Source organism: Nicotiana tomentosiformis, chromosome 9 (assembly GCF_000390325.3).
Source record: "Nicotiana tomentosiformis chromosome 9, ASM39032v3, whole genome shotgun sequence".
Classification (NCBI taxonomy): Eukaryota; Viridiplantae; Streptophyta; class Magnoliopsida; order Solanales; family Solanaceae; genus Nicotiana; species Nicotiana tomentosiformis.
The window spans coordinates 9,896,867-9,968,955 of NC_090820.1; the positions used below are offsets into that span (position 1 = coordinate 9,896,867).

The window sequence follows — 72,089 nt, forward strand, 5'->3', positions numbered from 1 at the left end:
AGAAAATATTTTTAAATACTCAATGAGAGAGATGGCCGGACAGAATCTCCTATTTCTTGTAGAAAAATATATTGAAGAATCTTATCAGCTTCTCAGTCATTTTGGACTTGTTGGCCCCTAAATTAGCCATAATATAGTAATACGGAGTTTGACAAAACTCAAAGAAATAACCACTCATGGTGTGTTTGGTACGAAGGAAAATATTTTCATGAAAAATATTTTCCTAGAAAATATTTTCATGATAAATGAGTGATTTTATCATTTAATTTTCCTTGTTTGATTGGTGGGTGAAAAACTTTTTTCGGAAAATATTTTTTAGTATTTAGTTAAAAAGTAGAAAATATTATTTTAGAAAAATATTTTTTTATGCTACTCTCCTCACCTCCTTCCCCCAAGTCCCCCATATTTTCTTCTCCCCCTCTCCCCCCCCCCTCCCCCCAAATACCTAATGTTTTCAAGACTCTATTTTCTTCAACAATTTAATTATTCTTCTAAAAATTAATACAAACCCAAAAGAACTAATGTGCTGCTTTTGTTTTTTTACGCAAAATAACGTTGAAATTTATGCTCCATAATTATAAAGAAAATACTCTTTTTTTGGCTGAAAAAGAAAGTACTCTTTCTACAACATGAAAATAAAGTAATCATTTTATTGAAATAAAAAAAAATACTTTTTCTACATCATGAAAAGAAAATACTCATTTTATTGAAATGAAAAAAATACATTTTCTATGTCATGAAAAGAAAATATATTTTTTTCAAACGAAAGAAAATATTTTTTCTACATCATGAAAAAAATATTCATTTTGTTGAAATGAAAGAAAATACTTTTTCTACATCATGAAAAGAAAGTATTTTTTTTGTTAAAATAAAAAAAATATTTTTCTATATCATGAAAAGAAAATACTCATTTGTTGAAATAAAAACAAATCTATCTATAACATGAAACGAAAGTACTATTAATAATATTTTTATTTAAGGTGAGGGTGAGGGTGAGGGTGGGGGTGGGGCAGGAGAATAGGGTGGGGTGGGGTAGGATGGAGTGGGGGTGTGGGATGAGTTGGTGGGGATGGGTAATAGGATGGGAAGGTTGAAAAAGAGTTTTGGAAAATGTTCTTTTTTCTTGATAGGGAAAATATTTTCCTCCAATCGAAGAAAAATGAGTTGATGAGGAAAATATTTTCCAAAACATTAAACCAACCAAACATGAGAAAATTAAAAAATATTTTTTGAAAAATATTTCCTTTGTACCAACCACACCCCCAGTCTTGGTTGTAACCGAAAATAGACGCGCCAAACGTGTGAACTAATAAACCAGCTCAAGCTACAGATATTTTGTCCCTGCATCTTTTCAACAGCCAAATGGGCAACAATAGAATGAGCTTATTATATACTACTGCCTCCTCTGTTTTACTTGGTTTGTTATAGATTGACTTGATATAAAATTTAATAAAAAGAAATTTTTTTGAAATTTGTGGCATTAAATATTTCATAAAGTTTTTGCCGCTATAAAACTTTTAAAACTTGTTGTCACGGCCCCAAAATTCAACATTTAGGATCGTGATGGCATCTAATCTCTAAAACTAGGTAAGCCTAGCACATACTGAGAATTTAATAGAAATAAACGATTAAACTATTAATTTAAACTGAAAAATGACATAATAAAACCATAACGGAAGAACAGTCATACAATCCGAAAATCGACGGTACAAAGTCATAAGCTCTACTGAAATGCACTAGGAATCTCTATTACAATACTGTTCGGAAACAAAAGAAAGAGTAGCATATGATCACTAAAAGATCTCCGAGGCCTTCGAGCATCAAAGAGGTATACCTTGAAGTCTCTGCGAAGTCTGAAGCAACTCACTAGCATCCGGCACAGGTAGAGGTACCTGGATCTGCACAAAAATCTGCAAAAACTTAGTATGAATATACCACAACGGTACCCATTAAGTATCAAGACTAACCTCGGTGGAGTAGTGACGAGGTTAGGTCAAGACACTTACTAGACATAGAAATCTATGCATAATATTAATATAATCTAACAACGGGAAGTAAAAGCAATAAATGACAACAAACAGAATATTAATATACGGCTAACAACATAAGTAAAAGCAATAAATGACAACAAACAGTGAACATATGATAAAGCAACAAATGATCAAATACAGTCAAAACACCATTGAAATGAATTATGAAAAATCAATAATCGTTCAAATCAACAAGCCATTCCAACATAGAATGTACAACAAGAATCACCCCGAGGTACCACACCTCATATTCACACTTCACAAGTCACAATCACAATCTTCATTATATCGCCGTGTGAGCCTTGCATTTATTTTTAAAATATTTTTTCCGAAATAGCTTCACACGCTTTAGCCCCCTTATCTCTCCACATATGCTTCAAATGAAGTAATTTCCCTTACTAGCAAAACGCGCATAAATCCCCTTATCTCGCCGCATGCGTATCAATATCACCACCCTTATACCGTTTCATGCGCAACTCATCACAACACAATAATGAAATGGTACCACACGTGCCCATATGCCATAACATTGCCACAACAACAATATCAATATCGCCACAACATATAGCACACGTCTCAATCACAATGTGTACAAGAATCTCAACAACACACAAAAGAAAAGGGGAAATAACTCAATAATGAAAGATATTCCATGAAAACAACAACTTCGATTAAAAGCATGTTAATGGCTCTTCAATAACTACAACTTCAATTAAATGTTGTAGAATAAACTCAACTAATAACAACCCCAATAAAATACATATAAGAGTAAACTCGATAAAGAAAGATAGAACATGCAATAACCGCTTCAATTAAAGCATATAAGAGTAAACTTGACAATAAGAGATAGAACATGTAATATCAACTCCAATTAAATTCATATAAGAATAAACTTGACAAGAAATATGAAACATGAGATAACAACTTCAATTAAATGCGTATAAGAAACCTATAAGTCTAAACCGGTCAATTTTCACATATAAGTTTGTGTACACAATCGTCACCAAATGTACACGTATTCCACATAATTTAAATAGTGTAATTAAACCAAATCCTACGAAGTAGTTTCTCCCACACGAAGTTAGGTAAGATACTCACCTTAAATAGGCCAAATCAGCACTTAAAATGGCTTTTTCCTTAAAATTCTCCTCCGCACGGCTCAAATCAAATAAAAATGGCTTAACATCATCAAACAATGCAAGAGAAACCAATTTCGATTAATAAATCTAAGATCTTTACACAATTCATCAAAAGTCAACAAAAGTCAACCCTGTGCTCGCCCAGTCAAAATCCGAGTCCAAGGGTAGATCTCGACTACTCATAACCCTACGAGTCCATATATGTATTTTGTTTTAAATCCGAGTCCAATTCGACTCTCAAATTTTTATTTTTCAAAACATAAATAAAATTTCCCAAAACTTCTCTTCAAATTCCATGGATTAGAGGTTAAATCTCATAAATAATCATGTAATATAATTTAAAATTAATCAAAATCACTTACCTAATAGTTATATTTGAAAATCTCTCCTCAAAATCACCTTCTACCGAGTCTAGAGTTCTAAAATATAATAAAATGAAGCTAAGTCCCGTTTTTCAGCCCTTTTAATCAAGTGCAGCAGTCGCAAAAGTGACCTGGCTTCGCAATTGTGAACCCTCGCAAATGCAGCACCTAACAAGCCAAGGGAAAGAAGCAAATACGACACTGACTTTGCATTTGCGAAGTCAGTCCCTTTCGCAAATGCGGCCAGCTGGTCGCATATGTGAGCTACCCGCCCAAAGGTCACCCTTCGCAATTGCAATCAAGGTGTCGCAAATGCGATACTTGAGACCCCCTGCCAACTTCGTAATTGCGATAATGGTCATCGCAATTGCGATAACTGAAGCACCAGCAACCTAGAATTACTTCAAACCAATCTAACACACGTCTTAAACTCACCCGAGCCCTCGGGGATCCACACCAAACATCCACACAAGTCTAAAAACGTCATAGGAACTCGCTCACGTGATCAAAATACCAAAATAACATCTAGAACCACGATTCATACATCAAAACACATGAAATTTCACAATGAACTCAAGAATCACTAGATTCACAGCAAAGCGTTTGATTCCTATCAAACCAACACGGAATGATACCAAATTTTGCATACAAGTTCTAAATAGCAAAATGGACCACTTCCAAGTCCCAAAACTAAAGTCAACCCGATAGCTATAAAGTCAACCTATATCAAACCTAAGAAATTTTTAAATATTCAAATTGTCAACTTTCGGCAAAATAAGTCAAATCAACCTAGGGATCTCGGAATTTAATTTCGGACATACGCCCAAGTGTACAATCATAATACGAACCTATCGGAGCCAACAAAACATCGTTCCGGAGTCATTTTTACAAAAGTCAAACCTCGGTCAAAATTTTCCAACTTAAACTTCTAAACCAAGAACTAATGGATCCAAATCATTCCGAAACTTCTCCAAAATAGAATTAACCATCCCCGCAAGTCATAAAACTACAAATACACATACGAAAAACTTAAAAAGAGAAAAAGGAGCTCAAATACACAAAATGACAGATCGAATCATTACATTCTCCCCCTTTTAAAGTAAATGTTTGTCCTCGAACGTGCATAAAGACATACCCGAAGTGCCAAAAAGGTGAGGATAACGACTTTGCATGTCGTGCTCGGTATCCAAGGTCGCCTCCTTGACAGGTTGACCCCTCCATTGAACCTTTGTTGATACCCAATTTTGCCCTCATATTTTTTTAAATAGTATATATACTTTCGAAATATCATTTTGTATCATTACTTTAACTTACAAGATTTATGCAAGTATTTTCTATGATTTTTATAGTTTTAAAAGTTTTAAAATTAATTTTATTGCATTTAAATTACTTAATATTTATTAACTATCCCTTTAAATTAATTTGTGATGATTTAATCGCCCAAATTTATTATTTACGACCACATATATGATCTAAAATATTTAATTTCCTTTAATATAATTTTATTTTGAATTTTTAACTATTTTACACATTTTTTGCAATAATAACCTATACTTTACCATTAATTGCGTTTATTATTTTATTAGGGTCAAAGTAACTTTTTATATGTTTACGACTTTCAGCTATTATTTTAAAATAATAGTTTGTTTAAATAATAATTTTTTACACTTATTTAGATATTTTATTAATTTTATTTCTTTTAATTTCTTTATTTTTTAAGCTGACCCAAACCAGACCATTTTTCGGACCAATGTGGCAGCCCAGGTACCCCATCTTAACCCAATAAATGCCCCAGCCCAAACGAGATCCCCTCTAATTTTCTAACCCGGTCGGCACCCCTTCAAATAACCCGCCCTGCTTCCCCTTTGATCCTAGCCGTTGATCTCAAATGATCAACGGCCCATAATAAACATACCCGTCTCTTTATATCTCTGTTGCCCCTAAAATTCCTAGAACCTTTCCCTTTTCTCTGAAGAAACCTAATCGCCGCCCTTTCCAATCGCTCTCCTAATCCCGTTAACAATGGGATTCACCCATGATTTGCTTACCATATTTGTGTTCCTTCGCTATTGGTTGCTTCTTTATGGTATCACCTAAGTACTTGCTGGATTTTGGAAAGTATTCTCTACAAAACGGGTTAGGCAGACTCGATTCTAGGAATTTGGATGATGTCTCGTCTATATACATGGTACAAGGAAGGATCCTTGATTCTTGGTCCGATTCTCATAAGACTGGACCCATCTAGGGTTTGAGATTTTCCTTTCCCTTTGCGGATCTTGATTGCATGTGATATCTTCTTTCCTTATTTATGTTTAATCGATTCCTTTCCTTGTTTGTTCGTTCAATTTCAACACTATATAAACCCCTCCCCTAATTCCCCTAAGGAGAGACTTTTGGACTGAAATTTACTACTATCACTTTCTTATTCTTTCATTCTCACTATACCATATAATCTGAGACTTTGGCAGGCTAAAAGCCAAGGCCATTTGAATTCGAATGTGATCTTTCTCAGTACGAGCACTGCCCGGGGTTCATTCGAGACTCTTTAAAACTCTAACGCACTGGGATTTTAGGGTTCTGCTGCTCTTTGTTACTATTAGTCGAATTACTTCTGAAATTTGCTCTTCTCATTTTCTTGCTTGTTAACTTGTGACTGGTAAGTATCTCTGGCTCTCGCAATTTTATTTTATTTTGCTTATGTTCATTCTCTGTATATCTATGTTGCTTAGGCTTTAGTGAACCAATATGATACCATGTTTATAGTTCTTCTTGCTTTGAAGTTTAACCTATAGCCTTATATTCCTAACGTCAAAACTTGCCTAAACTTTAAGTGATGTATTTATCACAAGTACTTGCATAGATGATTCTCCTAAACTCGTTTAGGTTTGTTGTGTTATGTTGATACTTGAGTCTAATCCTAAGTTGCCTCTCTATCTTGTTATGGATTGGTGTGGTAGCCTGGGAAGTATTCTGATAAGTCACTTATGCCTAACATATTTCCTTTTGGGGTTCTACTGCCCATTATGATCTGTTATCATGCAATTTGTGTTTCCCTCGATATTCACTTGATCAACTTTGTATCCTTTAGTACTAGTAAACCTTTAACATAAGCTTTACAAGTAGTCTTTTCCTTATATATGGTCAACTATTGCTGGATTTGGTGCATGTTTGCCTCACTTCTGAAATTGAATTGTGACTAAACCTTAGCATGCTTCCCTGTTAAGTGTTTACTTGACCATGAACTCTAGTATTGTTTTAAGACATTATGTTATGACCAGTACTCATTGTGTTAAGCATCATGTTCAACTATGTGATATATGCATACTAGCCAATTGTTATGCTGGTTGTGACCACATTCTCAATAAGTTCTCATGTTAAAAATTGTCATTCTCCTGTGAATTGTTTGAAGTCTTTTAGGCTAATTTTGTGTTATGCCTTGTAACTTTATTTGAAGTAGTTTGCTTACACTATTCGATCCTATCATTTTGAAATTACTTATAAATCGTAGTATGAATCATCTTATGTATGCCTTGTACTCTCGCCAATATTTCATGTGATACAGCCTATATGCCTGGTTAGGTTTGTTGTTAATTACAACTTTAAGAATTAAGTGTGTGGATTTTAGAGTAGTTCGTCATTTGTTTGGTTAAGTTTTGCAACGACCGGGTAAGTAAGTCCTCTATTTGGGCCTAGTATGGGTCCATGTATGAGCTTGACCCTTTTAATTGACATACTCTGATGCTTGGGGTATATCTGGATCTGCGTCTGTTGTTTGAATGAAGAGCGAGCCTCCTGAAGGCCCAGACAGTCCTCGGTTATCTCTTCTTGGGCCTGCTATACTTGTGGGGCATGTAGTTATTTCAATACTGTAATACTGAGGCTTATTTTCATTTTTTCTTGGGCTTATAATAATTTGTAACAAACAATTAGGGATTTAGTGAAATTGGGATAAAAAGGGTATTCTAGTACTTGCATGAAAGGGTAGAGAACATGTCTATAGGATCTATGTGCTCTATTTGTTGTTTTGTTTAGCATGCTTTATTTCTGCACACTGATATACATCATGCCTATAAGAGTCCCGCACACACCTCACTTACTTTGTCAAGACATGTTAGTCCCACTATTTGCTATACCTGTTTCCATGTCTACAAAGCAACACTCTTAGATAATATGTCTTAGGGCACAGCAATGCAATGCTTTCACTTATCTAGATATCATGCCTATAGGAATTCAAATAATCAGTCTATCAATTGCTTCAATTACTTTTAGTGTATTGCCTATCTAGATATCATGTCCATAGGATTTGTAACATTAAATTTGTCTAAGTGTTAACCCAGAAATTGTTACACTGCCCATGTATTATTGGAGTCCAGAATCACTTAGAAACCATGCCTCTAGAATTCTCCTTAACGTTGCTTATGCATAATGCTGGAATTCAGAATCACTTAGAAACCATGTTCATAGGATTTATAACGATCTAATTTGACCGTGCGTTAGCCTAAAAATGCAGCATTACCTGTTTGATACTGGAATCTCTTAGAAATCTTGACTATAGGACCAAAGGACTTTAAGTCTTAAGTTCAAAACGTTCCACTACTTAATCTGAAAATCAGTCTGCATGCTTCTTTGTTTATGTGTGTAAGCTAACATGAGCCACTCTTTGCTAATATGTGCAGTCCTGTTTGTTTTGTATGCTCGATTAGTTTTTATTATTTTGAGCAACCTAAGTAAGACTAGAACCACCCAACTAGAGGTCCAAAGCCTCCTGGATCATAGGCATGGGACGGGTAGTGCACGCATAAGACACGACTTAGAATTGAATTAGAGCGCTTTAGGTAAACAACTTCAACATAGTAATCGGGTAGCAGGAGATGATAGTCTGTGCTCGCTGAAACTCTTATCTAAAAAGAGTTGTGAAGTATTATTTATGTTGCACGGGGTGATACTTTAGGCTAAAAAACTTATGACCCCCTCACCCTCCCCCTCCTTTATATACTTGCTACTCATACTTAGTCATTAATATAGAACATTGTAGTTGTATCCTTGTAGTCCTTAAAGATTTGTACCAATTTGTGATATAATGAAACTCTTAGACTTTTATATTTCTTTGTTTATCTGATCACCTAGCCTAATCCACATAATTTTAAGTTCGGATAGGACCCACAGTTGTGGACCTCGAAGAGTGCCTAACACCTTCTCTCCGAGGTAATTTGAGCCCTTACCCGATCTTTGGTGGCGTTGACTATTCAACTAGAGTTATTTGCATAATAGGTGCCCTAACGCACCTTAAACCCGTTAGGTGGAGACTCTTCTCTTTTAACACCCTTCATTTAAAAGAGTTATCACATGTCAAAACTCGATTTCTCGATAAAAAGGGGCGCGACAGTATGGCGACTCTGTTGGAGATTTACACTTAGGATTTTACCATAATAAACTTGGCTTATGTGGATTGTTTTTTTGTTACATGCACATCCCTTTCTCTATTCACCTTTACTTGCTATGACCGCTCTTTTATCTTGTAAAAATTGCTATATCATACCTACTTCCTTACTTGCTTTATTGCATATATTCTACGAACTAAACTGACTTCCTTCCTTTTGTCTTTCTTTCCTACGTTTTCCATGTTTACTTTGCTATTGTATTTACTGTTTTCACATATTTTATCATAAAAATACTTGGCAATGTGTTATTATCTCTGCATAAAACATGCTCCATATCATACTTAACTCGTGCCAATTATCAACATAGCGGCACTTGATGAGTGTCCGCGCTCTTTCAAGATTATCCTTTTTTAAATTGGAAATGCTTATTTGCGGTAGACTAGTCGATCAGCGGTGCAATCGACGGTCCCGTGCCTTTCCCTCTCAAGTTGTCCACTTGGGAGTACCAGTCTAGACCATTCTAGAAATTCTACTCCAACTTGAAATGTACATGCATCATGCTAAACCTAATATGAGTTGAAACGTTATTAACGTAACAACCCGCTAAGATGAACCTCGTCCAAAGTCCGACGGGATTTTCACAATCCCAATGGACGTTATCATAATATGTGCATTATTTGGAGAAAATATGCCAACGTATTGATCATTATTGCGTAAATATTTTTGGCATTAATGAAATGATGCAAATATTGGAATCAATTTTTTCCAAGTCTACGTGTCGTTTAGGCCTACCTCGGGCACAATGAGGTCCCCAAATTAGGACGCAAATTATTGCATGACTTTGTGAAATAAGTTTTAATATTGCAAACACTCTTTTAATATTCCTTACTAACTTGGTTACCTTTTGCTTTTTGTTTCTTTTTATTATTCCCATTCGTAACTGGTTGGTTCGTGCATACTGGCATCTTCTCAAGAACTGGACCGCTGCACCATCCCAGGCCCGCCGAGTTCCTGGGTAGCCTGGCAAATTAGCATGAATTACTTAAAAAAAATAGTTTTGAGTATTTGAGACATTTTTCAGTATTCTGTTTTGAAATAATTGCTCGAGCCATCGAGCTGCACTTGTTGACGTTTTTAACATTCTATTAATGCATTACTGCTTTTCGTATTTATTATTATTTTTACATTTTTTTCTTATCAGCGTTATTATTACCTATCCCGATGAACCTACGACTATGACATGTAATGAGACAACGCAACATGAGGATAGTGATTTAGTCAATCATCATTGACAATGCCGCCAATCTCAACAACTATTTGATGAAAGCCATATGTGAAACATTCAAGATCAAGCATAGGAACTCCACATCATACAGGCCGCAAATGAACGGAGCCGTAGAAGCTGCCAACAAGAACATCAAGAAGATATTGAGGAAAATGGTGAACAATTACGAACAATGGCACGAGAAGCTGCCATTTGCTTTTTTTGGATATCGTACCACAGTTTGCACATCAATTGGGGCAACTCCCTACCTACTGGTTTATGGTAATAAAGTCGTTATTCCCGCCGAAGTGGAAATTACTTCCTTAAGAATCATACAAGAAGTTGAGCTTAGCGATGCGGAATGGGTACGAAGCCGGTATGAACAACTAGCTCTCATTGATGGAAAAAGAATGAATGTGGTATGTCACGGTCAACTCTACTAGAACAGAATGGCAAGAGCTTTCAACAAAAGGGTCAGGCCAAGGCAATTCACACCGGGGTAATTGGTGCTAAAGCGAATCTTCCCGCATCAGGATGAAGCCAAGGGGAAGTTCTCACCCAACTGGCAAGGTCCCTACATGGTTCATCGGGTACTAACAGGAGGAGCACTTATACTTGCAGAAATGGACGGAGATATTTGGCCGAAACCTATCAATTCAGACGCAGTCAAGAGATACTATGTTTAAGATTGTTTTCATTTTTTCCATTTGATGTAACTGAACTATGCTTGACCTGATTCCCGTTTAAGAAAGGATACGTATGCAACCCTGTGGGTTCGGTCACATCATAATAAAATCTTCATTTCCCCATTATCAAAAACTGGGGCAAGATATCGAGTTTATCCGATTTCATCACGTGTGTAACAGTCAAGGAATGTATTGTAAGGAATATGCATTTAAACTGGGGCAAAATTTTGAGGAGGACCCTCAAATTTCTAAAGAAAAGAGGTTGTAATGTCTCTAAATGTGTCGCAGTCACCGGTTCATCTAAATTATTTGATCTCATGCATTATCATATATTTCAAACAACTACACTTTTTGCAAATAATTTTATCAAATGCATACATGCTTTTTGAAAACTTTGTTTCTACGGCAGCCAAATCTTACCCAGGGTGACTCAAGCAGGACCCCAAGACAAGAATGAAGGTGAAGCAGAGAATCAAAAGCACGAACCAACCATCCCCCGCAAAAACTCATAATTTTTCTTTGAATGCAGGCACAATGAACACAACAGTAATATTCGCAAATATATACGCACAGTTTCACTACCTTCATGACGACAAGTTGCTAAACGCAAACACATCAAGCTAAGAAATACTTTACTCTCTCGCAGCTGATCATTGCTTTTCTTGCATAAGGCTAAAACACTACCTCTCTTTGCATGAAACTACGCACTATCTCCATTTCTTGCATGAGACTAAGCATTGCCTCCGTAATTGCATAAGTCTAAGCACTGCCTTTCCTTGTATGAGACTAAGCATTGTCTCCATTTCTTGTATGAGGCTAAGCATTACCTCCGTAATTGCATAAGGCTAAGCATTGCCTTTCCTTGCATGAGACTAAGCATTGTCTCCATTTCTTGCAAGAGGCTAAGCATTGCCTCCGTAATTGCATAAGCCTAAGCACTGCCTTTCCTTGCATGAGACTAAGCACTGTCTTCATTTCTTGCATAAGGCTAAGCATTGCCTCCGTAATTGCATAAGGCTAAGCACTGCCTTTCTTTGCATGAGACTAAGCATTGTCTCAATTCCTTGCACAAGGCTAAGCATTGCCTTTCTTTGCATAGGGCTAAACACTGCCCTCACCATCGCATGAGGCTAAGCATTGCCTCTCATTGTCAGAGACTAAGCATTCTCTCATTTCCTTATATGAGACTAAACATTGTCTCCACTACACTAAGCACCGATCTCACCCTGCATAAGGCTAAACATTGCCTTTCTTTGAGACTAAGCACTGTCTCCATTCCTTGCATGAGACTAAACATTGTCTCCGCTACAATGCATAAGGCTAAGCGTTATCCCCTTTCTTTGCATAAGGGCTAAGCATTCCCCTCATATCATATCAGACTAAGCCTTGTCTTGTTTCGTCCTCACATACAACTAAGCATCATATCTTTACATTTCATAGGCTGAAACATCGCCATTTTTTCCGAAGGCATCATAGTCCGAAGGCACCATCCTCATAGCCGGAAGACACTATTCCATGGCCTGAGGATCTCTCGAAACTGCGCATCATTATTCAAAGGCGTCATAGTCCAGAGGCATCATCCTCATGGTCCGAGGATACCATTTCTTGGCCTGTGAATCCCTTATCATACGCTTCATGGCCCAGGACATCATGGTCTAAGGACATCATCCTCATCGTCCAAAGACAACATTCATGGTCCAAAGGAAATTTGCATCATGTTTAAATTTTTGCAATAACCCATATATATTCGCATGCACTGTGTTTTATGTTTTGAAAGTAATTCGGGAGGTAACCGTTCTACAAACGGGAAAAAATCTTCACTCCAGTTTCCGTTCACAACGTTCACATCCTTTGACTACCTCAAACGCAACCGGCTATCAATAATTGGCTACCTTTCTATGACCGTTCGAACATCTGCCTCATATACCCGTAACGTCCAAAATTCGCATTCATGACTCCACCTAAATTGTTCGTTACTTACAACATTACCCTACCCAAAGAACCTCTTCAAAACATACGACCATTCTTATAGCAAATCTATCGGTTTTGTTCGTCGTTGGATCCAGAACTACACACGGCCTGATTCCCGTAGCACCAGGGATATGTAGGCAACTCAGGAACCAGGGTTCGGCCCCCATTTTTCCAAATCCCATCATTTCCCACTCAATTCGGACAAAATTGGTTATTATTTTCTTTACCCGACAACTCTTTCATCATTCCCGGGTAAAGAAGGGCAACTGTTGATACCTAATTTTGCCCTCATATTTTTTCAAATAATATATATACTTTCAAAATATCATTTTGCATCATTACTTTAACTTAAAAGATTTATGCAAGTATTTTCTATGATTTTTATAATTTTTAAAGTTTTAAAATTAATTTTCTTGCATTTAAATTACTTGAATATTTATTAACTATCCCTTTAAATTATTTTGTGATGATTTAATCGCCCAAATTTATTATTTACCACCACATATATGATCTAAAATATTTAATTTCCTTTAATATAATTTTATTTTGCATTTTTAACTATTTTACGTATTTTTTTCAGTAATATCCTATACTTTACCATTAATTGCGTTTATTATTTTATTAGGGTCAAGATAACTTTTAATATGTTTACGACTTTTAGCTATTATTTTAAAATACTAATTTGTTTAAATAATATTTTTTTACACTTATTTAGATATTTTATTAATTTTATTTCTTTTAATTTCTTTATTTTTTAAGCTAGCCCAAACCAGACCATTTTTCGGACCAATTTGGCAGCCCAGGTACCCCACCTTAGCCCAATAAAAGCCCCAGCCCAAACCAGATCCCCTCTAATTTTCTAACCCGGTCGGCACCCCTTCAAATAACCCGCCCCGCTTCCCCTTTGATCCTGGCCGTTGATCTCAAATGATCAACGGCCCATAATAAACATATTCGTCTCTTTATATCTCCCTTACCCAAAAACACTAGCCCATTTCTACCAGTTCGCCGCCCCTAAAATTCCTAGAACCTTTCCCTTTTCTCTGAAGAACCCTAATCGCCGCCCTTTCCAATCCCTCTCCTAATCCCGTTAACAATGGGATTCACAGATTATTTGCTTACGATATTTGTGTTCCTTCGGACCAATGGGCTTGTAATAATTTGTAACACACAATTGGGGATTTAGTGAAATTGGGATAGATAGGGTATTCTAGTACTTGCATGAAAGGGTAGAGAATATGTCTATAGGATCTATGTGCTCTATTTGTTGTTTTGTTTAGCATGTTTTATTTCTATACACTGATAGACATCATGCCTATAGAAGTCCCGCACACACCTTACTTAATTTGTCAAGACATATTAGTCCTAATATTTTCTATACCTGTTTCCATGTCTACTATGCAACACTCTTAGATAACATGTATTAGGGCGCAACAATGCAGTGTTTTTACTTAGCTAGATATCATGCCTATAGGAATTCAAATAATCAGTCTATCAATTGCTTCAATTACTTTTAGTGTATTGCCTATATAGATATCATGTCCATAGGATTTGCAACATTCAATTTGTCTATGTGTTAACCCAGAAATTGTTGCACTGCCCATGTATTATTGGAGTCCAGAATCACTTAGAAACCATGCCTATAGGATTCTCCTTAACGTTGCTTATGCATACTGCTGGAAATCAGAATCACTTAGAAACCATGTTCATAGGATTTATAACGATCTAATTTGACCGTGCGTTAGCCTAAAAATGCAGCATTACCTGTTTGATACTGGAATCTCTTAGAAATCTTGACTATATGGCCAAAGGACTTTAAGTCTTAAGTTCAAAACGTTCCACTACTTAATCTAAAAATCAGTCTGCGTGCTTCTTTGTTTATGTGGGTAAGCTAACATGAGCCACTCTTTGCTAATATGTGCAGTCCTGTTTGTTTTGTATGCTCGATTAGTTTTTATCATTTTGAGCAACCTAAGTAAGACTAGAACCACCCAACTAGAGGTCCAAAACCTCCTAGACCATAGGCATGGGACGGGTAGTGCACGCATAGGACACGACTTAGAATTGAATTAGAGCGCTTTAGGTAAACAACTTCAACATAGTAATCGGGTAGCAAGAGATGATAGTCTGTGCTTGCTGAATAATATGAGCAACTCTTATCTAAAAAGAGTTGTGAAGTATTATTTATGTTGCACGGGGTGATACTTTAGGCTAAAAAACTTATGACTGCCCCCCCCTCCCCATCCTTTATATACTTGCTACTCACACTTAGTCGTTTAATATAGAACATTGTAGTTGTATCCTTGTAGTCCTTAAAGATTTGTACCAATTTGTGATATAATGAAACTCTTCGACTTTTATATTTCTTTGTTTATCTGATCACCTAGCCTAATCCACATAGTTTTAAGTTCGGTCGGGACACACATTTGTGGACCTCAAAGAGTATCTAACACCTTCTCTTCGAGGTAATTTTAGCCATTACCCGATTTTTGGTGGCGTTGACTAGTCAAACAGAGTTATTTACATAATAGGTGCCCTAACGCACCTTAAAACCGTTAGGTGGCGACTCTTCTCTTTTAATACCCTTCATTAAAAGAGTTGTCACATATCGAAATCTGATTTTGCGAGAAAAAGGGGCGCAACAACCTTCACTGAAGCAATGTTCTTTGACCTCGACTTCCGGACTTGCCTGTCCAAAATAGCCACCGACTCCTCAAGATAAGACAAATCCTTATCTAATTGGACTAAGCTGAAATCTAATGAATGTGATGGATCACCAAAATACTTTCGGAGCATGGAAACATGGAACACCGGGTGAACTCCTGATAAGTTGCGTGGCAATGTAAGTCTGTATGCCACCTCACCAACTCTCTCAAGGATCTCAAAAGGACCAATATACCTAGGGCTCAACTTGCGCTTCTTCCCGAACCTCGTCACACCCTTCATGGGTAAAACTCTGAGAAGAACCCTCTCTCCCACCATGAATGCAACATCGCGGACCCTCCGATTAGCATAACTCTTCTGTGTGGATTGCGCTGTGCGAAGCCGATCCTGAGTCAACTTGACTTTCTCCAAGGCATCCTGAACCAAATCAGTGCCCAACAACCTAGCCTCCCCGGACTCAAACCAACCAACTGGAGAACGACACTGTCTCCCATATATGGCCTCATAAGGAGCCATCTGAATACTCGATTAATAGTTGTTGTTGTAGGCGAACTCTGTGAGTGGTAGGAACTGCTCCCATGAACTCCCGAAATCAATAACACAGGCACGTAGCATGTCTTCCAATATATGAATAATGCACTCGGACCACCCATCTGTCTGGGGATGGAATGTCGTGCTCGGTTCGACCTGTGTGCCTAACTCACGGTGCACAGCTCTCCAGAAATGCGATGTGAACTGCGCGCCTCTATCATAGATGATAGACACTGGCACACCATGAAGACGAACAATCTCACGAATATAAAACTCCGCCAGCTGCTCTGAAGAGTAGGTAGTCACGACCAGAATGAAGTGTGCAGACTTGATCAGTCTATCCACAATGACTCATACTGCATCAAATTTTCTCAAGGTCTGTGGACGTCCAACTACAAAATCCATAGTGATACGCTCCCACTTCCATTCCGGAATATCAAGCCTCTGAAGCAAACCACCCAGTCTCTGATGCTCGTATTTCACCTACTGACAGTTCAAACACCGGGCTACATACTCCACAATCTTTCTTCATTCTTCTCCACCAGTAGTACTGCCTCAAATTCTGGTATATCTTTGCGGCACCCAGATGAATGGAATACCGCGAACTGTGGGCCTCCTCAATAATCAACTCACGCAACCCATCCACATTGGGCACACAAATATGTCCCTACATCCACAACACCCTATCATCTCCAACAGTAACCTCCTTGACATCGATATGCTGCACTGTGTCCTTAAGGACAAAGAAATATGGGTCATCATACCGACGCGCCTTGATGCGCTCAAACAAAGAAGACCGTGAAACCACGCAAGCAAAATCCCGGCTAGCCTCCGAAACATCCAACCTCACGAATCGATTGGACAAAGCATGAACATCCAATGCTAACGGCCTCTCTCCAACTAGAATATAAGCAAGACTACCCATGCTCTCAGCCTTCCTACTCAAGGCATCATCCACCATATTGGCCTTCCCGTGATGATAAAGTATGGTGATATCATAGTCCTTTAATAGCTCTAACCACCTCCGTTACCTCAATTTCCGATCCTTTTGCTTAAACAAGTATTATAGACTAATGTGATCTATGAATACCTCACAAGACACGCCGTAGAGATAGTGCCTCCAATTCTTCAATGCGTGAACAATAGCTGCCAACTCTAAATCATGTACTGGGCAGTTCTTCTCATGGGGCTTCAACTGACACGAAGCATAAGCAATCACTCTACCCTCATGTATCAACATGCACCCAATGCCAATCCGCAAAGTATCACAATAAACTGAATAAGAACCCGACGATGAAGGCAAAACCAGAACTGGATCAGTAGTCAAGGTAGTCTTGAGATTTTGAAAGCTCCCCTCACACTCGTCAGACCATCTATATAGGGCAACCTTCTGAGCCAATCTGGTCAAAGGAGCTGCGATGGATAAAAACCCTCCACGAAATAGCGATAATAATCAGCCAAGCCTAGAAAACTCTGGATCTCAGTAGAAGAAGATGATCTGGGCCAACTATGAGTTGCCTCTACTTTCTTCGAATCCATCTTAATCCCCTTACTAGACACCACATGGCCCAAAAATGCCACTGAATCAAGCCAAAACTCACATTTGAAGAATTTAGCATATAGTTTCTTCTACCTCAAGGTCTGGAGCACGATCCTCAAGTGCTGCTCATGATCCACCCAGCTACGAGAATACACCAATATGTCGCCAATGAACACGATGACGAAAGAATCAAGATATGGTTGGTACACATTGTTCATCAAGTGCATAAAGGCTGCTAGGGCATTGGCCAATCCAAATGACATCATCAAAAATGCATAGTGACTATAGTGGGTACTGAAGGCCGTCTTCGGAATGTCTGAATCCCGGATCTTCAGCTGATGATACCCTTACCTCAAGTCAATCTTCGAGAATACTCGAACACCCTAAAGCTGGTCGAACAAAACATCAATACGCGGTAGTAGGTACTTGTTCTTGACTGTAATTTTGTGCAACTGCCTGTAATCAATATACATCCTCATCGAACCGTCCTTCTAATTCACAAATATCACTGGAGCACCCCCAAGGTGAAACACTCGATAGGATGAAACCCTTATCAAGCAACTTCTGAAGTTGTTCCTTTAATTCCTTCAACTCCACTGGTGTCATACGATATGGTAGAATAGAAATGGGTTGAGTGCCCGACACCAGGTCAATACCAATATCGATATCCCTATCAGGAAATATGCCTGGTAGGTCTGCTGGAAACACATCTAGAAAATCTCTCATTACTAGAACTGACTCAACGGTAGAAGTATCAGCACCGACATCCCTCACAAAGGCAAGATATACTAAGCATCCCTTCTCTACCATATGTTGTACCTGGAGAAAAGACACCACCCTACTAGGAACATAATCTAATGTACCTCTCTACTACAACCGTGGCAACCCTGGCATAGCCAATATCACGGTCTTGGGCGTGATAATCCACAGTAGCGTGATAGGACAACAACCAATCCATGCACAATATCACATCAAAGTCTACTATACTGAGTAGTAGAACGTCAACTCTGGTCTTATAACTCCGATAGTGGCCAAACACGACCGATAAAAATGGTCTACCATAATAGAATCTCCCACAAGTGTAGACACATATACATGGCACTCAAGAATCACGAGATATACCCAATATGGAGTAAAGTAAGATGACACATATGAATAAGTGGAACTAGATCAAATAAAACTGATGCATCCATATGACAGACCGGAACAATACTTGTAATGATAACATCTTATGCAACAGCCTCGGTCCTACCCGAAAAAGCATAGCAATGGGCCTGGCCTTCCCCTCTAGGATGACCTCTACCCGCCTAACCTCCACCCCTAGCTGGCGGTGCAGGTGGAGTGGCAACTGGAGCAGCAATCATAACCTGTGAACCCTATGGAACCTGTGGAGCTTGTGCAAGTGTAACCTTACTAAGTCTGGGATAGTCCCTCACCATATGCCTATCACCACACTTGAAACAACCTCTCTGCGGGCATGGCTGCTGAAACTGAGTCTGACATGGTCGGCTAGACTGACCGCTAAAGGCACCCCGTACAGGAGATGCACTGGAAAGTGGTTGTGCCCAATAGGCGACCTGAGACCTCGAAATAGCTGGAGAACTGCGAGTAGCTAGAAGTGCCAAATGAACTGGTAGCCACATAACCTCTGCCATGACGAGCTGAAACAGTAGTGCGGGAACCACTAAATCCCCCAGAATCTTGACGGCTCTTGGCCTTCCTATCCTCCCTCTCCTGGCCACACATACGCTTTGTCGTCCGAGCGATCTCCACAACCAGCTGAAAGAGAGTATATGTCTCCAACTCCAGAACCATACTGAATATAAGACCATAACTAAGCCCCTCGATAAATTTGCGGACTCACTTTGACTGTAGAAACCAAAGCAGGTGCATGACGAGACAACTCACTGAACCTGATGGCATACTCTGATACCGTCAAAGCCCCCCGACACAGCTGCTCGAACTCTGGGTGCCACGCAACCCGGACGGTCTAGGGGAGAAACTCCCTCAAAAACAGATCTGAAAACTGAGCCCAAGAGTATGGCATTGTACCAACTGTCCTACCCTCCTCATAAGTCAGTCACCACTTACATGCTTCCCCTGTCAGCTAAAATATAGTAAAGACGACTCTGATTACCTCCATAATGCCCATGGTGCAGAGAATACGGTGGAACTAGTCTAGAAAACCATGTGCATCCTCGATAACTATGCCACTGAAAGTAGGAGGATCATACGTCTTGAACCTCTCAAGATTTTGTTGCTTCTGCTCTGATGCCTCAACCTGACCTCTGCTGAACCGGGATAACGGGATGTGCTGGCATAACTCCCGAAACCTGATCAACATGGACCCGCTACTCTGGAGTGGCCGTAGGAGTCTGGGCTCCTCCCCAGTCTGAGATATAGCTGTTGCAACTAGGATTAATCCTACCTGAGCTAAAATACCAAACATGCTCAGGAAATGTATTAAGGTTTCCTGGAGTCTAGAGGTAGCAACAAGCGCCTCGGGTGACCCTAATCGGAGCTACTAGTGGCTCCTTAGTCGTTGCTCTGGTAGGTGCTCTGGTTGTAGCATGTGACCCTCCTCAGCCTCTACCCCGGCCCCAGCCTCTCGCGGATCTAGCAGGGGGCGCGGGTGTCTGCTCAGCTGATCCGGTAGTATGTGTCCTCACCATCTGTGAAAGAACATAAAGACGAAGGCTCAGATTCCGAAATCAACATATTTGCACAATAAGGAATGAAATAAGTGGAATTTCCTAATAGTTCTGTAGCCTCTCGAAGATAAGTACAGACGTCTCCGTACTGATACGCAAGACTCTACTAAACTTGCTTATGACTCGTAGCACCTATGAACCTAGAGCTCTGATACCAACTAGTCACGATCCCAAAATCTCACCTTTAGGATCATGATGGCACCTAGTCTCTAAGACTAGGTAAGTCTAGCACATGTTGAGAATGTAATAGAAATAAACGATTAAGCTATTAATTTAAATTGATAAATGACATAATAAAACTATAACGGAACAACAGTCATACAAACTCAAAACCAGCGGTACAGAGACATAAGCTCTACTAAAATGCACTAGAAATCTCTATTCAATATTGTTCGGGAACAAAAGAAACAAAAGCATATGATCACTAGAAGGAGAATCTGAGGCATGCGAGCGTCAAGCAGGTATACCTTAAAATCTCCGTGAAGTCTGAAGTAACTCACTAGCTTCCAGCACGGGCGGAGGTACCTGGATCTGCACAAAAATGTGTAAAAGTATAGTATGAGTACACCACAATGGTACCTAGTAAGTATCAAGACTAACCTCGGTGGAGTAGTGACGGAGTCATGTCAAGACACTTACTAGGCATAGAAACATGTGCAAAATATTAATAATATCTAACAAGGAGAAGTAAAAACAATAAATGACAACAAGTAGAATGTTAATATAAGGCTAACAACGGAAGTAAAAGCAATAAATGACAACAAAGAGTGAACATATGATAAAAATAACAAATTATCATATAAAGTCAAAATACAAGTGAAATGAATTACGGAAAAATAATAACCATTCAAATCAACAAGTTGTTCCAACATAGAATGTACAACAAGAAACACCTCGAGGTATCACACCTCATATTCACATTTCACAAGTCACAATCACAATCTTCCTTATATCTCCGCGTGAGCTTTGCATTTATTTTTAAAATATTTTTTCCGAAATAGCTTCACGCGCTTTAGCCCTCTTATCTCACCGCGTGTGCTTCAAAAGAAGAAATTTCCCTTACTAGCAACACACAAGTAAATGCCCTTATCTCGCCGCATGCGCATCAATATCACCATCTTTATACCCCCGCATGTGCATCTCATCATAACACAATAATCAACCCGTATCACATGTGTCCATATGCCACAACATTGTCACAACAACAATAACAATATCACCACAATGCATATCACACGGCTCAATCACAATTTATACAAGAATCTCAATAATAACAAAAGGAAATGGGAAATAACTCAACAATGAAAGATATTCTATAAAAACAACAATTTCGATTAAAAGCATGTTAATAGCTCCTCAATAACTACAACTTCAATTAAATGCATAAGAATAAACTCAACAATGAAGGATATGACATGTAATAACAACCTCAATTAAATGCATATAAGAGTAAACTCGACAAAGAAAGATAGAACATGTAATAACCACTTCAATTAAATGCATATAAGAATAAACTTGACAAGAAAGATAGAACATGAGATAACAACTTCAATTAAATGCATATAAGAAACCTAAGAGTCTAAAACGATCAATATTCACATATAAATTTGTGTACACACTCGTCAACTCATGTATACGTCTTCCACATAATTCAAATAGTGCAATTAAATCAAATCTTATGGGGTAGTTTCCCCCACACGAAATTAGACAAGATACTTACCTCAACTAGGCCAAATCAGCACTCAAAAATGGCTTTTCCCTTAAATTTGCCTCCGCGCGGCTCAAATCTAACCAAAAATGACTTAATATCATCAAATAATACAAGAGAACCCAATTTTAATTAATAAAGCTAAGATCTTTACACAATTCCCCAAAAATCAACAAAAGTCAACATCGGGCTCCCCCGGTCAAAACCCGAGTCCAAGGGTAGATCTCGATTACCCATAACCCTATGAGCATATATATGTGTTTTGTTTTCAGATCCGAGTACAATTCGACTCTCAAATCTCAAATTTTTATTTTTCAAAATATATACAAAATTTCCCAAAACATCTCTTCAAATTCCATGGATTAGAGGTTAAATCTCATAAATAATCATGTAATATAATTAAAAATTGATCAAAATCACTTACTCAATAGTTGTATGTGAAAATTCCTCCTCAAAATCGCCTCCTACTGAGTCTAGGGTTCTAAAATGTGATAACATGAAACTAAGTCCCATTTTTCAGCCCTTTTGTTCAGGTGCAGAAGCCGCAAAAGCGACTGTTCGCTCGCAAATGCGGACATTTCACCGCAATACGGCACCTGACAAGCCCAGAGAAAGTCGCAAATGCAACACTGACTTCGCATTTGCGAAGTCAGTCCCTTTCGCAAATGCGGCTAGATGGTCGCAAATGCGAGCTACCCGGCAAAAGGCCACCCTTCGCAATAGCAATCAAGGTGTTGCAAATGCGATACCTGAGACCCCCTGCCAACTTCGCAATTGCGATGCTGGTGCTCGCAATTGTGATAACTGAAGCATGAGCACACCAGCAACCTGGAATTAGTTCAAATCAATCTGAAACACGTCTGAAACTCACCCGACCCCTCGAGGTTCCACCCCAAACATCAACACAAGTCTAAAAACATCATACGAACTCACTCGCGCGATCAAAACACCAAAATAACATCTGGAACCACGAATCGGACATCAAATGCATGAAATTTCACAATGAACTCAAGAATCACTAGAATCACGACCAAGCGTCTGATTCCTATCAAATCAACTCAGAATGTCACCAAATTTTGCAGACAAGTTCCAAATAGCAAAACGAACCTATTCCAAGTGTCAAAACCAAAATCCGAACCTGATAGCCATAAAGTCAACATACGGTCAAACCTAAGGAATTTCTGAATATTTAAAATGCCAATTTTCGGCAAAACAAGTCAAATCAACCTAGGGCCTCCGAATTCAATTCCAGGCATACGCCCAAGTCCAAAATCATAATATGAACCTATCTGAGCAATCAAAATACCGTTCCGGAGTCGTTTTTACAAAAGTCAAACCTTGGTCAACATTTTTCAACTTAAACTTCTAAACCAAGAACTAAGGGATCCAAATCATTCCAGAACTTCCCCGAAACGAAACTAACCATTCCCGCAAGTCATAAAACAACAAATACACATATGGGACGTTTCAAAAGGGAAAACGTGGCTCAAATAGATAAAACTACCGGTCGGATCGTTACACTTGTAATCTCAAACGTTATAACATTTATGTGGCCAAAAATGTTTCTCATTAAAAAATATAGAAATGTGCCATTCTTGTTTTACTGAGCTAATAAGAAAATAGTGTCAAATAAGGTGGAATGGGTGGAGTATAAGATTTGAATCATAACTTGTTTGAGATTGAGGCGTAGTTATTATTATTAGGTGGAGTATATATAAGATTTGAGGACACAAAAGCCTGATATTTAAATTGAGCATAGGGTCATCACACTTTTCCGGAGTTTCAGACCTGTGAACCAACTGGAGTCGGGCCAGAAGTCCACAGCAAATTTTTTCGATATTTAGAAAAGAAAAAAAGAAGAAGAGAGGGGGTTTTAGATCACTGCCTGAAGCTGTTCTAGTTCTGTTATTCATTTCATTATAGAAACTAGAAAGGATGCAACTTTAGGTTGTCTAAGGAATATATTTACAGAAGTCAAAAAAAGAGATTACAGCTAAAGTAGTACTCGCTGTGCTCTTAAAGCAGAAACAGCTACAGCTTTTCTACAAACAATTCAAGAAACTGTTAAATGGCCTTTCTTTCCAAGATGATTCAACCCGCAACAAGTGTAATTTCTCAACAAACGGTTCCAGAGCTTCGGCCGCTTCTTCTGGGGCAAAGGCCATGCAAATGCTAAGCTCCTGAACTGCCTCTTCATATTCCCTGATGTATGCGTTTATTTGTCAAAATAGTTTGTTGAATGAAGGCTTGTCAAAAATGAGAAAGCAAAGAAAATTTAAGATACACATACCTACTATAATACAACATCATGCCATGGTCTCTCCTCAGAGCCCAATTGTGTGGCTGCAGAATGAGCAATCTTTCTGAAGCCATAATGGCCAGCCTAGAAAGTATTGTACCATTCCAGAGAGAGACATAATGTCATTATAAGTGAACAGATCATATTACACACAAATTTAATCCCTTAGGGAAAGGTCAGACATCTGTGCATGATAACCTGAAAACCTTAATTTAAACATAGCCCTTATTTATGTGCAAATAAATATCTTGGCTCTTTGAGAACAGTAAGATAGAAAATGATTCATCATTAATCCTACTAGCATGGTTTTGCATGTCAGACAAAACTTAATTCTTAACAGATCATCATCAAATGCCAACTAGCGTTTGATTTGTTAAAAACTCTTCCTGTCCAATGTGTGTGGTGCACAGTATACTGCAGTCTAGTAAATGCCTCAATTCTTACTTCCTTGTTACTTGATATACATACATGTTTTTAACGAAGAAATAACAGGTACGAATTATAACCACCTTAGTAGAATGTATAACGGAAGAAAACAACAGGAAGATAATGAGTTCTGAATGGATATCAAAAACAGAAACAGAGATGCTCCCCTAAAAGAGAATATAGATGAAGACCTTCATATATTTCAGTGACAATGGATGATATGTTTTATGATGTAATAGACCAGAAGAATGCTGCTAGACACATGCAACACAGCATCAAGCAAGTGATCTCTCATAATTATCGCTACTTCTGTGCCCCCCCCCCCGGGCCGGGTACCTTCCTTGTCCAAGTACATATGCCTGTTTAAAAACAGTTGATTTGGTTAGATGAATTACTTGATTTTGTAAGAAGAATCAGTGGATTCAGTGAAAAGAAAAAACCTAAAGAAAGCAACAGCTCCTAAAGACCAGAAAGAGAAAAAGATAAGGTTGGCTTTCTTGGATTTCTATAAGGAATGTGGGAGAGATGAAAAGAAATAACAATAAGGGAGTAAAAGGAAGGATAGGCTAAAAGTATGTAAAAATGAAAGTCAATCTGTGTGATGCAGTATTTATAGTCATTTTCAATTTGATCAGTATATATATAGAAATAGAAAGGACTTATATAACCAAAATAGAGCTATAGCAGTGAGGGATCAGGAACCCCATTATGTTTTCTTATAAACTTAAATGGAGGAATAAGCACCGACTATATTTCAACACAATGGGTTAAATGGTTATTTTAGTGGAATGTTAGAATTTTAGTAGAATGTTAGAATCAAATAGAATAAAAATATGCGTCCAAAATTCTCAAGTCTCCCTTTCTCATGCCAAGGTTGCAATTTAGCATCTTGAACCTGTAGGGACAACACAAAGTGGCGCCTGCTTAATCAGGAACGAGACCCAAAAGTAGTAAAAGTGAAACAACAGAGGATAAGACCGTTACCTCAAATCTTGAGGCCGCAACAATGGGACATTCAGACAATTAGACTTATCATCTGCATGATCAACAGATCTAAGGGGAGAAGTCAGCATCAAACCATGATTTGCTCTTGAAGCACGTTTCCAGTGAAGCCTCTGGAAAAAAAAAGTTTTGATTATTGATCAATCATTCCACCAAAATCACAACCACGGCATCGACACGGTGATGTTGATGAATGTGATGCGCTACAGACTTCACTTTACAGGAGAATAAATCTTACCATCAAATTAGCCAAAGCTATTCCGATAATATCTCGGTTTGTTGCTAAGTCAAGCCCCGGCAACGAATTACTATTGATGTCAGAAGCCCTTGATCTAGGGTCATCGACACACTTGCCATTAACAATACCAAACAAGCTGTGACCAGAAATAACCTTGAATAGCTCCTATAAGAGTAGCAAAACAGTTCAAACCCAATGAGATTATTGGACAGTAATACCATGCTTTACAAACTACAGGATGGATGAACTAAGACAAATGTTGACATCATCAATGAACTCAGAATAACAAACCTCAGGGTTTCCAGTTTGGGGCCATATTAAAAAATCTTCCCCAACTCGGGATCCCACAATGGTCACATTAAGTTTTCGACAGACTTCAATATAAACGACGCTAAGCAAAATTGCTGTACAAAAGGTAAGCACTACATCAGATAGCATTATCGGTGCTCAACAAGTATTTTGAGGTTGCAGGATTTCGGACATAGGCAAAAGAACGCTGATAGTGGGTGGGGAGGAAAGGAAGAAATACCACTACAATATCCAGAGCTTAACACTGAATGCAGGTATGCACACTTTGAATCCACAAGTACAGATGACCTTTTGAATCCCCTTGACTTAAAAAGAACCATGTTCACTGCATCCAAAACTTCAGCCAAATCGCATCCTATTTCTCTCGAAACTAGTTCTGCCTCCACTTCTCTAGCAATGACATCCAACTCAAGCATCCACTCATTCATATTCTTTCCAGCAAGAGGCATGGCCTCCACGCATGTCCATTCCGTGGCATCAGAAGGCAATGAAGCAGATCTCCTCTCACTTTGGAGCGAATATGCATCCATCTCCCGGTTGAAAACCATAAATGCCTCGTCTTCGGAGGCCACATAAAGCAAAGCCTACTCGGACAATAGAAAACAACCAACACACATGAGACACGATCAATACAGATAAAAGTGAAGGAGAAGCCAATTTACAAAGGCAAAAAGCTGATTTTACTTTCATGACAACTGGCGATATTCATAAACAGACTTACCATTCCTCAATGCCAGCAACTATTTATGAACATATAGCTGTTTACAAAGTGAACTTAGCTTTGGTTTTTGTTGCTTGAAATTGATATTGTTCATTATTCAGTTCAATAGATCAACTGCTTTCAACAAAAAGAGCTGAGCAAGACTCATAAATATTTACCTTTGCCAGAGAAATATCTCTGTCCTTGGATTGGAAAGATATCTCCTGGGTAAATTTTTCCCTGGCATCGTTAAGAACCTGCCAAATTGCGAAATCCTCAACCAATGCACCAATTTTCTACCACCATATTTTTTTTTTAAAAAAATCTCAGACCCCATGGTGTGGGATAATACGGATAATGTTGTTGTTGTTGTTGTATATTTAAAAAACATCTTGAGTGGAATGAACTGATTAAAGGCAGAAATTGAATTCACAATACAAATCACACCACTTAACAACATGAATAAAGATGGGATATCACAAGAAATAATAGCCCCAACCTCCTGATAAAATTTGGCTCTAGAAGTACATCGGGATTCAGCTAGAGCAGAGGAAGCCATAGGAGAAATGTTGAACCTCCTCTTCATTGGTGCCTTTGTAGTTGCAGCAGCCAATTTGTTCCACTTTCCTTTCCCATTCCCAATCCAACATCCAATACTACCATCAAAACCACACCTGATGATCGTAAAGAATAAAGGCTCTGGGAATTGCCTAGTAAATACTAGTAGCACACAAATGCTTCTTTACCAATAAACAACTAATAGTAATGAAAATTCAACAAACCATAAAAAATAAAAAAAACTTTTTCTTGAAAAATCAAAATTCAACAAAACCCAATTCAATTCTTGACCAGAAAAGGACAAAACTTTACCTGCTGTAAATATCCAAAGGAGCCATAGCTGCTGAAGATGCTTTCACAGCACCACCGTCTAACCCTGGCAATGATGCACACAGCATTTCTCTAGGATTTATAGAGTCGCAAAAGGTCTTTTAAAAGAGACAAAAAAGGCTGATGACACACAATCAAGAAAACTAAGAAACAAACAAATAAAAGAAAAGAAAACAGTTGAAGAGGGGAGTGGTGATCAAATTTAAGTCTTCTACTTCAAGAATAAGAAAAAGAAGAAGACTTGAGAATTAAATCATCAGCATAACAAGGTTTACTGGAAGAGGAATTATTTAAGGCCATTTTAGGTACTGCAATTGAACTCCCAAAAGACAAAAACAAGGCAGCTGAATGGAAGTAACTGAAATCAATACTTAAACAAGTATGGAAGCTGACACTGCTACTACTATTCCAAGAATTCCCAAGATCCATGTTATTATTTGAGGTACCCAATTTCAGCATCAGCTCATAAAATTTACCCACCTCTTCTTTTTTTTTAATTTACTCCTATTAACTGTATTATAATTATAGTAATTATAATATAATAACTCACTTCTTCTTTCTTACAAAGAAAAAGTAAGAAAAGGGATGATAAGAAACTGTTGCTATATTAGTTTGGTCTGTGTGTAATAATGGAAGAGGTCATCTTCTTGGTCTTGCTTTATAGTGGTGATGACGATCATCTTATTGTACTGTACAAGACCACAAAGTAACCAAATGGGGTCCATCAATTTATTTTTCCAGTTTTTCAGAAGGACCTTCTGGCCAAATATACCTTTTGATTTGGTATAACAATAACTCTAGTTATATTATTGGATTATTTATACTCCTTCAATTATATTTTAGTTTTAAATATACCCCTTATTTAAACAGAAAGACATATGTCATCATCCTGTTGGTCAATTCTAAATATCTCCTAATTAATTAAAAAGAGTCATTACCCATACCCGAAAAATAATTTTTTAAAGCAATTTTTTTTTGTGAAAACTGAAATTATTTTTACTAAAAACCTGCTTTAGATAAAATTGAAAAATATTTTTTGTAAAAACTGAAAAAATAAAAAGCTGAAAATTAATTTTCTAAAGCAATATTTTTTGTAAAAATCGGAAAAAACTAAAATATTTTTTACTAAAAACTGAAAAAAATGAAAATATTTTTTTTTCCAGTTTTTACAAAAAAAACTGCTTTAAAAAAAGCTGAAAAATATTTTCTAAAATAATATTTTTATAAAAACTGAAGAAAAAAAAACAAATATTTTCTTTTTTTTCAGTTTTTAGTTAAAAATATTTCAGTTTTTTTCAGTTTTTTAAATGCTTTAAAAAATTATTTTTAAGTTTTTTTTCCAATTTTTACAAAAATATTATTTTAGAAAATATTTTTCAGTTTTTTTAAAATTGCTTTAAAAAAACTGCTGAAAAACTACTAAAAACTGCTTTATTTTTCAGTTTTAATTGCTGGATAAAATTACTTTAAAAAAACTGAAAAATATATTCTAAAATAATATTTTTGTAAAAATTGGAAAAACAAAACTGAAAAACAATTTTCTAAAGCAATTCAAAACTTAAAAAAATTAGAAAAAACTTAAATATTATTAACTAAAAACTGGGGGGGGGGGGGGGGAATTAAAATATTTATTTTTTTCAGTTTTTACAAAAATATTACTTTCGAAAATTGCATTTATTTTTATTTTCAGTTTTTATAAAAATATTATTTTAGAAAATATTTTTCAGCTTTTTTTAAAGCAGATTTTTTGTAAAAACTGGAAAAAAATATTTTCGTTTTTTTTTCAGTTTTTAGTAAAAATAATTTTAGTTTTTTCCAGTTTTTACAAAATAAATTGCTTTAGAAAATTGATTTTTAGCTTTTTATTTTTTCAGTTTTTACAAAAATATTATTTTAGAAAATATTTTTTAATTTTTTCTAAAGCAGGTTTTTTGTAAAAACCTAAAAAAAAATATTTTTATTTTTTTTTCAGTTTTTAGTAAAAATAATTTCAGTTTTTTTCAGTTTTTACAAAAAAAAAATGCTTTAAAAAATTATTTTTCGGATATGGGTAATGAGTCTTTTTAATTAATTAGAAAATATTTAGAATTGACCAACATGACGATAACACGTGTCCCTCCGTTTAAATGAGAGGTATATTTGAACCTAAAGTATAACTGCAGGGGTATAGATAACCCAATAGTATAACGAATGGTATTTTTAGACCAATTTCGAAAGTAGATGAGTATATTCGGCCATTTGCCGTATTATTATTACTCCTATTAATGTTTGCTGTACAAGGCAAAGATAATGCCAGCCAATCTAGCTATATTTCCTGATTTTCAGAATGAGTTTCTTCAAAAGTTATTACTCCTATTAAATTGCTATGCAGATTACACCTCTACAAGGTCAATTGATTTTTGTGGCCTATTAAAAGAAATCAGTTTTATGTCAGTATTTTTTACAAAAATTATTTTTTGTGCGAGATTTGAAAATAAAACATAATATTTTGTAATAAAAGCATCTGCTTCAATTCAATTTATAAAGCATTATATTAAACCATTTCCTCTACAAAATAGTGCCAGCCAATCCCACTAGTTACTTATTCTTTTCTTTTTTTTTTTTGGTTTTTTGATTATCTACCATGTATTTAGTATAAGACTTATTAAAGGAGAAGCGCTTTCCAATTTAATTTTTTTGGTTTTCGGGGCTCAATCACGAAATCTTCAATTAAGAATGGAGGGTTCCTATTCATATCACAACAACTATTGATGGCATGGTATTCACTTGCATCTAACATTACCTACTTGATATATGCAAGAGTTTAAAATGTTAATTGATTTATAATTTATGTATTGACTATATTTGCAATAGCATGACAAAATATTAATACAGTAATCAAGAAGTTTGTTTAAGAAAGCACTACATAAAAAGTTAAATTTATTATTAAATATCTTTAATGTTCAAAATATCTGGAAATTGTGTAAGAATATTATTAGCAAAATTTTGTCAACCTTTTTAAAAATCAAAAATAGAATGATTGCTACAGAAATTAGAAAATAATATATATATATATATATATATAAAACTGGAAATAGAAAATGAGATCATCTTTGAAAGTACATAAACTAAGTTAATCATTTTATCATGGAGGTTACAAATATTGAGGATCATGAACAAGTACAAAGAGGTTTGGAAGGTTCAGAAGCTAAGGAATTGAAGAAAATAAGTTTCGTCGAAAGTCGACAAGTTATGAATGTTATAACATGTACTTTTGGGGTGAGACTAGGGAGCTCAAATGATAAGGAAGTTATGTTAAGAGTTATTTTTGTCTTATGATAGTCGTGTTTATGTTTTGAAATCAAGCGAGTTGTGGAACCAAAGTTGGCAAAGATCATCACAAGTTACATTCGTAAGTTTTACTGAAATTTAGGTCAAATGTAACTGCGATTTTCTTCCAATATACTTAGAGTTACGGGGTGTTCCGCCCATCAAATTGAAGATCTATGAGTCTATTTTCTAATGCATTAAACCGTTTGTCAATACGTCATCGGAGTAGATATATATATATATATATATATATATATATATATATATGCGTTTTTGCGAGACTGCGCAAGCTGCTAAGTGACAAGTAGGTGTGTCACCTACTTGCTTAAATGAGAGTCCGAAAATGGGTCATTTAGGGTCGGCCAAAGAGACCTTTTAAAGGCCTATTTCGTTCATATAATACATTGATAAGAGGGCACAATAACTAGACCTAAACCCCTGCAAACATCCTCCCAAAAATTGCACACAAACCCTAATTCAATTTCTCTCCCTTTCAAGTTCTATTTGGAGGAAAAACCTTGAGAAGAACCAAGATAGGAGCTGAGTTATTCAACAAACAAGGTAAGTTTACTGCTCTCTTTCATCCATTTTTTCTGTTAAAGATGTATGGAAAGTCATTCTATAATTGTAAGAACTCACGGGACGGTGATAGGAAGCTGTGGGTTCGAGCTATTCACTTGTAGCGGACTGTTTTGTGTTGCTATTGGATTACATGTTTTACTACTGTTTTATGGAGTTTTGAAGGAGGAAGGGTGTGGATAAACACCATATAAATGTAGGGTGGTGGGTTGGACGTTCGTCGTAACAATTTCGGGTTGTTTGACACTACGACAGTGGTCGTTTTGTGTATGAAGAGATTAGGGTATGTTGGGCTGTTTTATAGTATTTTATGGTGTATATAAGGTTGGAAAATAATGTATACATGTTGATATTGTTGTGTTCTTTTGTTGTTGATGTTATCTTGAATTTGTAGGAAGTAAAGATTATAGGGGAGATGCTCCCGTTTTAATACAAAATAAGTTTGATGTTCGTTGTGCGATAGTTGTGCCTTTCGTAACTTAATGATAGTATTATTATTGTTGTTGTAGATTAAGGTGCGAAGAGGCGAGTTCAACTTAGTGATTGTAAAGATTGTGATAAGATGTGTTAAGGCTAAACCTTTCTTCATTTTGGCATGATCTCGTAACTACATGAGTTTGATAACGAGGCATAAAGAGAAATTCGTATTCCTGAACTTATGTACATTATCCTAGTCTCATAAGTTATAGAATTCTCCCTTATTGGGACTTTCTATTCAGTTAAGTATTGTCTTCTTTCAGCCAAGAGAACAGAGAGAGTGTGTACATATATATATATATATATATATATAAATAATATTACAGTATTTTCACCACCACCGAGCTATAATCGGTGGGCAGGCCCCTATTGGGCAACCTATGATTAAATGGTAAGTTATATATCGAGCCTTCTGTGGCTAAGCGCCTATGAGCGAGCCTAGAATGACCGAGATATAGAGCCTAGTATGGCCGAGCGCCTATGAGCGAGCCTACTACAGCAGAGCAGTTACACATACCGAACCTTATAGGGCCGGATAGCTATTTTACTTACTATATTGAGAGAGATGACTCAGTATCAGTAGGTAAGCATATCTTCAAATTATATTTGACTCCCAGGTACTTTTAGTTATTATATTATCAGTTCAGTTATCATGTTGCCTTACATACTCGGTACATTATTTCGTACTGACGTCCTTTTTGCTGGGGACGGTGCATTTCATGCATGCAGGTCCTGATAGACAGCTGGATAGACCTTCCCAGAAGACAAAGTCAAACATCAGCTTGGTCGGTAAGCTCCACTTCCTAGGAGTTACCAGGTCTATACCTTGGAGTCCATTTTATATATACAGGTTTGATGGGTAGGTCGAGGCCCTGTCCCGACCATGATACAATTCAGTTATTCCTAGAGGCTTGTAGACGAGTCTTGTACATTTTTTATATCAGTATTGTTGCTTTACCAGCCCTATGTAGATGTTTAGTTTGGTATTGCTAGTTGTAGACGTTATTTTTAGATGATTTAGAATATGGCCTCATCGGCCTAAGTTGAGGATTACCCCTCTAGAGTTCACAGTTACAGAGTGGTACGCTCGGGCCGAGTATGGCACCGGGTGCCGGCTACGCCTCTTCCAGTTTGAGGCATGACAAACTTGGCATCAGAGGAGTTCTATCATAGGGAGTCTACAAGCCGTGTCTGACAGAGTCTTGTTTATGGGTGTGTTGTGCACCACACTTATAAGCAGGAGGCTACAGGGCATTTAGGACTGTCACTTTTTCTTCTTACTCTAGATCGTGTGGTAGAGCTCAGTTGTAAGAAATCAAACTCCTAAATTTTATTTTATTTGTAATAAAATGATACCTACATCCAGAAAGACTGTTGGTAAGAGATTGAATGTGGTTGTAGCAGAGTTGAGTCAGAAGAACTCGATTTTACATCATGCTTACGATAAGTAAATGTGAGGTCTTCAGTAGATCATGTGTGTACTAAAATGCGTAAGCTTCTTGATAAGGAACCCTAAGGCATGAATTTCTATCCACATATGGTAAAAAGCAATAAGAGAATCAGAAGGTAGACACAACTTTCAACAATTAAAAGAAGCAATGTGAAGAAGGGTACGTGGTACCCAGTTAGTGAAGATTATCAATATTTACAATTCAGGCAGAGAAATATAAGCATTCTGAGTTACTTTTCACAGTAACAGAGATATATACAATTGGCCACACCTATCTCATTATACCCTATGGGGGCTAACATTTATTGTTTAAGAGAAAGAAGGGACATCAGGATCCAACTGGGTTAGAGTAACCCAAACTGGTGGATGGATTGTTATCATTAGCTAAAATTTTCGAAGGATAGTGCAAACGTGGTAATAGATCTCCTTGTGAGACACCCAGATGGTGCACTCAAGAATAGAACAGTCAGATATAAATACTAGAATGTTCAAAAATTTCAGAAGACAGGCAGTGGAATCCTAGAAGGGATAAATATTTACCTTAGTATGGCTCCCGTGGAATCCTAGAAGGGATAAATATTTACCTTAGTATGGCTCCCGTCCCTAGTCAAGAGAGAATGTTAGGCGATCCGAAGAGCCAGTAGATAGAGCAAGGGAAGCTAAAAGCAAAAGAATGTTTTGTTGAAGTTTTCAGAATAAGGTAATAGACAGAAATATTAGCAGGAGAATAAGAAGAGAGTAAATAAAGCATTACGAGTAAGGTATGATAAATGGGTGATAACGGTAAATCAAAATATGACAAGATGACAGAGTCTATAGTGAAGTGAAGGAAAAGACAAATGGTGACAAGCCTTTAGACTATAAAAGAGTATATGCCATAAAGTCATATATTTATTTCGAGAAATGAGTTGGTGACTCCAACATGATTACTAGAAGGCTAAGTTAGACCCCCGGAGTAATAGAAATTAGTATGGGCTAGTAAACAAGAAACAAAAATATCGAACATGATTTAGGGACCAAAGAATTTGATAATAGTCGGCATCGTGAGAATTTCAGAGATCGCATTTCGGCAATGATAGAATGGACAACGGAAGAATAACCTTTAAAGGTCATTCAGGAAGACGCTTCCCTAAAGAAAGCATTGTGCGCAGAGTTAAGCTTAAGGAACTAAGTGTGCCAGTTACACTAGGTGTCACCTTCGCGCGTAAGAAATTCAGTTATCCCTGGTAGAGAAGGGTTACCACAAGGTAAGAGTGAGTGAAGACGTGAAAAGACACCAAAGAAGAAGAGGTAAAACATATATAGGTAAATCTTCATAGCATTAAATGCTAGTACTCCCCCTAAAGGGGGGAAAACAGTGTGATCTGGTATTAAGTCAGAGTTATGTAGTTCAAGTAGCTATGGAATAGTAAAGAAAGAATGCGATAAAAAGACGAAAGGGATGAGATTGCATTTATTCAGATCCGACGGATATGCTATGAGACCAGAATATTATGCAAGCATGATGGCGGGGGGATGCAGTAAGGGTTCCCTCACAGGATGTTATTGATAAATAAGTGTGAATGAACACTTGATACATTAGGAGCCAATGCAAAAGGTAAGTTAAGACAAAAGACATAACCCAAGAGAGGTTACACACAATAAAAATATGAGCATGGACTAACGAGTAGTTAGTAGTTCAATTAGGAAGAGCCTAGCCATGTCTAGACAAGAGGTCTCAGATAAATCAGTAGATCATGCAAGATAAATGTAGTGAAACCCAACATAGGAAATTTAGTCTCGCAGATACGACATCGTAATCCTTGAGAAATATTCAGATAGGAGTTGGGGTAGTAAAAGGTACCGTATAAATGTTACAAAAATAAAAGAGAGAGTGTCACTAAAGAGATAATCAAAATTTGAGTTCAGATTGTGTACGCACTAGAGGTGCAAGTTTATAGTAGAGCTTCAAGTTGTGGATGTGAATTCTACCTATGTGGAAGGGAGGTTATAAAAAAGGCAGAAGATACGATGCGAGATTAAAAGCTAAGTAAGGTAAAGGTTAAGAAGGTACACGATGCTCAAGTGTAGAAGGTTGTGAATAGTCCATACTTCAGATAGAGGGCTAGAAGCACTGTGATTCAGTATCCACAAATGATAGTGGTATTGTCAGTGACATATCTTCTAGCCTATGATTTTCAGGTACCGATAGGTCTAGTTAAGAGAGTAAAGAAGAGTTAGAGACAGCGTGATGTCTCGATTGAGGTTCCAGAATAATATAAGGAAATCTATGGTGCTAGCAAGTTAAAGGAAGGTTGCGAGTAGTATAAATAGATATGTGTAGGTCGTAAGCTAAAGTATGGTAGAGCAAAAAGATTTTAGGTAGACATGAGTAAGGATAAGAAAAGGTGAATGAGAAGGTGACGAGAATATGCAAGGCCTTAGGATTAAGCCCATCAAAGCAAGAGAGTTGATGGTTCCCGTAAGTTACAGAAAGCCATGTATAACCTGAATAAATTCGGAGGAGTTTAAGACTAGGAACATTTGAAAAAGAGGGAATGTTTCCTTGGTAGTAGAATAAGGGTGTAATTGTGATAAATGATAAGTGGATGACATATAGGACTTCGATTTAGTAATGATTTACAGAAAAAGAGATTTCATGAATTGCACAGGATTAGAATACCCCAATAATATGAACTACATTGGGATGCTATAAAATACGGTTAATGAAGTATTGTATCGTCCCTAGGTGGATCAGGCAAATAACTTCAGTTGTTCCCTGATGAGACGTGATCCCTAAGGACAATGTATTACGTAAAAGGTTTCAAGTTATCAGTGGTAGATTATAGATCAATATTAAGGTGAATCAACAATAGGTAGATAAAAGTTCCAAAGTATGAGATGAGATTAGGATGTAATTCTTAAGATGAACAGTAATGAGGAAGAACTAAAGGACTTAGATTTATACATATAGGATAAGCAGCGAAAGGGTAACCTGGAGTTGGGTAGCAAACCTCGGTAATAATAAACTGAAGTAAGTGTTATGGTATAGTATGACCTACCTAGATGTAGTAAATTCATAAGGATATATAACTGAGGCTATAGCAATAGTCGTAAGTTCGACAAAGTACCAAGTGAAGGATTTCAGTATACCTATAGATGCCTAGATGGGCAGCTTGTCATAGTTCTGTATATGTTTACAAAGTGAGGCCTAGAGATTAGATAATAACTGGAGGAAAAAGGATAAAAGAGTCGCATATGTGCACATACATGGATAGAGTCGTACAGGTTGCACGACATAGATAGAAACAGTAACGAGATTGGAAGAATTTTGACCACAGGTCGTGGTGCGAGAAAGAGACCTAAAGAGATGACTGTCCTGGGCTTTGGATTTATTCACAGAATAGTTGCCTAGATGTCAAGGACATCACTAAATTATTCATAAGAGATATAAGTTATGAGACTGGTAAGCGCATCAGTCAACATTCGAGGATGAATGTTTCAAAGGGGGGAATGATGTTACACCCCATGTTTTCGTACGTAAGAGTACGTCATAAGTCAATTGATGTAAGCTCAAAAATGAGATCATCTTTGAAAGTACATAAAATAAGTTAATCATTTTACCATGGAGGTTACAGATATTGAGGATCATGAACAAGTACAAAGAGTTTTGGAAGGTTCAGAAGCTAAGGAATTGAAGAAAATAAGTTTCGTCAAAAGTCAACAAGTTGGGAATGTTATAACATGTACTTTTGGGGTGAGACTAGGGTGCTAAAAATGATAAGGAGGTTATATTAAGAGTTATTTTTGTCTTATGATAATCGTGTATTATGTTTTGAAGTCAAGTGAGTTGTAGAACAAAAGTTGAATAGATCATCACCAGTTACATTCATAAGTTTTACTAAAATTTAGGTCAAATGTAACTGCGATTTTCTCCCAATATGCTTAGAGTTATGGGGTGTTCCACCCATCAAATTGAATATATATAAGTCTATTTTCTAAAGCATTAAATATTTTGTCAATACGACATCAGAATAGAGATATATATGCATTTTTGTGAGACTGCACAAGCTGCTAAGTAACAAGTCGGTGTGTCACGTACTTGCTTAAATGACAGTCCAAAAATGGGCCATTTCGGGTCGGCCAAAGAGACCTTTTAAAGACCTATTTCGTTCATATAATACATTGATAAGAGGGCACAATAACTAGACCTAAACCCCTGCAAACATCCTCCCAAAAATTGCACACAAACCCTAATTGAATTTCTCTCCCTTTCAAGTTCTAGTTGGAGGAAAAACCTTGAGTTTGAAGAACCAAGATATGAGCTGAGTTATTCAACAAACAAGGTAAGTTTACTCCTCTCTTTCATACATTTTTTCTGTTGAAGGTGTATGGAAAGTAGTTCTATAATTATAAGAACTCACGGGACGGTGATAGGAAGCCGTGGACTGTTTTGTGTTGCCATTGGATTGCGTGTTTTACTACTGTTCTATGGAGTTTTGGAGGGGGAAGGGTATGTAGAAACACCATATAAATGCAGGGTAGTGGGTTGGTCATTCGTCGTAATAATTTCGGGTTGTTTGACACTACTACGGTGGTCATTTTGTGTATGAAGAGATTGGGGTGTGTTGGCTGTTTTGTAGTATTTTGTGGTGTATATAAGGTTGAAAAATAATGTATACATGTTGATATTGTTGTGTTCTTGTATTGTTGGTGTTATCTTGAATTTGGAGGAAGTAAGGATTATAGGGGAGATGCTGCCCGTTTTAATACAAAATAAGCTTGTCGTTCGTTATGCGATAGTTGTACCTTTTGTAACTTAATGATAGTATTATTATTATTGTTGTAGATTAAGGTGCGAAAAGGCGAGTTCAACTTGGTGGTTGGAAAGATTGTGATAAGGTATGTTAAGGCTAAACCTTTCTTCATTTAGGCATGATCCCGTAACTACATGAGTTTGATAACGAGGCATAAAGAGAAGTTCGTATTCCTGAACTTATGTACATTATCCTAGTCTCATAAGTTACAGTATTCTCCCTTACTGGGATTTTTTATTCAGTTAGGTATTGTCTTCTTTCAGCCAAGAAAGTAGAGAGTCTATATATATATATATATATATATATAGTATTACAGTATTTTCACCACCACCGAGCTATAATCGATGGGTAGGCCCCTATTGGGCAACCTCTGATCAGATGATAAGTTATATACCGAGCCTACTGTGGCTGAGCGCCTATGAGCGAGCCCAGAATGCCGAGATATAGAGCCTAGTATGGCCGAGTGCCTATGAGCGAACCTACTACAGCAGAGCAGTTACACATACCGAGCCTTATAGGGACGGACAACTATTTTACTTACTATATTGAGAGAGATGAGTCAGTATCAGCAAGTAAGCATATCTTCAAATTATATTTGACTCCCAGGTATTTTCAGATATTATATTATCAATTCAGTTTCAGATTTCTGTTATCTTGTTGCCTACATACTCGGTACTTTATTTCGTATTGACGTCCCTTTTGCCGGGGATGCTGCATTTCATGCTTGCAGGTCCTGATAGACAGTTGGATAGACCTTCATAGTAGACAAAGTCAAACATCAGCTTGGTTGGTAAGCTCCACTTCCTCGGAGTTATCAGGTTTATACCTTGGAGTGCATTATATATATATATAGGTTTGATGGATAGATCGAGGCCCTGTCCCGACTATGATACAATTCAGTTATTCCTAGAGGCTTATAGACGAGTCCTATACATTTTTTATATCAGTATTGTTGCTTTACCAACCCTATGTAGATACTTAGTTTGGTATTGCTGGTTGTAGACGCTATTTTCAGATGATTTAGAATATGGACTCATCGGCCTAAGTTGAGGGTTACTCCTCTAGAGTTCACAGTTACAGAGTGGTACGCTCGGGCCGAGTATGGCACCGGGTGCCGGCCACGCCTCTTCAGGTTTGGGGCGTGACATTCCTATGCCCAGCATTATTTATCTCTTCTCTCCTTTTTTTTCTTTTGACAATTTTTCATATTTTCCCATTTCCCCCCTATTTCTATTCATTAATTAAAAAGAAAAAAACTCAACAAACGTTTTCTTCTAACCATAACTGACCTTTTTCTTCTTCCTTTCTCTCCCTTACCGCGATTATAAGAGTTTATGGCCAATATTGTCCCTTATCTTTGATGATAGGTCTATTTTGGTCCCCTCAAATATAGCTCTGAACATATTTAGTCCCTTAAGTATGCTAAAATAGAGCAGCTTGCTTTAGTCTCACTGACACAATGTGTTTAAAAACTAATGGTGTTACCTAATTCTGATTCATGAAGCAAATCTTCTACTCTGAAGCAAAACGTTTCCTCTCCTTTTATTGGATAACGCAAATTATCACTTTAATTCCTCATTTTTAGATAGTCTTCTAAAATTTTGACCTTGAAAATATCCCCTTTCTGTGCCAGTTTTCAATGAGAAAATGACATTGTATAGCCGCTGTAAAAATAATACCGAAAAAATGTATAAAATTTGTATATTTTTTGTATATATATATACACAAAAATTATACAAATTTTATATACTTTTTTCGCTACCAGATGTAAATAGTTTCTGGTACGGGCTAAAAGTGATAATAGCGTTTGCTTCAATAATATGCTTAGAAGTGATCCTGAGAGTTTTAATTTTTTCAAATTTTAACTTTTCTTTTTGGAAAAATCAACCGAAATTTTTAAGCGTATATATATACAAAAACATATACAAATTTTATATATTTTTTCGGCTATTATTTTTACAATGGCTATACAGTGTTATTTTCTCATTGAAAATTGGCACAGAAGGGGATATTTTCAAGGTCAAAATTTTAGAAGACATTATCTAAAAATGAAGAATTGAAGTGATAATTTGCGTTATCCAATAAAAGGAGAAGAAACGTTTTGCTTCAGAGCAGAAGATTTGCTTCATGAATTAGAGTTGGGTAACACCATTAGTTTTTGAACATATTGTGTCAGTGAGACTAAAGGTGCTCCACTTTAGCATACTTAAGAGACTAAATATGCTCAGGGTTATATTTGAGAGACCAAAATAAATATACCCTCAAAGATAAGAGACAATATTGGTCCCGTTATAACGCGAAACGTCATTAATCCTCATAATTGGAGTACGATTTAGGACTTTTTTTCTTCCACTTTTTCCTTTCGGGGTAAATCTCCAACGCCTTTGCTTTTCCTCTTCCCCCTTCCCATCACAAAGGCAAAATACTTCTTTTCCTCTTTAGTATTTTTTAATTTGATTTCTGCCCCGTTTCTTTCTCCTACTCGTCAGAGGTAACCCACTTTCTGATTTTATTAATTTTTCATCTCTCATATTTTGTTTTCTTAGTGTATCTCGACTTCCTCTTCTTCTCCTCTTTCTGGTTTTGGAAATTGTGGTTTTTCATGTTTGGTTGGTATTCAATTATCTCTATTCTTGATTTATGTCTGATTTTTAGTCGTTGTAGCACTTAACTTTGCATCTTTTGGTGCAACGATCATTTATTTGCAAATTGAAGCCTCTATATATGTGCAAATTGTTGCCAATTTCTTAAGTCTGTCTATCAAGACTGTTATTGCAAATTAGCGACGTAGATGTATCTGCGCATTCTCTGAATAGGAATCTTAGGAATGATAAAGGAAATTACGCACCAGCTTCATCCATTGGGAAAGCTAATAGGAAAAGGAATTACGTAGCATTTATGCATACGTGGCACGCAAAAGAATACTCTATTGCCGGGTACGAACTCTTCTATAATTCCAATCATGGAGGAGTCGGCAAGAAATATCATATGCTTTTTATTATATTTATAACTGATAATGGTGGAATTTTAGAATACTTTATGTTAAAAAATAAATTATTAAAATTCTCTCCTTTATCTTTCGCTTTTCCTTTGTGAAGTCAGATATAGTGTAAAAGAATGAGAAGTTGAACAATTAGGTGCATATAATATATTTTTGTTATTTTTATTATTTAAATATTAAAAAAATATTTTATAAATATAAAAAGGTCTTTTTATGCGCGACAAATTCACTAGTGTATAGATAAAAGCAAGTTCAGAATAGGTTAAGAGAATTACATTCACTACACCGAGGGAAAAAAGACTACGTTCATTAACATTGTGCACATCATGTCAGGATCTAAAGCGAAAGAAATTGATAAATTCATGTAATAAATTTCCTCTTAATAATAATTAAGGTCTTTGATAAATTTGGAGATAGTGTATCCGCCAATATTGATAAATTTTCATAAAAAGAAGACACGTATTAGGTTCTTTTATTAGTAAAAAAAACACCACAATTACATCAATAGTGTTATAAATAGAATTGTATTTAAGGTAAATGTCTATATTTTAGAGAGATTTTAGGGTTTGTTACTTGGTGGCTAAGTCATTTTTCCCCTATAAATAAAAGGGTTCTATTCCATTGTAAATAATCCCAAATAAATGAAAATTCTGTCTCTCTACTTTTCTCTGCAATACTCTTTTTTTTCTTTTATTATTTTATAATACGTTATCAGCACGAGACTCTAACCAATTGAATAGAAGCTTTGAGATTGAGTATAATGATTGTGAATTGTTCCATGAACTTCCTTCATGATTAAATTCTAGATTTAAGGTAAGTATTTTACTTTATTTTTCTTTTTTAAATTCTTAAAATTCTATAATTTGATTTTAAATACCAGTAAAGACAATAAACTTTGATTATAACTCTAATAGAGTTGTAAGAAATTATAATCATCTGAAGTGGTAAAATTTCTCTATCTTGCCATGATCAAATTCATGTATGATTGTGAGCACAAAAAGTGAAAAACCGGCCCATTGAATTTGATTCATTCTCGTTCCCTTAAGAGAATGTGATAGCAATATGTGATAAGTCTGAAATAAGATAAAATTATTACCGTGAAGGTATCAATGGATATGGACGTGGTAATAGATGAAATTATAATCATCATCAATGTGGTAATGAGAACATTAAGGATTCTCAAAATAAGCCTTCACTCTGTGAAATTAATATTTGTCATCGATTTGATATGAGATTTTGTAAAGCACATATATGACTATGGTCAATTCATAATGTGAATGTGACAACATGTGATTTATGAATAGATATTCATTCTTCGAAGAATATGAACGTGCTTGTAGTAGTGAACATACCAAACTCACCTCTAGAAGGAGGTTTGAGATGAAATAAGAAAATAATTTCATTATTATGGCATGAATGATCATTTATCACGTAACTATTGTGAATATGCCAAAATATTATGGTAATGTGATTATTACAGGGCAAAAGTAATGTAAGAAACATATCTTGCCTATAATGATTTTGACCATAACCATAATGGTATAACTTTTTCCTAGAAAGAGATATTTACCGTATAGATGTTGATGAATATGTGGTAATACAAAATTAATTGAGAGCTCTAGAAGAGCCAATTATCACTATTTTGGAGAAATAAAATTGATTATCAATAAGTTATTGTGTCGTAGAAAGTCTCAAAGAAACTTATTTAGTTTCTAAAGTATTCGCGAAAGCGATTGGTTATATTGAGACTATAAATAAAGGAAAGATTTAATATCTTCCATTACTACAATTTGTAGCGGGGTAATATATATGTAAAAAGCTATCTGCTTTATTCTCCAGTTTGTACTACATAAATAAAAGAATGTCACAATAAAGTAGAAGTTTATTAACATAAAACCCATATCATAATAAACTTGGAGTTTATTGATATCGTTGGCATAATTGGTTCAGTCATGTTAAATTAAGTATAATGTGCAAAAATAAAAGAGAATTCACATGGGTAAATATTAAAAAACTAGAAATTTCTTTACGAATTCTCTTATATTGCATGTTCTCATTAATCAATAGACCAACTAAAATTGGGATTGAATCCCATGAATGCTGGAAATATTAAAGGTGAATATGAGACCATTCACCTGTTTTGTATACCATATAAGATGCATCTATGAGATGGTTACGTGTGCGATTATTATAACCCGCAACCTGGTGTTTGCGATGTAACTTGCTCAATAATTTAATTTAGAGCATAATTTCCAGATTTTCTATTCAAGATAGTTCATCTTGATTAGTTGGTTTACACCACAATTGGTTTAGCATAATAATTTATCAAGTGTCTCCACTTAATAGTTAAACTATTGCTTATGAGAACAAAATTATCTATATCAGTTTGATATACGTTATATACGAAAGTATATTACATTCTCCCCTCACGAGTGGTTCAGGGCCAGGAACCAAATAATTCTATCTTATTAATATTGATATGCGGTGTATATTTTGATTAACATCATAATGCACAAAGGTGGGTTTCCAAAAGTTGAGAAAGCAAGTTAGTTTTTCTAATATGAGGGGGAAAATGATAAACAATTGAGAAAACGTTACGTGGAATGAATTACCATTTCTACATCTAGATTCTCGAATAAGATAATATGAACTTGAAGTTCATAAAATGATAATCCATCTGCAATATATTGTAAAGCATGCCAGATGCATTTGCGGACCCAAAGAAAGTAACTATATTCTCATTGTAAATGCTCCTATTAGAATAAGTACTAGAAGGACAAAGTATATGGTACGCTTAAAGCGTATAGACAAATCGGTTTCAAATAAAATTCTTTATAAAGAAGATGAGCAAATGATCAAAATGATCATAATAAGTAGGCTCTAGAACATTACATGACATAACACTTCATAAAATCTAAGGAGAGGTTCAGGTACTTGAAAATATGAATGAAAAGATTTCTATGTTATGTCTTTATGAAAAAAATATTGGAACCGATATATAATGTTCATCGACGACATCTATCATAACGCTAAATATAGATGAGGATCTTAAGTCTGTCGAATACAGACACAAAATATTGGCCAAATGGAAGAGACACAATTCGAATAGAATTGGTTTCATATGAAAGACATGTAATTTTGGATAGGTAGTTCAAACACTTGAAAGTTATAAATAGTATTGTTTAAGGTCAAATGTCTATATGTTAGAGAGATTTTAGGATTTGTTATTTGGTGGCTAAGTCACTTTTCTCCTATAAATAGAGGGGGTATTCCATTGTAAATAATCTCAAATCAATAAAAATTTTGTCTCTCTACTTTTCTCTGCAATACTCTTCTTCTCTTATTATTTTATAATAAATAGGATATTTTTATGGGTATTATTGTTTGCATAATCCGAAAAATTAAACGGATTAGCTAAAATACTCATGTAATAAATTTCCTCTTAATAATACGCACCCAAATCATGGTTTAAAAATTTGGGTGCACAAATTTTTTTTTCATGTGTTAAGTGCTCGTAAGATACATCTTGTAAGGTAGTCATTAGTGTATTACTCCATCCGATTCACTTTAAGTGATTTTTTGTAATTCATAATATCTGACTTTTTTAGATATTAAGAAGGAATTAACTTCTTTTTTCCAAAGTTGACTTAAAGTTGACTTGGTATAAAGAACTTATGAGTAGTTTGTTACATTTTCAATGAGCAAATTAAGGTTAATATGATCAATTTTATTGTTAATTAATGTTAAAATATAAAATTTTTAATATGTGTGAAAATAGTTAAAAAATTACTTAAAGTAGACCGAAGGGAATAAGGGACAAAATAAAAGAAGAAACGTATTTGTTATACTTTCATTTCTCGAAAATATATATACATCTACAAGTAGTTTTAATGTGAGCATGCGCACCTAATTATTAGTATGTGGTCAAGGACAAAAGATAAGGTTACAAATGTTCAGATAAAAAGAGCAGGTAAAGTCTTACCTATAACAAAAGCAATTGCGCTTCCACCAAGAAAGGAAGAATAGAAAAGGCTATTATTTCATTCATGAGTTTAAGTGGCCGTTTGACCGTAAGAATTGTGAAATTTCAATAAGAATTAAAAATAAATTGAAAATGATATTTGAAAATTAGAGTTGTGTTTAGTTATTAATATAATTTAAAATTATTTTTAAATTGTATTTTACTGATTTGAAGTGAAAATTTTGAAAAATATTTTTTTTGAGTTTTTTAATTTTTCGAAATATTTCGAAATTGAAATTTGAAAATTTCTTACGACAAATATAACTTAAAAAAGACATTGTTCATTTTCTTTCTTCTCCCGAAGGTCATATTATCCAAATGAGGATATTCTCATAAGTCGTAATCAAACATGTAGTAGAATAATCCATGATTGAATCGACTTTATCGAGGCATTGCATTATGGGCAACACCCCACTCCCCTGCCCACCTCTTACCCAAAAGCCAAGACAATATTCAATTAGATTCTTTACGCCCATAAGCAGCAGCATGTCAAAATATCTATTCTTAGCCGTTAAAATAGATAAATCATCGGCGGACCTGTAAAATATGGTCGATAAGTGATTGCCTTAGTGGGCGACCCATGGCTATATAAAGACACAACGTGTAGTATATATATATTATAAGTTTGAATTCTTTTCGACTTAAATTTGAGTACATGAATAGATCATAGTTTTCGAGATTTTAAACTTATACGCCAATCGGAGTCGGGCCAAAAGTCCGTAGACAAAAAAAAATGATTGCTTTCATAGGCCTCATACGTATCAAAAAAGTTACTCTGCACCCTCTCTAGAGTTTTTGCGTTCAAGTTAGCATGATCTTGAAGAGTTGGGTTCTAATTCCTACGATACGTACATGATCCAAAATCATTTCGAATTAAAACACCAAAATATGAGTCTGGAAACAAACCATACTCCTATTTGTTTTTGAAAAAGTAAACACCTATGTCTGAATAACAAAATACAATTACTTTCTCAGTACGCATAGCCTTTTTATAACAAAACTTTTAATTTTCGATATGAACCACTTTACTTTTTTTAGGTTAAAATATTGGGCGCTTAAAGTAAAGAGAAAAGACTTTTCAAAAACATTCATTTTATTCCTCCTAAAACTTTAAATTGATCATAAAGATTTTAGTAGTTGAGTGATGCATATAAACTACATGATACTTCACAACAAAAAGTTGTGACTTGTGAGGAATCATAATGGTATGGTACACGCCACTATATTCAGAGGCGAAGTCAGGATTTGAAACTTATGAGTTCAGGATTCTAGTTTTTTTAAGTTACTGAATTTTATAATAATAATTTATACATATTTCATAAATTTTTCAAGACAAATACACAATCTGCACAAAAACTATTGGGTTCGGCCAGGGGCGGCCCAACCTCATCGGAGGTCTAAAGCAAAATATTAATAAGAGGCCTTAATATATATATATATAAAAGTTAATGAACATCGTTTTTAAAAAAATTAGGCAAGTGAGGATGTAGAATTAAAAAAATGAGAACTTAGTTTTATAAAATACAGAAAATTAAATAAATTTAACGTTGATTGCATCACAACTGAAATGGGAGAACATAGAAAACATAAGTGACTCCCTTTTTTTTAGTAAGTCCATTTCTATATGTGGTAACAATTCAACTTTAGATTTTTCTTTTTACCATTAATGAGATGATTTCTAGCCCAAAAACTTCTATGATTTATTTAAGATTACAAGTTTCAAAAGTCTTCCTTTATTTCATAAAATCCATGTCCAGTCAAATACTTTCATATAAATTGGGACGGAGAGAGTATAATTTATGTAAGAAAAATAAATAATAAGTTAGATTATTAGATATAGTTACGTGACCAACTAATGAATAGAGAAATATAATTAAGTAAAAAAGTAAAATAAGATTGACAGAAAACTATTTTAGTTATATTAATTAGAGGAAGAAATCGAGTTATTAAAAATTAATATGACAATAAAAAATAAATTTATCAATAATAAAAGATAATTATATAAATAATATACTACTATATATAAAGAATACTAGTAATTTTGGGGCCCTTAAATTTTTGGGGCCTAAAATAAATGTTTCACTTGCTTTAGGGTTGGGCCGCCTCTGGATCCGGCCAAACCCGTAAACGGAAGGTTAGCTCCGCCGCTTACTATATTGCCACTACAACCCCAAGCCAATGACCGGAATATGATATTGGAGTGTGAGGAGCTCTAGGTACCCACATGGGTACGTGTACATGCGCTATAACGTATCGACACTAACTCCTACTTATTAGCTAATTGTTTTATTCCATTATCAATTATCACCATAAAATATGTTTTACTTGACTCAGCATCCACATATCAAGTGTCTAAATACATCCATAAAACAATTTATTTAGCTAATAAGTAGGAGGTAATGTTGACTAAGAGATCTTTTTCTTTCCACTTTTTTTGATGGCAATGATCAAGATTTTCTATTTGCTTCCTTACTCTTGTTTATTTAGTTATATCTAAGTATTTGTTTATTTCTTTTTTCTTTTGGGTACGGCAGATTTAGCGTAAGCATGCCTATTGATGTTTCCGAAAAGTGACAACTATTCAGGAGTGGAGTTAAGGACGTCCATCCAAACCTCCTTCCTCGAATTGTTATACTATCTGTATAAGATCAAAATTATTTTTTATGTATATGGAGTAAATGTTGAATCTCCTTAATACAACTCAGAACTATTCGTGTTTTACTTTTTTTTTATTATTTTAATCCCTTTAGTGAAAATCCATTCACTATTACAGGTATTTATTACTCCATATTAGCCTCTCTTTTAATTTAACTAAGCCAAACAACGCTTTCTATATATAATAAGACCACATTATTGAACAAATATGCTTTCTTTTGGATTTCGATTTAAGATCAGTTTGTAGGTGGGGAAATATTTTCAAAAATGATGTTTTCCAGAAAACAAGTATTTTTTTGGTGTTTGGCTGCGAGAAAATATTTTTGACAAGAACATATTTTCATCAAAAGAGTGGAAATGGCTTTCCCCAGTTACGGGAAAAATTATTTCCTTCATAACTCTTTCTAACTCTTTAACTTTATGTCATTGTACCATATTACTATCAATCTTCCATGCTAAATTATAATATAAGACCATAGTGAATAATTAATTAAGTAATTAAGGCTGAAAAAAAAGTAATTAATCAATGCATAAAGCCCAATTCCTTTTCTTTTTAAAGCATATATAATTTCGTCAAGTCATTTTGAGTTAAGTATATTGTAAGCAAGGCTTCATTAGTAAGTTCCTAGAAGGTATTTAATGTAATTATTCAAACTTGGCAGGGTGTCAATGTATTTATAAGAAGCCTTAGGAGGTTAAATCAAACGTCTAAAATAATGGCAAAACTATTTTTTTTTTTTTCATTTTTCCCTTTAAAAGTTTGGATCATGGGGGCAAGTTGGAACTTTTATGAATCAAGTGTCCTTTTGTGGGAAACTTCATGGATCCATATTGAATATGCGGATCCTCTTTGTTTGTTCCTCATGTACTTACGTGGATCCAATTCTGCTGTGTCCTAAAACAGATCCCATTTCTTTGTAATTTTCCTTTGATATGTTAAATTAATAATCTGCCTGCAGTTTATCGTAGCAACTTTACCCTTATATACTTATTTAGTTGCTCCAAAATACTAGCTAAAATATGCTAAGAGAGGAAAAAAGCAAGAAAAAGAAGGTAATTGATCGCTAAACGAAATACTTAGCCAGTACTCATTTTCAACATTTAGCGAGTAGTTTGGACCAAAATAAAAGCATTTAGAGAGTGGCTACAAACTTTGATCTCATTAGTCATTAGTAACAAAGTTAGAGATTATTGGTTTAACGTATAAATGAAAAAAGGGATTGGACATAGATCCACCTAAGTGCATAGGTACTAAACAAAGAGGATCCGCATATTCTAAAATGAGTAAAATGGATACTGACTTTCTATTAGTTAAATAATTATTCTAACATTATCTTTTTACGCTTTGTTTACTGTTTTTAAAAATAAAAAAAATTATTTGGGCCGGATTTCCGTCGTTAGGTGATCTTGATGATCCACTATGTATATACCCCATTAGTTTATACAAAAGTTATTCCAACTTAAAATGATTCCTCTAATTAAGTGAAATACTTCTAAATCATGCATGAATGGAATTTTTTTCTTATACGGTAGCTTTCTTATCAAGTTGTTGGACCTATGTAAAATATTATCAAACATGTATTGTTAGAAAATTTACAACTTCTAAGGACATAAAATAAGCCAAATGGGAGAGTCTCTATCAATTAAGGGGTTAACAACTGGATATCATGCATTATCAATACATGCCAAAGCACCCACTTGGGTTCTAGTAAATTCATAAAATTGAAAAGATTGAAGAAATCTATGTGCTGATTGCTGTGTCGTTCAGTGCTCATGACACCGTTGAAATCTGAGTTGCAACTTCTTGGAAACTACTTGTTAGGATCCAACGAAGGATCTGAGCTAAATTCAATAATAAGAGGAAATTGCAAACAAGTGAAACAATTTTCTGGATTTTTTATAAATGGAAATGGATGTCAAATTACAAAACTAAGAAAGTAAAATTAAGCTAAGCTAACTAAATAGAAACTCGACTCCATAGCTGGAAGAACTGTGGAAATTTAGTGAAGAAGAAGAAGTTAGAATCTGAAAGAGAAAGAAGAAGAAGAGTGAGAGAATAGAGTAGAAAAGAGAATGAAACCTATAATCCATTATGCTCTTCTCTCTTTCTTCGTCTGGTATATAACAACCTATTGACATGGCTTAATCTCGTCCCTTGCTGCTCAATAATGGAAAGTCAATTGCGGCCGTTATTTTTAAAAAAAATAGTTATTCCTTCTTGTGGCATCAACTTGTGTTCGAACCCAGCTAACAACACCCAATCACTCCTATTCTGCTACAGCTTAGATTATTACATACCCTCTCCCTTCAAATCATCCTTGACCTCAAGGATGAGGATCAAAGTCAGGAAATTTTGCCTTGATAAAGTGATAGTTCTCCCATGTTGCATGTTCCGGTGACAAATTGGACCATTGCACTAATACTTTGACAACTGCTGCATTGTTCTTCTTCACCATCTGTCTTTGTAGGATTGCAACTGGTTTTACTAAAAATTGTCCATCCTCACTAGTGCTGGGTAGTACAGTTTGCACGACTACCATGTTGCCAACCTTCTTTTTGAGTAGGGATACATGGAATACAGGGTGTACCTTAGAATCTGGAGGCAGTTTCAATTTGTAAGCTACCTGACCAATTCGAGCAAGTATCTGGTAAGGCCCATAATATTTAGAGCTGAGCTTCAGATTCTTCCTTAATGCAATAGAAGTCTGCCTATATGACTGGAGTTTTAAGTAAACCATGTCACCAGCTTGGAATTCTCTTCCAGTCCTCTTCTTGTCAGCATAATATTTCATCCTTTCCTGTGCCTTACTCAAGGTGTCTTTAAGCAATTGCTGCATTTGTTGTCTTCTCATGACGACATCTTCAACAACTGAAACTATTGTTTCTAGGAGTGGGCCAATGAATAAGTGATGGAGAATAGCCATATAAAGCTTCAAAGGGAGTGCATCTCAAGCTGGTGTGGAAGTTGGTATTGTACCACTATTCTACAACACTTGGCCACTGTTTTCAATTAGTAGGTCTGCTAGCAGTCATGCATCTGAGGTAGTTTTCCAAACATTTGTTCACCCTCTCAGTTTGGACATCACTTTGGGGATGATATGCTGTAGTAAAATGCAACTGAGTGCCTAGTAATTTGAACAATGCTTGCCAAAAGTTACTTAAGAAGACCTTGTCTCTATCAGTAACAATGGACTCAGGTGTGCCATGAAGGCTATGCACTTTCTTCCAGAACAAGTCAGCTACTATTGCAGCAGTATAGGGGTGAGATAGAGCCATGAAGTGGGCATACTTTGTCATTCTGTCCACCACTACTAGTGTCACATCCTTGTCTCTCGACTTAGGCAACCCTTCAATGAAATCCATACTAATATGACTCCATGCTTGGTTAGGAATAGGAAGGGGTTGCAACAGATCTGGATAGGCCACATTGTCATCCTTACACCTGGCACACACACATCACAACTAGCCACAAAGCTAATAATCATTTGCTTCATCCCAGCCCAATAGAACACTTGTGATAGACTCTTGAGTGTTCCCAATTTCTTAGAGTGACCATCCATGGGTGAGTCATGAAAGGTAGCAATCAGTTGTTGTCTTAGGTTTCCATTAATTTCAATGCAAATCTTCCCTTTTTTTCCTGAGCACATCAGAGGAATAATGCCATAGACTGGGATCTTGCAAGTCAACTGTCAGCTGAGTAATTAGATCCATAGACTGAGGATCACCTTCATAACTTGAAGCTATTTCCTGCATCCATGAGGGAACTGAAGTGCTGGTAGCCATTAGTTGTGCGGTCACCTGAGGTAGATTGGTGCCTCCATTCTCATACTGTCTAGATAGAGCATCTACCACTCTATTTTCAGCCCTATTTTTATATTGTATCTCATAGTCGAGCCCAATAATTTTGTCAATCCTTTCTGTTGGACAGCAGTGGTGACCATTTGCTCCAATAAGTATTTCAGGCTATGATGGTTAGTTCTGATCACAAAGTGTTTGAACTGCAGGTAGTGTCTCCATTTATCAACTGCATTCAGTAGAGCCATGTACTCTTTCTTATAAATAGATTTGTCCCTGTGCCTTGGGGCTAAGACCTTGCTGAAATAGGCCACTGGCCTACCCTCCTACATTAGTACAACCCCAATTCCACTATGGCTAGCATCTGTTTCCACTGTGAACTCCATAGAGTAATCAGGTAATATCAGCACTGGGGTGGAAGTCATAGCAGACTTGAGTGCGGAGAAAGCTAGTTCAGCCTCATCACTCTATTTGAATGAATCCTTCTTGAGAAGATCAGTAAGTGGTCTGTATATGGTACCATAACCAACAACATATTTTTTGTAGTAACCTGTTAGACCCAAAAAGCCTCTGAGTTACTTAACTGAACTAAGCCTGGGCCATTCAACCATGGCCTGTATCTTGGCTGGATCAGTGGAAACACCTTCCTTAGTGATCACATGGCCTAAGTATTCAACTTGAGCCTGCCCAAATGAACACTTGGATTTTTTGGCAAATAGAGAATGGTCTCTCAGCAAGGCAAACACAACAGCTAAATGTTCAATATGCCTTTCCAGTGATTCACTATAGATAAGTATGTCATAAAAAAAGACTAAGACAAATCTTCTTAAGTATGGTGGAAAAACCTGATTCATCAGTGCTTGGAAGGTTACAAGAGCATTTGTCAATCCAAACGACATAACTCTGAACTCATATTGGCCCATATGGGTTCTGAAAGCAGTTTTAAATACATCTTCTTTTGTGCAGCTTCTATTGCCATCTCCTGTAGCCTAGCCTGTTCAATAGCAAACTTCAGTGTAGTAGGCTTGAAAAACTTCACTCCAAATCGAATTTCTTCCTTCAGAGCTCCTATGAAGCTAGATATAAAATGAGATTCATTAAGATGAGGATTCCTGATTAACATCTGAGCCTTCATATCCTCAAACTTGCCCATAAACTCATCTACTGTACCAATCTGACTTAGCTTATTGAATTCCTCCACTATGTCGTCCATCACTGCATCCCCAAACCTACAGATTAATTTTTTTCTTAAACTCAGCCCAACTGATCTCTCCTTCACTCAATGTGAGAGATTGATACCACATTTCAGCCAACCCATTCAAATAAAGTGCAGCTGCCTCTACTTTGTGATTGTCTGGAGTTCGATATAAATTGAAATATCTTTCACATTTTTGAATCCATACCTTGGGTTCATGTCCTTCGAAGCTGGGTAATTCCCATTTAGGAGGGGGAGCTGGGACAATCTGATTTCTTTTTGGCCTCATCTCCTGCACTGGCAGAGGTAACAACCCATCACCTTGACGATTATCACCCCGAGCTCTATTGGGAAGCCTCTCTAGAGTGGCCAACCTTTCGAGAATCAGTTCCAGGGTTCCTTGAATCCCTGTTTGTGTGTCTCAAAACTCCTGCTGACTGGTGAGCACCTGCTCCAATATTTCATCATGTCTCACGAGTTTTTCATCCATGAGTGATACTTTCTTGGGGCCATTTTGGGCTTGGACTTCGATTTGAAATGGGCATATGATCTAACTCGGGTTGAAATGAATCCATGTCAGTGAACATTTATGTTTCCAGCTAGGACTGTCTATGAGAAAAAAAACTGAAATAGCCTAATTTATAACTGATAATTAAAAAATAGTCACAGTTTCAAAAGTAATCAAAATTTAGCTACTTTTTCATATAAATATAATATTTAACAAAAATACCCTTAAAATCCGGAAAAATTCAAGCATAATATGTTGGAATTAAAATTTTTTTTATATATGAGATGTTAGAGCTCAGTTTCAATGATGAAAAATAATTTATTCCTATTGCATGTACCTAAAATCAAGGCGGAAAGAAATGAAAAGAAGATTGCCGCTAAGCAATGAAGGTTGTGAACCAAGAGGGATAAGGAAGGAAGATCAAATCAACTGAAGATCAGGAGGATGCTTAAAGAAGGAAGGTTCAATCAACAAAAGATCTAATTTAGGCGAAAAATCTACTTGGATCACCAATCAAGCTCGCAAAGGAAATCCATATCAAGTACAAGATCCGCCCAACCAGTCTTTCACATCATTTAAGAAAAGCCAACTATTATATCGAGAATCAAAGAATAGATGTCGAAAAGCTGCATCCTTATTCTTGGAAGGAATCGTCAATCAAGATTCATTACAAAGGTCAACTCCTTTGGGTTCCCTATCTCTCAAGATATGTATCAATCATGACTCAAAACAGATCATCCCTCAAGCTGTATATATAGTCGGAAGCAAAGAAGAGGAAGGATATACTTTCGTCTGACCAACTTCAAGCTCATTGATCTACTCAACACAAGTATTATAATATATATTAGATTTACTATGTAACTAGTGGATAGAAGAAATAGAGAAAAATAGTGAGACATTGTATCAAAATAATTTAGAGTTTACTTGTTTTAGAAAGCAGTTGGTGTGTTTCAACTCAACAACACAAGTGTAAGAAGAATTTCAAGGAACTTACAAGAGATAACCCTCTTGCAATCCAATGGGACTGGACTAGGATTCACATTGAATCCGTACTAGTATAAACATTTCCGATGTCATTTAATTTTCAGCACTTTTACATTCTGTAGTTACTATTTACTTTTGCTCGAACCTTTAGTCGACTAACTGATAAACTAGTCAATTATCAGTGCAAAAAGGCAACAATTCACCCTTCCCCTCTTGTACTTTCAATTGGTGTCGGAGTAGGTCTCACATTTTTATTTTGCTTAACAGCCTGTGAGAAAAGATCATGTCAAATTAATTAATTGTTGGAGCTCTATTCCAAGAAGGGACGTCATAGGCAAGGTCTCCGTATTTTAGTGGATAACACTTCTCACATTTGAAAGTTCGCATGAAAATATATGCAAAATCTTATGATGTCAAAGTATGGCTATAATCAAGAAAGGAGATTATCCAATTTCAGCGCCAAAGTCTGACAAGAAAATGGATGGACAGACATCTACAAATCCCGTAGGCATAGATGTTTACTCTAATGAGGAAATGGCAATGATACAGGTAAATGTCAAGGCAAGAAATCTTTTGTACAATACTATAAATGAAGAAGAATATGATAAGATTTTAAACTGTGATATAGTCAAAGAAATGTGGGATAAGCTGGAAGTCACGTATGAAGGAACAAGCAAAGTCAAAAAAATAAGAATACATCTGTTTATCCATGACTATGAACTTTTTCAAATAAAAAAAGATGAATCCATTGAAGAAATGTTTGCTCGGTTCAACAAAATTATTGGAGATCTGAAGGCTTTTGGAAAACCCTATTCAAGTGGTAAACATGTTTGAAAAATTCTAAGGAGTTTGCCTACTGTCTGGCAAACAAAAGTCGTCTCACTTGAGTCTCAAGATCTAGACAAATTATCTTATGATGAATTACATTGAGATCTCATTGCATTCGGGAAAACTCACCTCAACAAATGAGGATAGGAGGCAAAGAAGAAAACAATGGCGTTCAAAGCTCCATTAAAGGATCTGAAGACGATGAGGACAATGAAGCAAAATCTCTAGAAGAAGAGATAGCTATGGTAGCCAAAACTATGAATGGACTAATGAGAAGATATAGGAACACCAAAAGGGGAAAAATGTCTTGCAGGAGAACTAGACAGTACAACGCGCAAGATAAGTACGATGGAAAATGTTTTGAATATAGAAATTATGAACATGTACAGGCTGAATGTCCAAATCTCAAAAGGAATGCCTCTCGAGGATTTCATAGGAACAAATCATTTGGAAGTTGGAGTGATGAAGATAGCTCAGAACATGAAAAAATTAAAAATCTTTGCTTCATGACTATACTAGAAAATGATATAAACAAGTTCTCAGGTTGCTAGACTGATGAAGACATATTAGATGATGATAGCAAGGAAATAATTGATAACTGCTTCATGGCCCGCGGTGAATCTAGTGAGGTAAGACTCCATAACTGTGATAGATATAATAAATTACACGATATTCTTGATCTAACTCTAAAAGAGTCTCAATTTTTTAAAAATGAATTAAGTAGACTAAACATGGAGAAAAAAATTCTAGGAACTTAAACATGAAATCTGTGAATTCGAACGAGATGACTTTTAGGAGAAAGTTCGAGAATTGCACTTGCAACTCAACGACATGCGCAAATATACCAGTCACAGTTTTATTGGTCAAACCAGTCAACTCAGAAGTCAATTGGAAAAAAACCTATTAGTAACGAATCTACGAATAATAGCACCACTAGTAGATCCATTACTAATGAATGATCCACTCCCTCATGTCACTACTATTGTAGAACTGGCCATAAGTATTCATCCTATAGATTTCGTCATGCTAATATCAAGGGATGGATCTGAAAACCTAAAAATAGTTCGGTTTTCACTAGAACTAACCAAAAATAACCCAAGCAAGCTTAGGTACCTAAAAGAAGGCAATAGTCTTGTTTTGCAGGAACATCACAGGAAAAGTCAAAAAGAAAAGTGGTATCTCGACAATGCGTGTTCCATTTACATAACGAGCGACAAAAGACTATTCAAGGAAGTTGCAAAAATAAATTAAGGAAATGTCAGATTTGGTGATGATTCAACATGGAAGATCGTTGGTACCAGAACAGTTCCATTTAACAAGAATTGTGATATCACAGACATATATCTTGTGAATGGATTTAACTATAATTTGCTAAGTATAAGTCAACTATATGACTCTGGGTACGAAGTGAAATTCAAGAAAATAGGTTGCGCTATAGAAGATAAATCAGGTAAAATCATTCTTTCAGTAAAAAGGTATGGCAACGTTTATATTCTGGATTGTATTAAAAATTTAGATAGTCATATTTGTCTAGCATATATTTCTCATGACCCCTGACTTTGGCATAAGAAACTTGGTCATGTCGATATGCACTTGATAGAAAAACTATCTTGACATGACTTGGTTATTGGTCTTCCAAAACCCAATTTCTCTAGGAATCATATGTGCGATGCATGTCAACTAGGTAAGCAAACTAGAACCTATTTTAAATCCAAAGACATTTTCTCTACTTCCAAGCCTTTACAGTTGTTGCATATGGATCTATTTGGTCCTACTAGAACTACTAGCAACGGGGAAAAATAATATGTATTTATTATTTGTCACGACCTAAAATCCTAACCTATCGTGATGGCGCCTATCTCAATACTAGGTAAGCCAACAACCTCAATAAACCACAATTTATTTTAAAAACTAAAAACATAATAATTAAGTTTAAGAGTAAATTCCACAAATACTGAATATAAAACACTCCCAAAACCCGGTGTCACTGAGTACATGAGCATCTATACATTACAAGTCTGAAAAATCCGGTCTATAATAATCTGAGACCAAATACAATAAACAAAAGGACAGGGAAGGAGAGACAAGGTCTGCGAAATATAGCAGCTACCTCTGAATCCCCGAAAAATTAATTGTGTGAAAGAATCAACACCCACTGTGTCCGGGATCACCTAGATCTGCACACGAAGTGCAGGGTGTAGTATGAGTGCAACCAACTCAGTAAGTAATAATAATAAATAAGGAGCTGAAAGTAGTGACGAGCTTCTCAGCTAAGTCCAAATATAGTGCTTTCCAACATAAAAGGGTAGGCATGCTCTCAAGTTCAACATTTAAAATTTCAAAGTAATTTCATATCAAATTTGAATGAAACAGAAAATAATATTTTTTCGAAATTTCCAAAATAGTGATATACGACAACTGAAATGCAGCAAATAATGAAATCAATGCATCCTCTCAGAGTAACAGTCACTTAGTCCTCCTCCCATTCACTCCAACCTCACAGTCACTCTTTTCTCACAGTCACTCATTCCTCACAGTCACTCAGCATTTGGCACTTGGCACTCACACTCGGCACTCTCACTCAGTAGGTATCTGCGCTCAATAGGGGTGTGTACAGACTCCGGAGGGGCTCCTTCAGCCCAAACGCATCAAGCCAATCATGGCATATAACAATGAAACATGCTGCGGCGCGCAGCTTGATCCCATAAATATCCTCACAATTAGGCCCTTAGCCTCACTCAGTCATCAACCTCCCTCTCCAGTCTCTCGGGCTCAAGATGTCATGAAAATCAACCCAAAAATGATAATATGATGTGTCAATAAATAGCAACAGAGACTGAGACATTATATGAAATGAATGAACATGACTGAGTGTGAAATTACAGTTTGAACATATAATTCAACCATATAAATGACCCAAGTGGGTACCAACAATAATAACATATGTCTAAGCATGATTTTAATATGAGTCTCAGCTCAATTTTCTCTAATACGTAGAGAATGCACGGATATCAATAGTTTATTCAACTATATAGTTCCATGAAATTTGACCATGTCACAATTCCTACGGTGCACGCCCACACGCCCGTCACCTAGCATGTGCGTCAGCTCAAAACCAATCACATAACACATAAGCCGGGGTTTCATACTCTTAGGATCAAATTTAGAACTGTTACTTACCTCAAACAGTGTAATTCTTTATTCCGCTATGCTTTTGCCTCATGAATTGGCCTCCAATCGCCTCGAATCTATCCACAAATAATTCGATTTAGTCAATAAAATTTATTGGAATTAATTCCATAAGAAAATATAAATTTCCCAATAAAATCTAAATTTTAGCTCAAAAATCGCCGGCGTGGCACATGTCTCGGAACCCGACAAAAGTTACAAAATCCGTAAGTCCATTCAACCACGAGTCTAACCATGCCAATTTTACCAAAATCCGACCTCAACTCGACCTCCAAATTTTCAAATCTTATTTTCAAATTTCTAAGTTCAAATCCCCGATTTACACCTCAAAAATATGTAATCTAGTCGGATTATTCTATGATAATTCAATATTATGGAGTAGAAATGATCACAAGTGTTTTACCTCAAGATTTCCCATGATTTGTCGCTCAATGCCTCACCCGCTTTTGGAAATGTCAAAAATAACAAAATTTCTCGGACCTTTTTGTTTTGTACACTATCTAGTGCTTTCGCACCTGCGGCTCATTAAGCCGCTTCTGCGGTTCCCGCTTCCGTGACCAAGCTGCCTCTTCTGCAGCTAACTGTGCTTCTGCAGAGCTTTGTCCGCATCTGCGGACACGCTTCTGCGAGGAGCTGCCCGCTTCTGCGAAGCTGCCTCACCAAGCGCCCTTGCACTTCTGCGATCAAACGCCCGCAGGTGCGGGGCCGCTTCTGCGGCTACCTACCACTTCTGCGATCGAAGCCCAACCCACGCCTGGACACATCTGCGATGGAAGGCTCTCTTCTGCGAGCTCGCACATGCGATGGAATTTCCGCAGGTGCGATTACATCAGATGGCAGAAACTTTTAGATTATCTTCTAAGTCCAAATTCGATCCGTTAACCATTCGAAACTCACCCGAGGCCCTAGGGAACTCAACCAAATATACCAACAAGTCCTAAAACACCATACGAACTTAGCTAAGCTTTCAAATCACATCAAACAACGCTAAAACCTTGAATCTTATCCCAATTCAAGCCTAATGAACTTTGAACTTCCAGTTTTTACAAACGACGCCGGAACCTATCAAATCACGTCCGATTGACCTCAATTTTTGCACAAAAGTCATAAATGACATAACAGACCTATTCAAATTTCCAAAATCGGATTTCGACCTCGATATCAAAAAGTCAACCCCTGGTCAAACTTCCCAAAAATTTGACTTTTGCCATTTGAGGCCTAATTCCACTATGGACTTCCAAATAATTTTCCGGACACGCTCCTAAGCCCAAAATCACAATACGGAGCTATTGGAATCATCAGAATTCAAATCCAAGGTCGTTTACGCATAAGTCAATATCTGATAAGCTTTTCCAACTTAAGTTTTTAATTATGAGACTAAGTGTCTCATTTCACTCCGAAATCCTTCCGGACCTGAATCAACTAACCGGTAAGTCATAAATCAACTGTAAAGCATAACTTGAGCAGTAAATGATGGGAATAGAATTATAATACTCAAAACGACCGGTCAGGTCCTTACATTCTCCCCCTCTTAAACAAACGTTTATCCTCGAACGTGTTTAGAATCATACCTGGAGTCTCAAATAGGTGTGGATATTTTATCCGTATCTCCTGCTCAATATCCCAAGTAGCTTCTCTGATTGGTTGGCCTCTCCACTGTATCTTCGCTGATGTTATATTCTTTGACCTCAGCTTTCAAACCTGCCAGTCTAAAATAGCCACCGGCTCCACATCATAAGTGAAATTACCGTCCAGCTGCATTGTACTGAAATCCAAAATATGAGACGGATCCCCGACATACTTTCGGAGCATGGACACATGGAACACTGGATGAACACCTAATAGACTAGGTGTAGAGCAAGTTCATAAGCCACTTGTCCAATCTTCTTAAGTATCTCAAAAGGCCCAATATATCGAGGGCTCAACTTTCCCTTCTTCCCGAACCTCAACACACCCTTCATGGGTGAAATCTTGAGCAGAACCTTCTCCCCAACCATGTAAGCAACATCATGGACCTTCCGGTCAGTATAACTCTTCTATCTAGACTGCGCCGTGTGAAGCTGCTCCTGAATCAATTTAACCCGCTCCTGAATCAATTTAACCTTCTCCAAAGCATCCTGAACCAAATCAGTATCTAATAGTCTAGTCTCACCCACTCAAACCAACCCACCGGAGACCGACACCATTTCCTATATAAAGCCTCATACGGAGCCATCTGAATGCTCGATTGGTAGCTGTTATTGTAAGCAAACTCTTCTAGTGGCAGTAACTGATCCCAAGAACCCCCAAAATCAATGACACAAGCGCGTAATATATCCTCCAATATTTGAATAGTACGCTCGGACTATCCGTCCGTCTGAGGGTAAAATGCTGTACTCAACTGAACCTGTGTGCCCAATTCTCGCTGCACTGCTCTCCAAAACTGTGATGTAAACTGCGTGCTCCGATCTGAAATGATAGACACTGGCACACCGTGTAGGCAAACAATCTCGCGGATATAAATCTCAGCCAACCGCTCTGAAGAATAGTTAGTACTAACTGTAATAAAATACGCAGATTTGGTCAACCGATCCACAATCACCCAAACAACATCAAACTTTGTCAAGGTTCGTGGAAGCCCAACTACGAAATCCATGGTAATACACCCCCATTTCCACTTCGGAATTTCAAGTCTCTGAAGCAATCCTCCCGGCCTCTGATGTTTATACTTCACCTGTTGACAATTTAAACACCGAGCTACAAAGCCAATTATATCTTTCTTCATTCGCCTTCACTAATAGTGCTGCCTCAAATCCTGATACATCTTCGCGGCACCTGGATGAATGGAGTACCGCGAACTGTGAGCTTCCTGGAGAATCAACTCACGCAAACCATCTACATTAGGCATACATAGCCTGCCCTGCATCCGTAATACACCGTCATCTCCAGTAGTGACTTCCTTGGCATCACCGTGTTGAACCGTGTCCTTAAGGACAAGCAGATGGGGATCATCATACTGGCGCTCTCCGATGTAATCTTATAAAGAAGACCGAGAAACCACACAAGCCAAAACTCGATTCGGCTCGGAAACATCCAATCTAACAAATTGGTTGGCCAAGGCCTGAACATCCAAGGCTAAAGGCCTCTCTACTACCGGTAAATATGCTAAGCTACCCAAACTCTCCACCTTACGACTCAAGGCATCGGCCACCACATTGGCCTTTCCGGGATGATAGAGAATAGTTATATCATAATCTTTAAGAAACTCCAACCACCTTCGCTGCCGTAAATTAAGATCCTTCTATTTAAACAGATGTTGTAGACTCCGGTGATCGGTATAAACCTCGCAATGGATACCGTACAAATAATGTCGCCAATCAAGGCATGAACAATAGCTGCTAACTCAAGGTCGTGGACCGGATAATTCTTCTCATGTACCTTTAACTATCGGGACGCATTGGCAATCACCCTACCGTCTTGCATCAGCACTACACCGAGACCAATACGTGACACACATAATACACAATATAAGACTCTGAACCTGTAGGCAACACCAATACTGGAGCTGTAGTCAAAGCTATCTTGAGCTTCTGAAAGCTCTCTTTACACTCATCCGACCACCTGAATAAAGCACCTTTCTGGGTCAATTTAGTCATAGGCGATGCAATAGACGAGAAACCCTTCACGAAGCGACGATAATATCCGGCAAAGCAGAGAAAACCTCAAACCTCAGTAACTGAAGATGGCCTGGGCCAACTCTGAACTGCCTCTATGTTCTTCGGATCTACATTAATCCCTTTATTGGACACTATGTGTCCCAAGAATACCACTGAACAAAGCCAGAATTCATATTTAGAGAATTTGGCATATAGTTTCTCCTCTCTCAGCCTCTGCAATACAATACCGAAGTGATGCGCATGCTCCTCCTGGCTATGTGAGCATACCGGTATATCATCAATAAATACCACCACAAATGAGTCAAGATATGGCTAGAATACGCTATTCATCAGGTGCATAAATGTTGCTGGGGCATTGGTTAGCCCAAATGACATTACAAGAAATTCATAGTGACCATAACGAGTCCTGAATGCCGTCTTTATAATATCTGAATCCCGAATTTTCAACTGGTAATACCTAGATCTCAAATCAATTTTGGAGAATATCCTCGCTCCCTGAAGTTGGTCAAATAAGTCATCAATAAGCGACAAAGGATACTTATTCTTGATTGTAACTTTGTTCAACTGCCTGTAATCGATACACATCCGCATAGTACCATCTTTATTTTTCACAAACAGAACCGGTGCACCCAAGGCGATACACTAGGCCTAATAAACCCCTTATCAAGAAGTTCCTGAATTTGCTCTTTCAATTCTTTTAACTCAACTGGTGTCATACGATACAGAGGAATAGAAATGGGCTGAGTGCCCTGTACCAAGTCAATACCGAAATCAATAGTAGGAGTATCTACATCAATATCTCTCACAAAAGCCAAATATGACAAATACCCCTTCCCAACCATACATTGGGCTTTCAAATAAAAAATTACCCTGCTGGGAACATGATCTAGAGAACCTCTCCATTCGACCTTCAGCAACACTAGTATTGCTAACATCATGGTTTTTGTATGACATTCCGGAATAGCATGACACAGAGACAACCAATCCATACCCAGGATTACATTGAAATCAACCATACTGAGCAATAAGAGATCAACTCTAGTCTCCAGTCCCCCAATGGTTACCACACAAGATCGATATACATGGTCCACAATAATAGTATCGCCCACCGACGTAGGTACACGAACATGTGAAACTAAGGACTCACGGGGCATATCCAGATAATGAGTAAAGTACGATGATACATACGAATAAGTAGAACCAGGGTCAAATAATATAGAAGCTTCCCTGTGGTACACTGAGACAATACCTGTGATCACTGCATCTGAGGTAACGACATCTGGCCTGGTAGGAAAAACATAGAATCGGGCCTGACCGCCACCTAATCGGCCTCCCCCTCTTGGCGACCCCTAGCTGACTGACCCCTACCCCGAGTTGGCTGGGCGGGTGGCACAGTAACTGGTGCTGAAGTCGTAGTCTGACTCCTCTGCTACACTGGACCTCCCGAGCGACGAGGACACTATCTCCACATATGCCCAAATTCTCTGCACTCAAAGTAGCTCCCCGGTACTGGTGGTGGTGCGGACTGAATCGGGCCCTGAGAACCAGAATAACTGCTAGAATCACCTAGTGTAAATGAACCCTGAACTGAAGGGGCATAGGACGAACTCTGGGCTGGGAGAGCACTAAGAGATGACTGGCGCTGATGAGAACTATATGAACCATGGCCGGATGACGCACCACGGTGAACTGGATGACTCGTCTGAGCGTGTATGTAAAAACAACCCCTACCGTGGTAAAACTGACCCCCTGAAGGAACACCGTTGAAATCACCTGGACCACGAGGCCTCTTGGCCTCCCTCTCTCCTCGTTCCTGACTATGGACCATCTCTATTTGCCGAGCAATGTCAACTACCTTATCAAAAGTAGCACCAGATACTCTCTCCCGAGTCATAAGTTAACCGTAGCTGATATGTGAGGCCATCAATGAACCTCCTAATCCTCTCCCTATCAGTGGGAACCAACCAAACTGTGTGATGAGCCAACTCAGAAAATTGCATCTCGTACTGCATCACAGACATGCCATCCTGATGTAACTGCTCAAAAGAACGGAGAACTCCTTCCATGTAAGAGGTATTGCACCAACCGGCCTGCACCTCTCATAAGTCTCCCACCATCTGAAGGCAGCTCCAGAAAACTAAAAAGTAGTGAACGAGACCCCACTGGTCTCCAAAATACCCGATGTCCGAAGCATCTGCTGGCACTTATGCAGAAAACCTTGAGTATCCTCTGATTCAGCACCGCTAAATGATGGAGGTCAAAGCCTCCCAAATCTCTCAAGTCTCCTCTGCTCATCATCTGTCATAACGGGGACTATCGGGGCCTGAACAGCTACAGCCGGCTGGGCTGGTAGTGCCCCCGGTCTCTCAAGTCCCTGTACTACCTGATTTGGAGTACGGGCTACAAGGGCATGAGTATCTCCCCTGGTCTGAGAAGTATCAGGTGCGGCCTGAGCCGAAACCACCTGAGCAAGACTAGTGCAAACTGTCAATATCTGGGCCAAAGTCTTCTGAAGGCCTTGAATCTCAATGGGCACAACTGGTGCTTGGGCTGGTCCTGTCGGCTCAGTTATATCTCGAATCTGCTCCTAAACTGGAGCAACTAGTGGTACTACAGGTGCTGGTCCAACTTTGGTACGGGATACACCTCGAACTCTACCTCGGCCTCGGCCTCTACCACAGCCCCAGCCTCTCGCGGCCCTAACTGGTGGCACTGGTGGCTGACCGTCCAATCCGGTAGTATGTGTTCTTATCATCTGTGAGAGAATAGAATAAGATAATTATAGTTTTTCCGGAATCAACAAGTTCGCACGATAGAATACAAGAAAACAAATTTTTCCTAAGGGTTCGGCAACCTCTCGAAGATAGGTACAGAAGTCTCCGTACCGATGCGCAAGACTCTACTAAACCTGCTCATGACTCGTGAGACCTATGTAACCTAAGCATTGATACCAACTTGTCACGACCCAAAATCCTAAGCTGTCGTGATGGCTCCTATCTCAATACTAGGTAATCCAACAACCTCAATAAACCATAATTTATTTTAAAAACTAAAAACATAATAATTAAATTTAAGAGTAAATTCAACAAATACTGGATATAAAAACACTCCCAAAACTCGATGTCACTGAGTACATGAGCATCTATACATTACAAGTCTAGGAAACCCGGTCTATAATAATCTGAGACCAAATATAATAAACAAAAGGATAGAGAAGGAGAGACAAGGTCTGCGAAACATAGAAGCTACCTCTGAATCCTCGAAAAATCAATTGTGTGAAAGAATCAACACCCACTATGTTCGGGATCACCTGGATCTGCACACGAAGTGCAGGGTGTTGTATGAATACAACCAACTCAGTAAGTAACAATAATAAATAAGGAACTGAAAGTATTGACGAGCTTCTCAGCTAAGTCCAAATACAGTGCTTTTCGAAATAAAAGGGACAATGCTTTCCAAATAAAGTCCAAATACAGTATTTTGGAAATTTTCAAAATTTCCAAAATAGTGATATATGACAGTTGAAATGCAGCAAATAATGAAATTAATGCATCCTTTCAGAGTAACAGTCACTCAGTCCTCCCACTCACTCCAACCTCACAGTCACTCTTTCCCCACAGTCACTTATTTCTCACAGTCACTCAGCATTCGATACTCGACACTCGCACTCGGCACTTGTACTTAGTAGGTACCTGCGCTCACTGGGGGTGTGTACAGACTCCGGAGGGGCTCCTTCAGCCCAAGCACTATATCAAGCCAATCATGGCATATATCAATGAAACATACTGCATCGCACAACTCCATCCCATAAATATCCTCACAATTAGGCCCTCGACCTCACTCAGTCATCAACCTCTCTAGTCTCTCAAGCTCAAGATGTCATGAATATCAACCCAAAAATGATAATATGCTGTGTCAATAAATAGTAACAGAGACTGAGACATGGTATGAAATGAATGAACATCACCGAGTGTGAGATTACAGTTTGAACATATAATTTAACCACAGAAATGACCCAAGTGGGTACCAACAATAATGACATATGTATAAGCATGATTTTTAATACGAGTCTCAGCTCAATTTTCTCTAACACGTAGAGAATGCACGGATATCAACATATTATTCAAGTATACTGTTCCATGAAATTAGACTAAGTCACAATTCCTATGGTGCACACCCACACGCCCGTCATCTAGCATGTGCATCACCTCAAAACCAATCACATAATACATAATTCGGGGTTTCATACTCTCAGGATTAAATTTAGAACTGTTACTTAACTCAAACAGTGTAATTCTTTATTCCGCTATGCTTTTGCCTCATGAATTGGCCTCCAATCGCCTTGAATCTAGCCACAAATAATTCGATTTAATCAATAAAATTTATTGGAATTAATTCCATAAGAAAATACTAATTTCCCAACAAAATCTGAATTTTAGCTTCAAAAATGCCCGCGTGGCCCACGTCTCGGAACCCGACAAAAGTTACAAAATCCGAAAGTCCATTCAACCACGAGTCTAACCATGCCAATTTTACCAAAATCTGACCTCAACTCGACCTCCAAATCTTCAAATCTTATTTTCAAATTCCTAAGTTCAAATCCCCGATTTACACCTCAAAAATATGTAATCTAATCGGATTATTCGATGATAATTCAATATTATGGAGTAGAAATGATCACAAGTGACTTACCTTAAGACTTCCCATGATTTCTCACTCAAATATCGCCTCACCCGCTTTTGGAAATGTCAAAAATGACAAAATTTATCGGACCCTTTTGTTTTGTACACTGCCCAGTGCTTTCGCACATGTGGCTCATTAAGCCGCTTCTGCGGTTCCCGCTTTTACGACCAAGCTGCCGCTTCTGCGGCTAATTGCGCTTCTGCGAAGCTTTGTCCGCATCTGCGAACACGCTTCTGCGAGGAGCTGCCCTCTTCTGCGAAGCTGCCTCACCAAGCGCCCTTGCGCTTCTGCGATCAAATGCCCGCAGGTGTGGGCCGCTTCTACGATCGAAGCCCCAACCTCGCCTGGACGCATCTGCGATGGAAGGCTTGCTTCTGCGAGCTCGCACCTACGATGGAATTTCCGCAGGTGCGATTATATCAGATGGCAGAAACTTTCAGATTTTCTTCTAAGTTCGAATTCGATCCATTAACCATCCGAAACTCACCTGAGGCCCCCGGGACCTCCACCAAATATACCATCAAGTCCTAAAATACCATACGAATTTAGTTGAGCCTTCAAATCACATCAAACAATGCTAAAACCACAAATCATATCTCAATTCAAGCCTAATGAACTTTGAACTTTCAGTTTCTACAAACGACGCCGGAACCTATCAAATCACGTCCGATTGACCTCAAATTTTACACACAAGTCATAAATGACATAACAAACCTATTCAATTTCCAAAATCAGATTCCGACCTTGATATCAAAAAGTCAACTCCCGGTCAATCTTCTCAAAAATTCGACTTTCGCCATTTCAAGCCTAATTCCACTACGGACTTCCAAATACTTTTCCGGACATGCTTCTAAGCCCAAAATTATCATACGGAGCTATTAGAATCATTAGAATTCAAATTCGAGGTCTTTTATACATAAGTCAATATCTGATTAACTTTTTCAACTTAAGTTTTTAATTATGAGATTAAGTGTCTTATTTCACTCCAAAATCCTTCCGGACCCGAACCAACTAACCCGGTAAGTCATAAAATAACTGTAAAGCATAACTTGAGCAGTAAATGAGGGAACGAAATTATAATACTCAAAAGTCGGGTCGTTACATTATTATTGATTAGTACTCACGTTTTACAAGGGTAATAATTTTGGATCATAAAGATGAAGCGCTAAAGAATTTTGAGATTTTATACAAAAAGGCTAAACGAGGAAAGGGATATATCATTTCCACCATACAAAGTGATCTTGGTAGAGAATTTTAAAGCGGATCATTTGAAGATTTCTGCAGTGAACAAAGTTACACTCACAACTTTTCAGCACCAAGATCACCTCAACAGAACGAGGTAGTTGAATGTAAGAATTGAACCTTGCAAGACATGGCTAGAATAATGATACTAGAATATTCTCTACCAAATCATTTCTAGGCAGAGGCAGTTAGCATGACATATCACATTCTCAACAGATGCCTCATTGGACCTATCTTGAAGAAAACTTCATATGAACTATGGAAAGGCAAATGACTTAGCATTAGCTATTTCCATCCATTTGGGAGCAAATAGTTTGTTCACAATAATGGTAAGGACAATCTTGTTAAGTTTGATCTAAAAAGTGACGGAGATATATTTTTTGGTTATTCAAATAATAGTAGATTATTTAGAGTTTATAATAAAAGTACTATATGCGTAGAAGAATTACTTCATGTTATATTTGAAGATGCTAATCATGTGGCCAAGAAAAGAAACATTGTAGGTAATGAAGAGGTAAATCAAGAATTACCCAATGCCGATAAAACTCAAAAAATCAAATGAGTCCACTGACAGCTGCAGTGAACCTCCAAAGTCGACCAATTATCTTATCAGCCAATCAATCGAAGCTTGGAGTAAGTCAACTATTCAACAAGAAGAAACAATTCCAAATGAATAGAGAAGCAAGCCTGAATATCCTCAAAAGTTTATTATCGAAAACCCAAACGATGGAAGGAAAACCAGGGAAATTCTTAAGAAAAAGGCAAACATTACCTTAATATCTTAGCTGGAACTAAAGAAAGTAGATGAAGCGTTGAAAGACCTTAGCTGAATACAAGCTATGCAGGAAGAACTTGATCAATTTAATAAAATTCAAGTGTGAAAATTGGTACCTAAGCCAGCAAATATTGGAATCAAATGGGTATTTAGAAATAAATTTAACAAAGACGGTAAAGTGATTAGAAATAAAGTCAGACTGGTTGGAAAAGGATACTCTAAACAGGAATGAGTTGACTATGATGAAACTTTTACACCGGTGTCTCGGTTAGAATCAATTCTTATATTTCTTGCTTACGCCTCTTTCAAAAGGTTTTAAATTATTTTAAATGGATGTTAAAAGTGCATTTTTAAATGGTTTCATTGATGAGGAGGTCTGTGTAGAATAACCTCCTGGATTTGAAAACTCAAAGTTTCCTTACCATGTGTTTAAGTTGACTAAAGCTCTTTATGGACTCAAGCAAGCACCTGGAGCTTGGTATGAAAGGTTGAACTCATTTCTTATTAATCATGGATTCTCAAGAGGTAAGATTGATACCACACTGTTCATAAAGAGATCATCAGCAGGTAATGTTATTATTCAAATCTTATTGACGATATTATATTTAGAAGTACTAACCCTGATTTGTGCAAGGAATTCTAAAATATTATGCAAAGTGAGTTCGAAATACGCATGATGAGACAACTTAAATTTTTCCTTGGATTGCAAATTCATCAATCAGAAAAGGGTACTTTCATGCCAAACCAAATACACCAAAGAGTTGATTCAAAATTTGGTATGAGCAATGAAAAGGCAATTGGAACTCCTATAAGACCCTCAAGAAATCTTGATAAAGACGAAGGAGGAAAACCAGTCGATGAGTCTAAGTACCATGGAATGATCGGATCCCTACTATACTTAACTACTAGTCGAACGTATATTATGTTTAGTGTTTGTAAATGTGCCAGGTTTCAGTCAGCTCATAAAGAATATCATTTGACTGTTGTAAAGTAAATAATTCGCTATCTCATTGGAACCACCTCACATGGATTATGGTATCCTCACTCTAACAAATTTATACTTGAAGGGGTTTCAGATGCTCATCTTCCAGGTGACAAGGATGACAGGAAGAGCACCATCAATTACTAAGAAAATAATTATTTTTTTGGAACAGTAAGAAATAAGGGTATGTGGCTTTATCTACAACTAAGGCTGAATACATAGCCATTAGATAGTGTTGTGCACAGTTACTTTGGATGTCTCATCAACTGGGTGACTATGATTTATTCTTTAAACATATTTAAATTTTTTATGATAATTCTAGTGTTATATATATATATATATATATATATATATATATATATATATCTAAAAATCCCATACATCATTCTAGGGCAAAACACTTCGATATCAAGCATCATTTTATTAGAGATCATGTGCTTAAAGATGATGTTGAGTGTTAGTACTAATGATTGATTGGCAGATAGTTTTACAAAGCCTTTGCTTGAAGAAAGATTCTGCACTTAACGAGATCTTTTAGGCATTATCCCTTTTAACCCCCAAAGTTAGGATTTTATAAAATTATATGAAGATTTTTACTCTGCCGAATATTTGTCTATTTTCATGAATATCGTCAGATTCATTAATTAGACGCCTCCATTTAGAGCCTTTTCACACTCTTTGGCGATTCTCTAGGAAAGAAATCAATCATCACATCCCTTCCTTGATGGCTCTTTTTATACTCAGTACTCAACCGTCACTTCTCTTTAATTTCCCTACTATAAGAAATCCTATCAAAATCCTTTTATGCACATTTTTTTTCTTTCACCCTCAAAACCCTTTAACTCAACTCCTCTCTCGATAATGGTAAAAATCCCAAAAGCCCGACCTCCTCCACTTGCAAAATCACTCGCTCTAAGGGAAAACCCTCTTCTCAACAATCAAAACAGGTCAATGTTGGATCTGATCATTCTGAAGAATTTGCGTCTTTAAAAATAGAACTTTTTGATGATTCTCGAAGCCTGAATGACAAAGCTCTGGGAAAATACCTTATGGAGGAAGATTTCGACTCGCTCATACCGAAAAAGATAAGAATGGACCTAACTAGTTCTTTTGAGTCCGACATCAATTTCTAAGACACCCTAAACAAGGATGCCTTCATTACCTTTAAGGACAAATCAATCGATAATGGCATGATTATTGATCTGGATGAGATGGAGAGTCTCAACTGTAGGGTAAAAGAGCTTTTCGAATTTCAAGGTTGGAAAACTTTCTCTTTATGGCCCCTCCGAAAGTTTTTGGAGACCTTATTTGTATGTTTTATGTAAATCATCGCTCCCCTAAATCCAACAAAATCGAATCTTTAGTTTTTGGTCAGCGTATTGTTCTTGACTGCACTACCTTCGATTCCATCTTCAAATGTCAGTGTTCTGGCTATTCTGTGTTGTTCAGAAGTTCGTGGCCAGAGGATTTTGAAATCTCCTTTGACCAAGCAAAAGGATGCATAGTCGAGCCATCCTCTGATTCTCTTTTAAACCAACTAGGAACCAGTGATGTGAACTTTGAAACCCGAGTTCTTGCCCACATTGTTGTCACCACCATTCTACCCCAAACATGATCCTTCTCCACAATTTGTCAAAGGGACACTTTTGTAGTCTACTATCTACTGACCAAGCAAAGAGTCAAATTGTCTTCTTAGGCCATTAGCTTCGTGATTGAGAGTTCTGATAATCCCACCAATTTAACCTATGACATGGTAATTACCCAACTACTTGAAACCCACAACATCTCTTGTTAATTGTTTGTTTCCCTACTTTTTGATTGATTCCAAAGGGGGAGAAGAGTAACTAACATGCGCAGGATAAGCTGACTATTATGCAAGCAAGTTGACTACGGTACAAGGGGAGAACCTCTGCAGGGGAAATTAACCAATTGAGGGGGAGTCGACTACAACTAATCGTTTGAGCCAGGGAGAGTTGCCCTGCTGCAGAGAAGTCAACTACTCAAATGGATAGGGGAGTAAAATAAGTTACTTTTATCATCATCAAAAAGGGAAAGATTATTAGATCTCAATTTCAATGATGAAAAATAACTTATTCCTATTGAAGGTACCCAAAA

General features: G+C 36.9%; 3 protein-coding genes across 5 annotated transcripts; 1 reads left to right on the forward strand and 2 right to left on the reverse strand.

Moving 5' to 3' along the window:
* Positions 1–23,858: 23,858 nt before the first annotated feature.
* Positions 23,859–28,479, reverse strand: LOC104115532 (uncharacterized). Of its 3 annotated transcripts, none has more exons than XM_009626197.3 (9): positions 27,832–28,479; positions 27,461–27,617; positions 27,141–27,218; positions 26,482–26,845; positions 26,244–26,356; positions 25,953–26,117; positions 25,697–25,827; positions 24,278–24,370; positions 23,859–24,189 (listed from the first exon to the last, which is right to left on the reverse strand). In XM_009626197.3, exons 1-9 carry the CDS (start codon positions 27,915–27,917, stop codon positions 24,030–24,032), a joined length of 1,347 nt encoding a protein of 448 aa, XP_009624492.1. In that variant the 5' UTR covers positions 27,918–28,479; the 3' UTR covers positions 23,859–24,029. The 3 variants fall into 3 exon arrangements, with proteins under 3 accessions (XP_009624492.1, XP_009624491.1, XP_009624493.1); XM_009626196.3 differs by having other exon boundaries at positions 27,461–27,635; positions 27,832–28,478; XM_009626198.4 differs by lacking the exons at positions 23,859–24,189; positions 24,278–24,370 and adding an exon at positions 25,090–25,607 and having other exon boundaries at positions 27,461–27,635; positions 27,832–28,478.
* A 21,982-nt stretch (positions 28,480–50,461) lies between these two features.
* LOC117278447 (uncharacterized) lies at positions 50,462–51,061 on the reverse strand. The gene has a single exon (XM_033657937.2). The coding sequence runs from the start codon at positions 51,059–51,061 to the stop codon at positions 50,462–50,464; it is 600 nt and encodes a 199-aa protein (XP_033513828.1).
* A 3,978-nt stretch (positions 51,062–55,039) lies between these two features.
* Positions 55,040–55,453, forward strand: LOC104103094 (uncharacterized). The gene has a single exon (XM_009610980.1). The coding sequence runs from the start codon at positions 55,040–55,042 to the stop codon at positions 55,451–55,453; it is 414 nt and encodes a 137-aa protein (XP_009609275.1).
* Positions 55,454–72,089: the final 16,636 nt, after the last annotated feature.

Bases quoted from the DNA above. Each gene is read 5' to 3' on its own strand.
- LOC104115532 (XM_009626196.3), bottom strand. From the start codon at position 27,917: ATGCTGTGTGCATCATTGCCAGGGTTAGACGGTGGTGCTGTGAAAGCA. The intron at 26,357-26,481 runs GTATTTCTTCCT...CCTTTTGTACAG, and splicing joins AAGCTCTGGATATTGTAGTG to CAATTTTGCTTAGCGTCGTT. The intron at 24,190-24,277 runs GTATGTGTATCT...CGCATACATCAG, and splicing joins ATGATGTTGTATTATAGTAG to GGAATATGAAGAGGCAGTTC.
- LOC117278447 (XM_033657937.2), bottom strand. From the start codon at position 51,061: ATGGCTATTCTCCATCACTTATTCATTGGCCCACTCCTAGAAACAATA.
- LOC104103094 (XM_009610980.1), top strand. From the start codon at position 55,040: ATGGCTATAATCAAGAAAGGAGATTATCCAATTTCAGCGCCAAAGTCT.